General features: G+C 50.6%; 3 protein-coding genes across 3 annotated transcripts in view; 2 read left to right on the top strand and 1 right to left on the bottom strand.

Annotated features, from left to right (window-relative positions):
* The first annotated feature begins 5,601 nt into the window (after positions 1-5,601).
* LOC133359505 (E3 ubiquitin-protein ligase TRIM21-like) lies at positions 5,602-16,689 on the top strand. The gene is made up of 6 exons (XM_061577922.1): positions 5,602-6,159; positions 6,871-6,966; positions 8,250-8,483; positions 9,686-9,708; positions 9,933-10,045; positions 16,126-16,689. Exons 1-6 carry the CDS (start codon positions 5,602-5,604, stop codon positions 16,671-16,673), a joined length of 1,572 nt encoding a protein of 523 aa, XP_061433906.1. The 3' UTR covers positions 16,674-16,689.
* A 24,347-nt stretch (positions 16,690-41,036) lies between these two features.
* LOC133359504 (E3 ubiquitin-protein ligase TRIM11-like) lies at positions 41,037-48,456 on the bottom strand. The gene is made up of 6 exons (XM_061577920.1): positions 47,481-48,456; positions 46,787-46,882; positions 44,693-44,926; positions 44,551-44,573; positions 43,215-43,318; positions 41,037-41,966 (listed from the first exon to the last, which is right to left on the bottom strand). Exons 1-6 carry the CDS (start codon positions 48,036-48,038, stop codon positions 41,419-41,421), a joined length of 1,563 nt encoding a protein of 520 aa, XP_061433904.1. The 5' UTR covers positions 48,039-48,456; the 3' UTR covers positions 41,037-41,418.
* A 23,353-nt stretch (positions 48,457-71,809) lies between these two features.
* LOC133359503 (E3 ubiquitin-protein ligase TRIM11-like) overlaps positions 71,810-71,928 on the top strand; it is a 12,165-nt gene continuing 12,046 nt past the window's right edge. The window contains exon 1 of the mRNA XM_061577919.1: positions 71,810-71,928. This exon is cut by the window's right edge and continues 497 nt beyond it. Coding sequence (XP_061433903.1) covers positions 71,868-71,928 — 61 coding nt within the window. The 5' untranslated portion in view covers positions 71,810-71,867.

Below are 71,928 nucleotides of genomic sequence, written 5' to 3' on the forward strand. Positions count from 1 at the left end.
GCAGCCCGCATCTTATGGAAAACCGCCCGCAACCTCTGGAGATGTTCATCAAAAGTTTTACCAAAGACGATAATGTCATCCAAATAAATGAGGCACGACTCCCATTGCAGTCCAGCCAAAACCAATTCCATTAACCGCTGGAAAGTTGCCGGCGCTGAGTGTAAGCCCATCGGCAACCGGTTGAATTGAAACAAGCCGTGTGGCGTACGGAAAGCAGTTTTAGGCTTTGACTCATCGTCCAGAGGAAGCTGCCAGAATCCCGAAAGTAAATCGAGTGTGGAAAAGAATCGCGCTCCCGCCAAGGCGTCAAGCGATTCATCCATCCGAGGGAGCGGGTATGCGTCGGCAACCGAAATTTTGTTAAGACGCCGGAAGTCAACGCAAAACCGCAATGAACCGTCCTGCTTTTTAACCAGGACGATCGGCGCTCCCCAAGGGCTGGTGGAAGGAGAAATGATGTCTGCGGCCAACATGTCATCAACAGCCGATTTGACATGGTCCTTTTCGGCGGGACTCAACCGAAACGGATTTTGGCGAATTGGCGCGCTGTCACCCGTGTCAATATGGTGACGCAGCAAGTGAGTACAACCCAAATCATATTTATTTCGACTAAAAACGTCGGAAAATTCTCGCAGTAGTGTTTTAAGTTGTTGACGCTCCGAATCGGACAGGTCCGTCGATCCCGCACAAAGCGCCTCGAGCCACCCTTCATCGCTGTCCGAATGCGGTCGCGACGCAGGGACAGTGTAGACGCGATTTACGGCGGGTTCCTCACACGGCACCGGCGTTGCGTGAGCAAGCACGGTCCCCTGTGGGACCACCACCGTCCGCGAGCCCACATTTAGGACCGCGATGAAGGGTTCACCATCCCCTCTCACTATGGTCTGGGCCGGAAGTAAGTCAGGTCCACTAACCCCGGCCCTAGACGGTCCCAACAGTACCCCTTGTGCCCCAGTACCCTTAACGAGGGGCCGCCGAAGTTTCAAGGGTGCCAACATTTGCGTCCCCGGAGGGACGCGTACCGTCCTCTCCACGAACGCCGGCACCGTCGCGCACGCCGTCCGAATCGCACCCGGTGATGGCAGAAACGCCATGCGTCTGCCTGACGGAAGCTCTATACAACCCTGGTCGATCAAAATTACAATCGGCATTTTGGCCAGGAAGTCCGTCCCCAGCAGGCACGGAACCGCCAGCGAGGAAGAAACAAAAATCGGCCCAGACAATTTTATTTCCCCGATACAAATTTGGGCACGAATTTGTCCGATGATGCCAAGTGAGCCCCCGTTAGCCGCATAGAATGGTATGTCAACAGGCATCAAGGGACGACTCCGGACAGGGAGAATATTATAAATCAATTCCGAAATAATAGTCGCCGATGCTCCCGTATCGACCAGGATGCGCACTTCAACCCCGTCGATATACCCCACAACGGCCGACGACCCCGACGATGCGGCTACCACACGATCGGCCAGCACGGACCACTGGCCGGGTTCGATATGGGTACCCGGAGTGGTGCGTGATGGTGCGATGGTGCGTGATACCGGCCCCCCTCTCGTTGCGGTGTTTGAGTGCGTGACGGGTGTGTGTGTGGGCCAAACGTGTGGGGTGCCGCGACTCGCCGGTTTTTGATGGTGGAGCTTGGGATGAGGCCCGTCGTCCCGGTGAGGTGTCGTCCCGCGCTGACGAGGAGAGCGGCACCCCGAGGCGACGTGGCCCCGGACGCCGCAGTTAAAACACCGTGGGAGCGGCGTCGGAGGTGACGAATGGACGGAACGGCCCGACCCGTCCTGGCCCGGCCGCGCACTGGTCGCCTGTTGCCGTCGGTGGTCAACGGCGTAGAGTTCCTCCGTCGGAAGGGTGACTGCAGCCACCGCACGCCCCGCCGACGCCCTGCTGGCTTTTCGTCGGAGCGACAGGAGGTTGGCGTGGAGGAGCCTTGCCGCCTGGAGCGACGTCATCTCTGCATCCTCCTGCGCGACCACAGCGATGTCAAGGTCGTCAGCCAGGAGGAGTATTTTCTCCGTCACCATAGCGTCGATGCCGTCGTCATCCATACGGGGGAAGGCCGACTTGGCCATCGCCAGGAGGCTCGTTCGGTACGCCAGGGGCGACTCCTTTTCACCCCGCTTGCGGTCGTAGAACTCCTTTCTGCATTCCGCCGAAGGTCCGTAGACCCCTCCCAGCAGTTGCAGCGCCATCGGTAACGTCGCCCGCCTCTCTTTTGGTGCCGATGTGAGGGCTGCAAGCGCGTCGCTGTCGAGGAGCGCCGGCAGCGCGCAGAGAGCCTCCTCGTCTGTCCACCTCGCCATCTCTTGATGGGCGAGGAATCGTCTGCGGAACCCGGCCCAGTCCCCCTCCGCGCCGACGAACTCTTTCAGCGGGGGCAGCCTCTGATGGAGTGCAGCTGTCGTTGTTGATTCCCGCGGGCGGATGTCACCTCCACTCGGCTGTGCGTCGGTACGAGCGGCCGATGGGATCGCCTGTCGCGGTGGTGATGACGTCGTGGCTTCAGCGACGGCGATGCCGGAGTGGATGTGTAGGCTGGCCACGCCCCGAACAGCTGCAGCGTCGATGGCGGGAGATTCAAACTCGGGCTGCTCCGAAATGGCGGGAAGGCGCCCTGGTCGTTGGCCCGCCTCGCCCCGTGCTGAATCACCGGCCCCCAGCCGCGTGATGGTCTCCAGCGTGGCGGCAGCGGCATATAACAGTTCCGCCAGCCTCCCGTGAGCCAGCCGCAACGCGTCTGACTGTGGTCCTTCTTGACTCAGATGCCCCGGTAAGGAGACATCAGGCCCCGGCTGCACCATGTCTTGTGTAGCCGTCTCGGGCTCGACGATCTCGGCAGTCTCTTCCTCATGCGGTACTCTGGTCCGCGCTGTATTCCGTGTGTCCATGTTCGAGTTTTACTTCTGACACCAGTTGAAGTACCGGTGAAGACACTTGACGCCGAGGTGGAGGCACACGGATATTTATTCAACACAGCTCGTATGTGACATACAGCACTGGAGGGGGTATCGGCCCCCTCACCCGACTAGCTAAGGATACACGTCCTAGCTAAGTCCTAGCCTGCCTCACAGTCCTCCACTACTGGGCTAGGGGAGGCTACTTGGCCCGACACTGGTAAGTCGGGCCGGTACCCGGAGTCCCAGACCAGCTCTTAGAAGAGCACCGGCTCTGGCTTTCGGGACCACGCCGCTGGCTCAGTCCTGTTCGGCCCTGATAAGGACATCGAACGAGGGGAGTCCAGGGCTCTATCTAAGACGTCTTCAGCCTTCTTGGTTAACTATAACATAACTGACTCGAGCCCATATAACGTCCCCTTTTATACCCAACCCTCCTTGAGGGGTGGGGCCCCGGGGGATCATAACGCCAAACCAGCCCCCCCCCAGGGTGTCTGGCTCGGACGTCGCAGAGGGCATCTCCCTGTGCACACACGTAGCCCCGCCCACTGTGTTTCTTTCCCATAGACTGCCATACATAACGGCCCTCTTTCTAACACCCCTACATCTACATAAGTCTCTGTGTCTTTCTCTATGTATCTCGATTACTCTCTATGTATCTCTATGACTCTCTATATACCTCGAAAAGTCTCTATGTATCTATATAAGTATCTATGTTTCTCTCTATATGTACCTCTATTATGTTCGTTAGCTTTTTAAGTTTGTTGAGCCAGCTGGCCAGGATTGGGCAATACCTAGCCCACTTTTCACCGTGGCAACTGGAGATCAGCAAACACTAAATGTTATTTACCGAACATTAAAACCAACAATAAGATATATTTTTTAAATCATAGTAAAGAGACAAACAACATTAAATATAAAATATTAAAAAGTATATTGAAAACAACATGATTGGTCAAATGTTTGATAATTTCATTGACCACGTGCCAATATAATTTTTGCAAACTTGGCAATCTTGCCGGGTAGTGGAGATGTTGGAAGAGGCGTCGGCGTTATGAGATCCTCTTGGCTCGCATTGGTGAACTTTTAGAGGAAGGTTTTATTTCGATTTCACGCACCGTGGCCACACTTATGACAGTCAATAAGCTGACCAAATACATCCAGGCCAAGTGTTTAGTGCAGTGCAGGTCAGGTTCAGAGTCCAACTCCGGTATAACGTCCACTAGATCCTTTATGTACCGTTAACAACTTGCAGGGGTACCAACTTCTCGAAGAACTTACCTACACAGGGGCCGTCCATAAATTACATCACGCGATTTTAGACGATTTTTGACCCCCCTCAAATATGACGTCAAAAAGCTCTGCCTCCCCCAAAACAAATATAAAACATGCTTCAAATCGCTTTAAACTATTATCATTGTAGTGCGTATGTAAAGTGGCGCTGCACTCTGATGTTGTAGAAGAAAACATTTATAAAAAAGTCTATTTCATTAAGTAAAACGTGTTGTCTATATTTATTTAAAGTTGCGCATTTTGATGTGACGTCACATTTCTCAACCCCCCACCCCCACATCACACATCGTCACAAATGTCTGACTCCCCCAGGTGCGTGACGTCATTCATTGACGACCCCACATATCAATAGTACACCTACGAATAATACATTGAAGACTGAATTGACATTATTTTCAGATTGCGTATGAATAACTCAAATGATGTCGTCATAAAGACAGTCGTCTCAAATAGTTGTTGTCTGTTTGTTAATTTACTTTGTTGTTGCACACTTTATACACGATTGTGTTAAACATCGTATACCTTAGCTTATCACTTCCTTACTCGGCAAACATATCAACTCTGCTACCTCGAGATGTATTTCATGGGAGGCACAATATTATAGACACACAGAAGCATGTACAGTACTACACAAAGAAACACACACTGACTGGAGATACACAGAAGTATATATTGTACAGGACTACTCACATACACACTCACAGATTATACACACGCAGAAGCAATAAACAGTACTACGGACAGACTCACAAACATGCTAGAGACACACAAATGCATATACATCACTACAAAGACAAAGATCCTCGATATAGCCTCATCAGACTGTAGGGGCAAGTGTTGTTAACAAGCACCTATGAAGGTTGGATCAGCTCACGATGGAGCGGGTGGCCAGCACCACGCCTGGCCGCCTCTGCGTTCTCAGTGGCGATGTTCATGACACACCGCACAAAGTAAACATTTGTGGCTGAGTTGACCTAGGGGATGAAGCCCAGTAGAGATTCAGACAATTACCAATAGTGGTGGCGATGGACGTGAGTGGGAATCAAACTCAGGTATCTTATAGGTTTGCAGGGCAGTGCCAGTGGTACAGACACCGCATCCTAAGCTGTGGAAGAATGAGTTACTCTCTCTTTACTCATTTCACAAATGAGCCATCGCAGCTGAGTCTCTCTAATTTATATTTACAACAGCACTCATTTCTTTAAGTGTCGAGGTGTTTACAGCAACCCCTAGCCACCCTGCGGCTGCTGTTTGCACACATAGGGGCACGGGTTCACATTAAAAGGAAGTGTCTCGTGATGTAAGTCAGTACAATTAAAATATTTTTTAGGATTTTACTTCCTTCTTCACCTTCGCTAAAAAAACTGGTCCAGCGTCTCTCTGAGCCATCCGAGCGAAGCCATAGGTCATGGCGAGCATGGCTCCCAGTGAGAGTATGGAGAGTGAGCTGTGCTGCTCTATCTGCCTAGGCACGTTCGTCTGCCCGTCCACGCTGAGCTGTGGACACTCGTTCTGCTTCCGGTGCCTGGAGGCCGCCTGGGAGACGGCAAGCAGCTTCAGATGCCCGCAGTGCCGAGCGACCTTCCCTGTGCGACCCCTGCTGAGGAGGAACGTTGCCCTCGGCAACCTGGCAGAGCAGCTCAGAGTTGGAGACAGGATGCCCACGGCCGTCGTGTGTGACAACTGCAGGGATGGCCAGACTCCCGCAGTGAAGACCTGCGTGAGATGCGAGACATCGTACTGTGCAACGCACTTGAGGCCTCACTTAGAGCATCCTAGGTTGAGGAAACACCTCCTGGTGGCTCCCATTGCGAACCTGGAACAGCGAAGGTGTCGGGAGCACAGACAGGAGCTCATTCTTTACTGTGAACAAGATGAGAGCCCGGTCTGCCCAGTCTGCCACGTCGCAGGAGACCACTCTGGGCACAGGTTCATCACAGTGGAAAAAGCGCAACAGACAAGACAGGTGAAGTGACATGTTCCGTTGTCATCCCCATTGTTACAGGAGGGTGAGAGATTCACATCCGTAGGTCGTGACCCCTCACCTCGACCAGGTGAGCTCCTGATAAGACCAAACGCCCCTTTACAGGGAGACCCAGGTCGAGGTGGCAGGGTGGCTCAGATGTCAGAACGCTGAGATGGTAACGCTGTTATTCTGAGTTGGAATCTAGTCGGCTGCCCATGGTTTAAACCGGATTCTCAAGTTTAGTGAGTTGATCGTCTCAGCCGAGTCAACATTTGACAGCACGTTAAATAATATTTTGCGAGAGAATTCAAAATCTTAGTTTGACTGAGTGAGAAACGTTGCAATGTATAGCAAGGCGTGTGAGAACCAACTACACCCATCGCTGGAAGAGGTTAAAAACATATTTTAGAATGTACGTGATATTTGTCAATAATGTTATCTAACAGGATATTGCATTGCTCTGCAGAAGTTACGATTGGATTCCTCATCTCAATGCATAACACGGACAGTGCATTCTGGATACAATCGTGGGAAAAGTAAAAAATATAAATAGAAACGTATGCATAAATATAATGACAACAGATGTGCTTATGTGTGTTGAACTTCTTTCACAGCCAACGGTGCTAATCAGAGATTCGGGATGATCAATCAGTGATCCACCAATGGCAATGGCGAGCACCGCGTATTCATTAATTGATATACCACATGCAGGAGGAGCTCAGAGTCAAGAAGGATGGGAAAGAGGAGAAGAGGAACACGGCGGCGTCCCTTACACGGACACTCAGGGACGACTACCGGCGCGTGGAGGTACAGAGAGAGATGGCAGCCGCACAATTCCCTCTTCTGGTTTGCCTAAGAATCGTATTTAATTAAACCTAACTCTTATTAAACTATTTGGTTCTTTCGGTAAAGTCACGTAGGTAGAACAAATAATGGATCACGATGTTTCGATCGCAACACAAGCAATCGTCATCAGGTGGGACAACCACAGCAAGAAAAAACTGCTGAAGTAACCTATTATTGACGAGCACTGCCCCACGCATCGGCGCGAGATACAACTTTGGAGAATTGCAAGCGGTGTGGATTTCAAGCGAATCGTATCCCAATGACAACCCGCTTGCTGCATACTTTCATTCTACAAAATCAACGACATCAAACTGTAACGGAGAGATCGTAGCTGTGTTTGTCTGTCAACACTTTTTTTAAAGCCCATTTTTTCAGCATATACCCTTTTTGAAACTTGAATCATCAATTAAATATATTGCTTTTGTGTATTTTTACACATCAGGAAAAAAAATGTGGGAAACATTAGAACCAGTTTAGGACGGCCAGATTTGCAAAACAAGTTTACTACGTGAACAGAAGGCCACCACGGTATGACACAAAAACTTCATTTATGACGCAACTTCCAACAAGACATCAGTTTTGGTTTAGGGGGGCAGAAACGATCCAAGCTGGTCGATGCATTGGCGACTTGCCCTGTCGATTCCTTTATTGATCACAACCACGATGCTTGCTATGGAATATTGCAATTCCTCCTTTCTGGCTCCTCCAAATCTGAATCGGACCAACTTAGCCTGAGTGTAAGGAATAGTGGACGTGAATATTTCCTTCGAAATCAACATTGTTTCACTCTTTCAGCATATTTTAATTTAAAACAAGAGCAATGTGACGTGTATTTGTTCTGTATATTCGCAGAAACTTGACACATTTTTCTGGGAATGTCCTCGGCAAGAGAATTGTTTCAGTTTAATTCGCATTTTCTTCCCATGCACCGTTTGGTAGATCCAGAGTGGGACGGACAGACAGACAGATGCGAATGATATCCATGTTTTTCATTTTCACCAGATAAACACTCAGCAACCTGTAGCTACAGACAGACGCATTTTCTGAAATCTCCTTGCCTAGGATATTTTCCCCTTATATCCCATTCTCATTCTCCCTATGCTATACATGTTCACGAGATCCCAATGCACATGTCACTCACCTCCATGTACATGATCGAGATATGGTGACAATCATTACCTGTACGACACCACATTGTGTCGATACCTAACAAGTGGCTCAACAACTCGGCACTGTCGTTGTAGGAGTCTGTGCGTGGGATCAAGGCGCGGATCAGCCGAGAGTTTGAGCGCCGGAGGGAGCAGCTGAGGGAAGAGGAGAGGGGGGCACTGGAGTGCGTGGACGAGGAGGGCCGCTCCATGCTGTCCCGCATCAAGGCGGACATTGCTCGCTACGAGAGCAGAGCACGCGGCCTGGAGCAGGAGATCAACCAGCTGCTCGCCGCCCTCGCCATGCAGGACCCGCTCTCCTTCCTGCAGGTGGCACCACCTCCATTAACTCGGCGCGGTGGCTAGGAGATGTTAACTACCTCGCCTGACGTCTGCTGTATATTTGGAGTTTGCGCCTCTCTCTCTCATCGTGGATGTGTGGTCCTCCGGTTTTTCCCTCCACATTTAGAATCACATCACGTGTTTATTGTAATTTGCTGTTTAAATTTCCACACGATAAGGCACTTCTTTAATTTTAATTTCTGGCAAGGTTACTTCTGAAGCAGAGCTATATAGCTCAGTGGGCCTTACCTGGTAAGGTATAAAAAAGTAGTTTATAATAGTTTATACTCACAGCCTTGGTTTATCAGAGGGTTAACTACAACCAGCAGAGGCACACCACCCTGTGAGACGTTGACATTGTTTGCAATCTTATTTCAGTGTTTTTCGATCTGGGAGCAAGCGGCGGTGTCCAAAAATAGTTGCGCGTTTACTTCCGTGTGACATTCAGACCTGTACTTGTCCAGTACAACATCGCCATTTACCTCGCCTGGTTTGCAGGAGGTCGTGGGTTTAACCCCGACGATGCCTGCTGTAAATTTGGAGTCTACGTCTCTCTCTCTCTCTGTGATGGCATAGATTTTTTTTCAGATCATCTGCTTTTTCACTCCACATTTAGAATCAACATCATGCATTCAAAGTATTTGGCTGCTTTTAGAAATGTTGAGATATCATTTGTGATAGGCAGCTCGCTACTGAACAAGAGTGAAATGGCCAAGCGGCCTGTTCCTGGTAAAATACAAAAGATTAGTTTATTCATAGTTCAAAATACGAGTTGTTGAACATTACTTAACTATTTGTTTAGCGTTTAGACTAGACCTGCATTGAGTGGCTTTATCATTTGTTGTGGTCCGTGTCCAGTTCAACGAATTCTGTTTTGATGAAAAAATATGAATAGGTATTCTATGTTTTGAAGAAAGTTTTCGTGACTGCAGGAATTCATATTCTATGGCTCTTTCGGTAAAGTCGCGTAGATAGAAAATAAAATAAAAATTATAAAAATTATAGAAATTGAGAATAGGCTTAACAGTACAAAGGCACACAGATTACTCTGTTTTTAATCATTTTCTGTTGCTAGTATGTATTAATTCCTTGATGTCGCGCTCCACTGCAAACAACAGGTGACTGTGTCGAGGTGGGGCATCTGTTTAAGATGTCAATGCTAATGCTAAACGCGGGTTTGTGTTTTTCAGGATACCCTGCATGAGAGTCTCAGGTCAGTACCAACCCAGACTCAAACTCAAGCTCTGTCTGCCACCTGGTGGACACATTGGCAAACGGTGGTGATGTGATTCCTAATAAACCCAATTGTATGCAGTTGCATCCCATATTGTCCGTGTGTCGAGAGACATGGACCTACATTAGACTCTGCGTGTCCCGTGCTGTGTGATTGGAGGGACTGCACCTCCATAGACTCTGCGTGTCCCATTCTGAGTGCAGGAACTCGGACTCGCAGGGGATCCAGGATGTGCCTCCTGCCACATTCAGTCACCAAGAGCTCACAGAGGTCATCTCGCTAGGAGGAGTGTATACGAAGCGCATGGCTCTCGTGTGTGAGTTTCTCTCTGCACTCTGCACTGATCTGTCAACATCGTTCATGACAAACACAAGGATGCAGATCGGCACCACTCGGTAGTCTGCTGCCCCTTTATTTAAGACAGGTGGCGTATCCTTGGGGCGTGTATCTTTAAAACATTTGTGTTTTACCCTGTAAGGTCCGCTGAGCTATGTTGCTCTTTTTCACAAGGGCCACAAATGACAACTCAACGAAGTGGATTATCACGTGGAAATTTGTAGTAGCAGCCAAATGATCTTAACGCATGAAGTGGAGTCTAAATGTGAAGCGAATAATTGGAGGACGCGGAGAAAAATCCGCTTGACCACCACGGGGAGATAAACATAAACACTCCAAATATACAGCAGCAGCAGGCATCGTCAAGGTCGGGATCGAACCCACGACCTCCTTCATAGCAGGCAAGGGATATAACATCTCCTAGTCACTGTGCTGATGATCACAGAGAGACGCAGACTCTAAATATGTAGCAGCAGGCATTGTCAGGGTCACAGGATCGAACCCGCGCCTCCTGTATACCTGGCGAGGTTGTTAACATCTCCATAGCCACTGTGATGATGATGAGAGAGAGACAGACTCAAAATATACAGCAGCAGCAGCAGGCATTGCCCAGGTCGGGATCAAACCCACAACCTACTGCATACCAGGTGAATGAAACACTGTACATACAGTACCTGCAAAGACAAAGCTGCCCCGTGCAGCCTGAGCGAGTAGCCGTGACGGCCGGCACGGCACACGAGGGGGTGGGTGGCCAACACCACGCCCGGCCGCCTTTGTCTCCCTCGTGCCGAATATTTACACATCACACCAGCAGAGGACAGTGCAGCATGAACCATTGTTGTACTGCACCTCTACGCTTCTACGTTCACGATCCCCACCATCACCAACGCGCACCGACGAGAGCGGTGAAGTATGGTCATATAACCCCCTCCCCCCAGGAAGCACACGGCGCGGGGAGGCGCTCATCCAGCAGCGGAGTGACACACAATGTCTGTGTGTGGATGTGAGAGTGTGCGAGGCTGTGGTGGCTGTTTTACAGGCGTCGTGTTTGTAGAGAGACGCTGTAATAGTAGCGTTAACATCGTGGTGCTGGAATCATCACCACTGTTCGCTACCACTGCACACACACCCATGGTCATGTTAGTGTGGTACTATTATTATTAGTTAATAGTTATTTATTATCATTCACTAATTATTCATAAGTGATTAGCAGTATGTGTAAATTTATACTAGTGAATATTAGATTGTGTACACTAATACTAACGAATATTAGTTTGTGTACATTAATACTCCATTGGAACCTCCTTTGCCAGTAACAAAATATGATAATTGTTTTTTTACCTTTTTATCTGGCAACAAAACTGACACCTTTTTTTACAAGGAGTCATGTTTGCATTGACCACAATACCTGTGGTCGCAAAGCAAAAAAAACACAACTCTGATAATGTATGTGTAGGACTTGAAATGACACGCGCCACGCGTTTGGTTGCGATGCAAGCGTACAGCGAACAGTGGGGGCAACTGAGGACATACAGTTGTTGTTGCGCCAATTAAGGAGTGAGGTCATTAAGAGACGCCACAGGTGTTAAGGGTAACTGAGGACGCAGGCCAGTGATTGGTCGAGAGGGTGAGTGGCTGATGACTGGCGCCGGGGTGGCGACGATAACAGGATCACATGAGGCTGGGGGCCTGGGGGCGAGTAGCGAAGCGGGGGATGACGGGAGTCATTGTTAGTGTTGGAGTCGCAGTTGGAGTTAGCGTTGGAGTTGGTGCCTGGGACGAGAGTGTATAGTATAAGGTAGTAGTGGAGAAGAGTGTATAGTATAAGGTAGCAGTGGACAAGAGTGTATAGTATAAGGTAGCAGTGGATAAGAGTGTATAGTATAAGGTAGCAGTGGATAAGAGTGTATAGTATAAGGTAGCAGTGGACAAGGAGAATACAGTATACGATAGCAGTGGATATAGAGAGTACGGACAGAGTAGCAAGGACGGAGCGAGTACAGCGTAACGAAGCAGCAGAGTAACGAACCTTGGTGGAGAGAGAGAGAGCGAGCCAAGCAGCAGAGCGAGCGAACGGAGGGACATCGAGTGGGGCTGATGGAGAATTGTGCATTGAAGAGCATGGAGGAACATTGAGCGATGCTGTCGGAGATGTGAACTATATACGGAATAAAAGGAACGAGAAAGACAAAGAAGTTGTCGCATCAGTAAGAGTCCCACATATGCACTGTCCTTGAAATTGATTGGTCCACACCCGAGACAGCTTTTCTTAGAGCCTAGTCTCACATGGTGTTGGACCAGATGACGCCAAAAGGCGCACAACTCAAAGACAATGCACCATCAGAGTATGAGAGCTCGAGGTAAGCATTTACACAATTGGAACCTCCTTTGCCAGTAGCAAAATATGATAATTGCTGTCCGTAGCGATACCGTCGGAGCTAACAATGTGTCCTAAGTAATGCACGGAACGTTGCAACAGATGACATTTCTTAGGTTTAAATTTGAGATTAGCGGAACGCATCCTGTCGAAAACAACCTTCAACCGCCGAAGGTGTTCCTCAAACGTACGACTGAACACAATAATGTCATCCAAATATATGAGGCACGTGTCCCATTGCAACCCAGCCAAAACAAGCTCAATCAAGTGTTGGAAAATGGCGGGATTGGAATTCAGTCCCATGGGAAGACAGTTAAATTGGAAAAATCCCTGAGGCGTGCGAAATGCGGTTTTCGGCTTCAACGAGTCGTCCACGGGCAGCTGCCAGAACCTGAAAGACAGATCGAGAGTGGAAAAGTATTGCGCACCCGACAACGCATCGAGGGATTCATCCATCCGTGGCAGAGGGTACGCATCTGCCACGGATACCTTGTTAAGCTTACGATAATCGACACAAAATCTGAGGTTACCATCCTTTTCTTAACAAGAACAACAGGTGCCCCCCAGGGGCTGCTAGACGGCGAGATTATGTCAGCGGCCAGCATCTCATCCACCGCGCTCCGCACCCGTTCCCTCTCCGTGGGGCTCAACCAGTGAGAATTCAGTCAGATAGGGCTCGCCTCTCCGGTATCAATGTGGTGGGACAAGAGCGCCGTGCGACCCAAATCAAAGGCATCTTTGCTAAAAACGTCGGCGTAGTCGGACAGCAACGCCCATAGCGCGCCGCGTTGATTATCGGCCAACGACGAATTCTCCTGCCACAGTTCCGCGATCCAACGATCGTCGGACAATGCACTGGGATCAATCGCCCCCACCAATCCACCAGGTTCGCTCCCATTGTGGTCTGTAAAGGCAGTAGTGGCATGAGCCAAGACCGTACCAGCCGGGACCAAAACCCCTTCCGGACCCCCATTCAAAACCTGCAAAAACGGGGCCTGTCCGGAATGGATAATCGTTTGGGCCCCCAAAAGAGCAAGACTCGTAGTATCGGTGTTCGACGGGATAAGAGTATGCCCGCCGCCACATCTACATTGCCGAAACGTTTCCGATTTCACAATGAAACGGGAATTTGGGAGCCCGGAGGAATTTCAACAGTAACATCTGCCAGCACCTGCACTGCAGCGCATGGCGGAGAACGACTGAGCGGGGACGGCAAAAAAAACATCTTACAGCCTGCTGGCAACTCTAGACATCCCTGATCGACAACGATTTTAACAGGCATCTTTCGAAGAAAGTCTGTGCCCAATAAGCAGGGCACTGCCAAGGACCTGGAAATCAAAACCGTCCCTGACGCAGCGACATTCCCCAGGGCAATATGGGCATCCACCTGACCGACGATGCCCATACCATCAAAGGCCAGCCACACCCGTGAGATAGGAATAGAAAGGAGTTGAAAAATTACGTCGGAGATAATAGTGGCAGACACCCCAGTGTCCACTAACACCCAAACATCTACCCTCTGTATAGAACCCGGCACCGTGGAGGATCCCGTCATCGCGGCCACGACGCGTCGCGCCAACTTTCTCCATTGTGTTATTGATAACGGCGAATCCCTAACGACATTTTCTGAATCGCAGAGCGGTGGATTAGTAAGTGCGTCGAAAGATGCGTGAGATGACAAATGATGCCTAGTGTCTGATGCGTGCCGACTTGCCTGGCCGGGGATGTGGTCCGCCAATGGAGGAGCCGGCACTGGAGCTGGAGCCGCGGGAGGCGGTGGAGGACCAGGGCGACTCCGGCAATCCTGTGCGAAGTGGCCCAAGCATCCACACTCGAAACACGTCACCGCAGCCCGCCGAGTAGCCCCGTCGTCGGCCCCGCGCAAATTGCAGGACCACTCGCGACACGAGTCTGGCCAGATCCCCGATCCTCACGTCGTCTGGGATATGGACGACCTTCGATGGCGCCCATCCCTTCAGTTCACCATCTCAGGCCGGGTCCCCCATCCAGGTAGCCATCTGTGCCCAACGCTGCAAGTTGTCCTGCGCGTTGAGGCATCAAGCGGCCCATCAGGACGTCAATGGCTCATGACCGCACACTGGCAACGTAATGCCCATGTCCTTCGCCAGCTCAAGCATCTTGCCCAAGATGAGAGAGTCGAGCACATCAGGACTGGTGTCAGGGTAAGCGGCCATCGCGAGCACCAAAAGAGCGCCCTGGTAGGCAAGGGGAGATTCATTACTCCCTCGCCTACGATGCATAAACTTCCACTGAGTGTCTGAAGGTGGCTCGTAAACTTCCGCCATCTCGGCAAACGTGTCCATCAATGTCTTTTTCCTGTCGGAAGTAATAGAGCAGAATACTGCTAGCGACACATCGTCGAGAAGGGTAGGTAGAGCGCCCAAAGCCTCCTCTTCCGTCCACCGCACCAAACAGAATGCCGACACGAAACGCCATGTTAAAGCACTCCAGTCGCCGCCCACAACAAATTCCTTGATGTGGGGAAGACGATGACTGCGCCACACTCCGCCATCAACGGAAGGCTCCGTCACGCCCGGCAGTGCGCCACGCAGCTCCGGCGAAATGGCGGGCTCCGACTGCGCCTCCGAAGCCCTGCCCAAGATGGCAGCCTCCCGCCACATGGCGTCCACCGCAGTCGTAATGGTGGACGGCCCCTCCGCGGGCGTAATGGCGGCCATGAACTGCACGAGGAGACCCTCCGAGGCCCCCCGAAGAGAGCCCTGCTCGCCACCATTAAGCGGCACGTCCTGTGGCCGTCCCGGCGCTGCAGACGACGCGACCAGCATCACGAGGTGGAGTAGAACCGTGCGGAGAGAGTTGATCTGCTCTGCAACATGCCGCCAGCCGTTGTCCACACACAGAGACGAAGAAGGCTTTGCACCAACGTCCTTCCTCGGCGCTATGGTCACGCCAGCCGAGGTTACAGTAACCGGGTCTACGGCACCCGGGGTCGGCAGGTCTTGAGTGAACGAGTCGTCATCGTCGTTGGAAGATGGCGCAGGTGGGTTCTTTTTCTTGAGATGCTTGGACATCCTTGAAGTACGTCGCGTTTTCCTGTTCAAAGAACCACTTCTGGCACCAATTGTAATAAAACACTTCGACGATGAACGTTGACTTGCGTCTTTCTTTATTTATTGCTATGGAGGCTGTACAGCTCCGCGCTTCTTCTCAGATGGTAACCGCTCTTTTCTTCTCTGCACAGCGTGTGTTGACTCCTTCCCCCGCATGGCTCACACACGCTCTTCGCTCCTGTGCACCGCTGGCTGGCGGCACGAAAGGAGACGACCCTCGAACCGCTACGTGGCCGCTGGCGTTCCGAGGGGGCGAGACATCGTCCTGCTTCCAGACTTCCCACACTGACCTCGAGCCTCTTACTGCTTCCCCTTATATCCCTATCACACGGAGCCAAACCGCGCCTCCAGCCACGCCCCCTCCAGAACCTTCCCGATAGTTTCCACGAGCACCCTTGAGCTCCGCCCATGAACTTTGGTCGAGATGAACCCACTTCTCCTGATTGGCTTATGACTGATGCAGCGTAGCCTATCCAGCTGGTCGGCGTCTGTCGGTGTACTCTCTCATTACACTAATATTAACTAATATTAGTATGTGTACACTAACACTAACTAATATTAGTGTGGGTGTCATCGCTGTCCTCACCACAGATGGACGCTCACCGACTCTGGACACAAACTCAGCCCACGACCACCTCCAGATTTCCTCGGATCTCAGGACGGTGATGTTGAGCGGTGTCCCCCAGCGTCGCCCCCATCACCCACACCGCTTTGATGTCTATTACCAAGCCCTGTGCTCTGAGAACTTCTCGTCGGGTCAGCACTACTGGGAGGTGGACGTGGGAAGTGCGAAGTGGTGTCGGGTTGGAGTTGCATACGAGACGATCCCACGGATAGGGATTGGTGATGCGTGCGGCCTGGGAGGGAGTGACGTCTCCTGGTGTCTACGGAAACTGGACGACAGCTTCTCAGTGCAACATGGCGGGGTAGAGACCTCACTGTCGGTGCCGGAGCCTCTGCAGAGAGTCGGGATCCATCTGGACTGTGACGCGGGGCTGCTGTCGTTTTACAGTGCCGACTCCATGGCGCCGTTGCACTCGTTTCACCAAACCTTAACTCAACCCCTACACCCTGGGCTGTGGGTGTGGGGTAATGATGGTGACTCAGTGAGGATTGTGGATCTGAGCGGTGCGTCCTGAGAGAGGTGAACGTGAACTGCGCAGAGGGCAGATGCCACGACACACGGCGCTCGCCACCCTCGTCACGCGCAGCGCCACGCCCGTGACTGGCTGGTGGCTGTCGGTGGCTAGGGGCTGCGTGGCTCTCCATCACAACGGCGGGGGGGGGGGGCGTAAACTATCCTCACAACCTTCATAGCGGGGGGGGGGTGATAAAATAAGTACCGTTGTGTGTGTGTGTGAAGCCAGCATGGATGTATTCACCCTGCCAGAGGAGTGTGACTGTAGTGTAGGGGTGCAGTGATTAGCAATGGTGAACTGGGATGTGTTTATACACTGGTGGTGTCATGGGTTGTGGGAGAGATACAACAACAAAAATATTAATTTTTAAAAAGTATAAATGTACGCGTACGACAGTGGCATTGTAACGCTTGTATCGTCAATTCTACAATAAAAATACAGAACACAAACAACAACAATGTAGTTGTGTACAGCGTCATTCGTGCTCACTGCATCCCGCAACGCTGTTCATTAATTAAACACGAGGACCAAATTCTATACACAGCCACTGCCAAGCAAATTACATCTACAAATTAATAAACAAATAAAGCGATGGCGCCAAACGCGAAAGGCGCCAACAATGTCCGATGTCACCCCTCCCCCTCTCCCCCCACGCGCTCTCCCCACGCCCGCCCCTCACCACTGCACCATCTGTGAACACAAAAAAGCTTCACAGCTCATCGGATTCCTCCAGCACTACAAACACAGAGTCTGACATTCTGAGTTCCCGCCACTGGGGGAGTCGATGTGATGTCACCACGTCAACGTGTTGGCGACAACAAAAACAAACAGAGGCCCTGAGGGGCACCCTGCAGACTCGCTGTGACGTCACCACGTCACCGCGCTGGCGATAACAAAAACAGAGGCCCCGAGGGGCACCCTGCAGCCTCGCTGAGACCCAGCACTGTGAGGGGGGGGGGTCACCACTGACGCTGTTGTGACCCAGCACTCTGGGGGGGGAGGGGATCACCACTGACGCTGCTGGGAACTCCCCGCGAGGGCGAGTCGACGAGGCGCCACGTGGCCCTGGTGCTCGCCAGGAGAAGGCGGAAGAGCAGCAACAACCACCACCACAACCATCACAACCACCACCACAAGAACCATCAGCACCGCAACCGCCACAACAACCACCATTACAACCACCACAACAACAATCACCACCACAACAACCATCACCACCACAACAAGCACTACCACCACAACCACTACCACCACAACCACCACAACAACCACCACCACGCGTGAACTTCACACAGTGACAGGGACTGGGAACGAAAAATAAAAGTCGTCCCCAGGCTTTTTGTCAACACGCCGCACACAAATTCCGGCTATGGGCAACAATTATTAAAATATTTACACACTAATACATATTTTTACTTGTACATATTCACTGTATATTATGTTTTTTAAAGATGCTTCTATTTATGTATATAAATATAACTTTATATTTATGTATATAAATATTTATTTACATATAAATATATTTCGTAATATATATAGTTTTATATAAATAAAAAATATGTTGATATTTTGTACTATATTTAAATCATTATTTATTTTTATAGATGGGTATATTTAGGTATAACTATTCATTTATATGTAAATATATATTTAGAAATATATTTCTAGAAAATTAACATAAAAAATAATATGAATATATAGCAAATTATTAACATAATTATTTAAAATGTGCATATATGTTACTATATGTTTATATATATTTCAAACGTATATTATTTACACACATTTATACATGTGTAATAAAGGACTCTTGCACTGGGTCTGTCTCCGTTGTCCTTTATTGTGTTCTTACAACTTTGCCCGCACGGCGTCTCGCTCAGAGTCTCTTCCGTCTCCCGCTCGGCAGCCCCACTGCTGCCGTCGCTCCCGCAGACTTGCTGCTGGCTCCCAATGCAGCCCCGCTGCTGGCTTTCCACTCAGCCTCTCTGCCTCCGACCTGCAGCCCCACGGCTGCTCTCTATGCAGCCCCGCTGCTGCTCTCCTGGTCTCCTCCGTGCCCGGACACCGCTGGCCAACGGTGCCGAGTCCCGGCCTGTGGCGATCACGCCACTTTCCACCTCCTGCCCTGCGTGGCCTCCTCCTGTCTTTATTCCCACACTCTCCCCCTCCTCTTCCGGTTCCTGCCCTTAAAAGCACACCCTCTCCCCACGTGACCCAACTCCTCCCACCTGTTACGTCATATTCGCGAGGCCGTTTACGCTCGCATTACACCACCCTCCCCCGTAGAGAAAATTCCAGCCGTCCTCGGCTGAAACAAACAAGCAATGCGAGCGACCCCCAACCATCAGCCGTGAACGGAAAACGGAGAATACAACGAATATAACAATAACAACAAGAACGAGAACAACAATCAAGGAAAAGAAAGAGACTTCGAACGCGTGCGGGTCGCCGGCCCGTCCCGGACGAGCGGCGGCCCCCCTGCAGACCGAGAACGCGACGGGGTTTTAGGAGCGACAGGGTCAAAACCGCCTGTCGCTATTGGAGGCCCGACAACGCCAAGGTCCCGTTCCCCTGAAGGACCAGAGTCCGGGGTGTCCCGCAATCGTGTCTGTGGTGGGGTTGGAAGGGCGGCGGGGCCAGGTGTCCCCGCAGCCGTAGTAAGCCCACCCCGAGCAGGGTCCGCTGCCTCCTGCAGTGTCACGGCCGGTTTGTCTTTAGAAGGCACGACAGGCACTCTTGCAGGGTCAACAGGCACAGGCAAGGGTGCGTCGGCAGCAACAGACACCGGCAAGGCAACATCAGGAGATGACGCATCCGTTCGAGGGGCCACGTATGGTTTCAAGCGAGACGTATGGACGTACCAGCGCCGAGCTCCGAACCGAACGCGCGCAGTCTGCGGGTTAGGAACCTCAATGAGCCTAACAGGCCCCTGCCATGGTTTATCCAGTTTAGGGGAGGTTCCTGCTCGCACCTGCGGGCAATGCAGCCAAGCCATATTCCCCACCTTCCAGGGGCACTTCCCCTTCGAGCGTTGAGCGCAACGTTCGTTTCGGGCCTGGGTTTTGGCAGCAGCCACTCGGGCCCCCTCCCGCGCCTCAGCGACGCGGCGAACGGCGTCCTGAATGTAGTCGGGGAGAGGCTTAGTAGGTCCTCTCACTCCCGTTCCCAACTGCACATCCATTGGTGGCACGTTTTCGCGACCGTACATGAGAAAAAATGGAGAATATCCTGTGGACGCGTGAGGCGTCATCCGGTATGCCGAGAGTACCCCAGGGATGTGCAAATCCCAGTCAGCTTGCTTCTCATTAACCGTGTGACACAGCATGGCTGACAGCGTCCGATTAAGTCTTTCCACCATACCATCCATCTGCGGGTGGTAGGGGGATGTCCGGATCTTTTTGGTCCCCAGAGCAGCGCACACCTCCCCCAACAATTTAGAAGAAAAATTCCGGCCCTGATCAGTGAGCAGCCTCTCCGGCGCCCCTTTGTCCATCACATATCCAAATAGAAAGGTGTCCGTAATGGACGCCGCCGACTGGTCGGGCAAGGGCCAGGCCCTCGGCCAGCGGGAGAGATACTCCACCCCAACTAGCAAGTATTTATTACCCTTAGCGGATGGCGGGAAGGGTCCCAAAATATCCAACGCCACCAACTCGTTAACTCGAGACACTTGAATAGACTGTATCGGCGGCACATATGGGTGTTTGGGCGGCTTCCGCCGGGCACACTCGGGACACGCGTGAATGTGTCCGACGACATCCGTCGTCATGCCGTGCCAGAAGTTGTCTCACTGCAACGTCAACAAGGTTTTCTGCACCCCCAGGTGAAATAGCGTGTCGCAATGCAGAGTCCTAATCAACTCGTACCGTAACGACGACAGTACAACCAGACGCCAGCGATCATGTAACCCCTCCCTCCACATCAGCAGTCCATCGCGGAGAGCGGCCCCCGGCGTCCCCCCGGGAAGCAGTCCCCCCCCTCCCTTTGCAGCCCGACTCCGCAGGGTCCCCAACGAGTCGTCCAGCATTTGTTCACGGATCCACACCGCTCGTGGAAGGTTAAGAACCCCATCGGCCGGTCCCGGGCACACTGGAGCCTCTGGCACCTCGACCGCTAATGCCATAGACTTGAGGGGGCTGCTGGGTCGGCGTACACCTATGCGTCCCCGACGCGCAAGCGCAAGGGGATCCCTGCGGTAACCTGGAGAGCGCGTCCGCATTCACGTGACGCGCCCCCTTCCGATGTTGAATTTGGAAGGAAAACTCCTGCAGAGTGTCCAACCATCGTGCCAGCTGGCCAGATGGTTGGTCTACCCTCAGAGCATATTGTAAAGCCGCATGATCCGTGCGCACAATGAACGAACGGCCGTAGAGATACGGCCGAAATTGGCGGAGAAAATAGACAATGGCCAAAAGTTCACGGCGAGTGACGTAGTAGCGGGTTTCCGCGGGGGACAAGACGCGGCTACCGTACGCCACCACGCGTTCCACACCGCCTTTGGACTGTGACAGCACGGCCCCAATGCCCGTGTCACTCGCGTCCGTGTCCAGAATGAAAGGGTGATCAAAATCGGGATAGTCCAATGTCGGCGCCGTTGCTAAACGATCGCGCCGGCCCTTAAACGCCGCCTCCTCTGGTGGTCCCCAACTGAATTTCCGTCCTTTACCTGTAAGGAGGTGCAGAGGCCTCGCGATCGTTGCAAAATTGGGAACAAACCTACGTTAATATGAGGCAAACCCCAAAAAGCGACGCACATCCCCCACCGTGGCCGGGGTTGGCCAGTTGCGAACGCACGCCGTCTTCTCCGGATCCGTGGCAACCCCGTCGGCACTGACTATATGTCCCAAATAGCGCACGGACCGTTGCAGTAGGTGACAATTCTTAGGTTTAAATTTCAGATTGGCGGAGCGCATTCTGGCGAACACCGCCTCCAGTCTCTGTAGATGTTCATCAAATGTGCGGCTAAAGACGATGATATCGTCTAAATATATCAGACATGTCTCCCACTGCAACCCCGTTAATACCAACTCCATCAACCTCTGAAATGTGGCGGGGGCAGCATTCAACCCCATCGGAAAACAATAAAATTGAAATAGACCCTGCGGCGTACGGAAAGCGGTCTTTTCCCGCAAGGACTCATCGAGGGGAAGCTGCCAGAATCCCGAAGAAAGATCCAGCGTCGAAAAGAACTTCGCCCCCGACAAGGCATCGAGGGAATCATCCATACGCGGCAGGGGGTATGCATCCGCCACGGACACTTTGTTTAATTTCCGGAAATCGACGCAAAATCGCAACTTTCCGTCTATCTTTTTGACCAAAACCACAGGCGCGCCCCATGGGCTGTTAGACGGAGATATTATGTCCGCAGCCAGCATGTCATCCACTGTTCCACGAACATGGTCTCGCTCCGCCGGACTCATCCGATGCGAGTTCAGCCGAATCGGAGCAGCGTCCCCCGTGTCAATATGATGGGAAAGCAGGGAGGTGCGTCCCAAGTCCAAATCGTCGGAGCTAAACACATCAGAATAACTCAATAGTAGCGCGCGAAGCGCGGATCGCTGTTCCCCGGTCAGGGATTAATTTTCGCCGCACAATTCGGCGATCCAGCGATCATCTTGGCCCGCAGGGCCCGAAACTCCGGCAACCACATCCTGGCGGCCCAGATGGTCCTGGGCCGTAAACGCCGTTGTGGCATGCGCCACGACCATTCCGGCCGGCACGCACACATTCTCCCTACTCCCATTATGCACCTGCAAAAATGGCTGCTGGTCCGCCGGATAATAGTTTGTGCCCCGACCAGCGCCGACCTGCCCGTAATGGTCGCGGACGGCGATAACAAAACCCCAGGCGCTCCTACCCGACCAGGTACCGGTTTCCGATATCGCAAGGGGATAAGCATCTGTGAACCAGGTGGAATGTCAACAGATACTTCGGACAGCACCTGTACCTGGCAGACTGGAGCGGGTTGCCCCCAGGGCGACGGAAAAAACGTAATTTTTCGACCTCCCGGTAATTCAATGCAATTTTGATCAACTCTTATTAGAATGGGCATTTTGGCCAGAAAATCAGTTCCCAACAAACACGGAACCGCAAGGGACCTCGAAATCAACACAGTTCCCGAGGCCGGCACCCCCCCGATGGATATATTGGCGTCGACCTGGCCCACAATGCCCATACTTCCCCCGTTCGCTGCTCCACAGGAATCGTAAACCGGGTGCACTGCGTCCGGCGGGATGCCCAACAGATGGAAAATGACATCTGATATAATCGTCGCGGACGCACCGGAGTCCACTAAAATGCGCACGTCGACCCCTTGTATAGAACTCGGCACAGTGGACGAACCAGTAGCGGCCGCAACAACCCGCCACGCCAATTTACGCCACTGCGTTACCGAGCGACATAGGCCAGTCGGCGGCCTCCCGTTATCAACGACACCCGGATCGCGCGGCAATGTTGATGAATGAGGTGCCAAGCCTTGCCGGGTGTCTGGTGCGCACCGACTTGCCTTTCCAGGAGGGTCCTTCCGCGGCACGTCCGTGGTCGAGGCCTCCTGCTGGGGCGGCCCCGGTATACGGGCCCAGCAATCCCTGGCGTAGTGGCCCTTGCGACCGCAGCGGAAACACTCGACGTCATTGCGACGCACAGCACTCCCCCCATCTCGACGCTCCCACGTCGGCGGCGCAGATCGCGGCCCCGGTCCACCGCGGGCAGGCCACTGCGCAGAGGCGGCCGTCAATTCCTGCGGGCCCCCCCCCGTCAGGAACGTACACCGCCTTCTTGGGATCCCAACCCACGGCACCCCCTTCCACGATGGGCCCCCCCGTCCACGCTGTCACCTGCTTCCAACGGCGCAGATTAAACTGGGCATCCAAACACTTCGCAGCTGCCCGAGATGTCAACTTCTCATGGCCGCACACCGGCATAGGGATCCCCAAATCTCTCGACAGCTCAAGCATTTTGCCCAAAATAAGGGGTTCCAGTAGGTCAGGCTCCGTCTCAGGGTATGCGGCCATGGCCAATTTCAGGACAGCACCCCTGTATGCCACCGGCGACTCTTCGGGCGCCCACTGGCGCTGAACGAATCGTCGGTGAGCGTCATCCGGTGGCTCGTATGCATCCGCCATTTCGTCAAAAACCCCTCTCAGTGTCTTCTTCTTCTCGGACTTGATGGAACGGAAAAATCTGACCGACTCATTGTCGAGAAGAGTTGGCAGAACTTCCAGGGCCTCTGCGTCAGTCCATCTGGCGGAGCGCACCGCCGCCAAAAATCGGCAGGCGAATGCACTCCAGTCGCCTCCGATTGAAAATTCTTTAACTGTTGTCAAGTGACGGCTGCGGGTCCTCGCTCCACTGTCCTCCGCAGACGGCGCGTCGCGTGGCATGTTCAAGATGGCGTCGCACCGCAACGTGTCAAAGATGGCGGCTTCCCGCCGCGGAGGGCGCAAGATGGCGGCTTCCCGCGGTTCTTCCCCTGCCACGCCCAAGATGGCGTCCTCGTGCCGCGTGGCAGAGGGCGCTGGCGGCGCAGGCAAGGCCCTGGTCCGTTGGTCACCCCCGGGCCTCCCCGAAGCCATCGCCGGCGTGACGAGGTCGCACAGTTGCGCAAAGACGGTCTTCAAAGTCTCCAACTGGGCCGCCATCTGTCTCCATCGCTGGTCAGCGTCCTCCGGCGCGGGCGGATCCACCGAAGCGGCGACCTCTTGCACCCCCGGGCCACCACTCGTCCCCGCGTCGATTTCCTCCTCCATCGTTGGCAGCCCCACTGCCTGAGGAGGTCGTCGTCGTCGGAAGATGTAGCAGACGATGGTGCGGGAATATTCTTTCTTCTGAGCTGTTTTGACATGCCGTTTCACTTCTGACACCAGTGTTATAAAGGACTCTTGCACTGGGTCTGTCTCCGTTGTCCTTTATTGTGGTTCTTACAACTTTGCCCGCACGGCGTCTCGCTCAGAGTCTCCTCCGTCTCCCGCTCGGCAGCCCTACTGCTGCCGTTGCTCCCGCAGACTTGCTGCTGGCTCCCAATGCAGCCCCGTTGCTGGCTTTCTACTCAGCCTCTATGCCTCCGACCTGCAGACCCACGGCTGCTCTCTATGCAGCACCGCTGCTGCTCTCCTGGTCTCCTCCGTGCCCGGACACCGCTGGCCAACGGTGCCGAGTCCCGACCTGTGGCGATCACGCCACTTTCCACCTCCTGCCCTGCGTGGCCTCCTCCTGTCTTTATTCCCACACTCTCCCCCTCCTCTTCCGGTTCCTGCCCTTAAAAGCACTCCCTCTCCCCACGTGACCCAACTCCTCCCAACTGTTACGTCATATCCGCGAGGCCGTTTACGCTCGCATTACACATGTGTAGTGCTCGACTTTACACGACAGCTTTTTGCTTTTCTCTATCAATTAATTTCGCTAATACTGATCAACATTCCTCCAGCTAACACCAATCAACATTCCTCCTGCGCGCTCTCCGCTCGCTCGCCGCGTTCCGACGGCCTCGCTCGCTCCGCGTCTCTCCTCTGTCGACTCTCCTCTCCACTCTCTCCATCACAGTTCAGCCGCTCTTTATCGGCTCCCCCATCGCACTCAGCCGTATCTCTATTGGCTACTCCGCCACACTCCAGCCGCTTTCTGCTGGCTTCTCCATTGCTACCTTATACTTCTCCACTGCTACCCTAGAATTGTATTTTATTATGTTTTATTTTTATTATTTTATTATTTCCCTTCTACGTGACTTTACCGAAAGAACCAAGAAGATGCTACCCTACACTTCTCCACTGCTTCTGGCTCCACTGCTTCAGCTCCAACATCCTTCTTCTCTTCCCAGGCGCGAACTCCCGTCTGCTCCAAAAACCCCTCTCTTCATCCCCGAGCCAATTAATCTCCAATTAATCGGTGGCATCCCCCGCGACGCCACTCGCCCCCAGCCCCCGCTGGCACCTGCCCTGTTTTCCAAACAACACGGCGCCAATTAGCGACAACAACAACTTCCCGACCAATCAGCGCCCTGCATCCTTAATCACCCCTTACCATCTGTAACTGTCCTCAGACAGCGTGGCACCACATTTGGACAATAACAACTCCCAGCCAATCAGCGCCCTGTGTCCTTAATTGCCCTCTACCCGTCTCTGACCTTCTCCTCACACCTAACGACAACAACAGCCTCGACCTCGTTTGCTCCCACTGTACTCTGCGCGCGTGTACACTCACTCTCGCGTGTGGCGCGTATTTCAGGCACTACACATGAATTCATATTCATATAAATACATAACAAAATATTTTAACAAAATGTATATGTATAAAAATATAAATATATGTGTATATATTTAGAAATAAATGTGTCGTAGTGCGATAACAAGCGGTGTGTTAGTGGTCGTAGCTAGACGGTGCCACGTGACGCACCATGGTGCTGGTGTAATGTTTTTGAAGGAGACGGAGACTTCTTAAAAGCCACACGCTTTTATTCACTAACAGTTACCACACCTTAACACACTGGGGAATGGCCCTTTATCCACAACCTAGGGAGGTACAGCCTCCAGGCTATTCTAACCACACTCCCTACATAAGCCCTCCGGCTCTATAGCCGAGGGAAGGCTAACCCACGCTGGCACCCCACTCAGCCCCGGCCTGTCGAAAGACATCGGCGGCTTGGGGTCCAGGGTCTTCGGGCGGCTTCTTGCTTCAGCTTAAGATGGACTAACTCCCGCTCTCCGGGAGCCGTCTTATATACTCCCTCTCTGAGGGGCGGGAGTTCTGGGAGCCCCCAGCTCTCGCCAGCCCCCTCCCCTCAGAGCGGTTCCAACCGCCTCTTGCCCGACCGGTTCGGACCGGTTCAGACCGGTACCTACCCCTCCCCTAGGTTGTGGCACATGTGTCAATCCTGACCACCACACTGGTGCCATGACAGCGGTGTGGTAGTGGTAGTAGATAGACGGTGCCACGTGACGCACCATGATGCTGGTGTGATGACCAGCAGTGTGGTCGTGGTAGTAGCTAGACGGTGCCACGTGACGCACCGTGGTGCTGGTGCGATGTCAGCGGTGTGGTAGTGGTAGTAGCTAGACGGTGCCATGTGACGCACCGTGGTTCTGGTGCGATGAAAGCGGTGTGGTAGTGGTAGTAGCTAGACGGTGCCATGTGACGCACCGTGGTTCTGGTGCGATGAAAGCGGTGTGGTAGTGGTAGTAGCTAGACCCACGTGACGTGCCGTGGTGCTGGTGTGATGACCAGCAGTGTGGTAGTGGAAGTAGCTAGACGGTGCCATGTGACGCAACGTGGTGCTGGTGTGATGACCAGCAGTGTGGTAGTGGTAGTAGCTAGATGGTGCCACGTGACGCACCGTGGTGCTGTTGCGATGACAGCGGTGTGGTAGTGGTAGTAGTTAGACGGTGCCACGTGATGCACCGTGGTACTGGTGCGATGTCAGCGGTGTGGTAGTGGTAGTAGTTAGACGGTGCCACGTGATGCACCGTGGGGGGGCGGAGCAGTGAGGAAGAATCTTTGGGTGATGCCGAATTTATGGGTGGGGACTTTGTGCACAAGACCGGCCACTGGCCAATCAGATTCGAGATCTATTCTGTCTGTGTGGGATAGGGTCTCCCCTCCTTCCCTCCCTCCACTCTTTTCACTACCTCTCTCCCTTCCCTCCCTCCATCCGCTACCTCCACTCCCTCCCTGCTAGGGAAGGCTGCGTGAGGTGGGGGGGTTGTTTGGGTGGGGGGGGCTTGGGGGTTGTCACGCGAGAGACCCCTAGGGGGTGGGGGAGATGGGGATGTTGGGGGTCACGTGGGGTTAATTTGTTTTACTGCCGGCACTGGTCCAGAGTTGCGGACCGAGCCACGAATCGCGACTGATTCCCAGACATCGTTTGGGTCCCGGCGGTGCCTGGAGCGGTGTTGGTGCGCGCCACGTGAGGGCGATGCCACTCCACCGCAGAAATTCGCGGGGTGCGCTCAATAATTAAAGTGCACGGGAGATTTCAAAAGAGGCTGTGGAAAAATCAATCCAGAATGTCGCCGATTTTTTTTTCCAGATCTGGGAAGCTACGCAAGGTTGAGCCTGGGCTGTAGCGCTTGGATTGGTGAGCGGCGTGCACGTCGGAGTGCGGTGTGCAGATTACGCGTTGTTCCTCTCTCTGATGCGCTTTCAGGTTCTGCCCCTTGTTGATCAGCGCGATGTCTGTGACGTTATCTCCAGGCTCTGGGAGCATTGTCAATATTTGAAGTTTCTTCAGTTGAAAGCGGAAATGCGAGGAGCATTGACAGCTTTCATTCTTCGTCGCGGTGGAGCTGAGATTCCAATCATAATTGTTAATTTATTTAATGAGCTTCAGGATACTCCTCGAGCCATGGGTAATGTTTTACAAATGTGTTCGAGTAACGAGACATTCACTGGACACAAAGGGATGTGCAATTGTCCTCTTCAATCGATCTTCAGTCTGCGTGCCAACATCGCCCTCACTGAAGTGGGCATCGGTGCACATCACAGCAGCACGGAAATGGTGCCGGGGCCACAGAGCAACAGGAATGGAACAAAATAAACCCGTCACGACCTCAGCGGGTTAACTTGCAACTGCACACTACGAATAGCAGAAGAACATTAAGTGCCAAATAAAGTGAATAAGACGTAAATAAAATTTAAAATAAAATTAATAATATGAATGAATAATACAATTGTAAATAATATGAATACGTTACGTGAATTGACGCATTTAAATAAAATACAACTTTTTTTATAATTTTAATGAAGTGAATTATGTATTAATAATAAGTTAATAATAAAATAAATGTTTGTAATTTACTTTATAATTTAAATAAAATAATACTAGAAAATAATCTTTATAAACGATGCCTAATTTAAATAAAATGAATAATTATGTATGAATAATACATGAATAATAAAATAAACAACAATCAAATTTAAAGAATAACAAAAGCACCTGTTTCCACCCCCTTGTTAAATGGTGGATGTTCGGGGCAGGCGAGTGTGAGTAGCTGCGTCTTGTACAGAGCACGGAGTTGAGAGACACTCGGCGCTTTGTGGACGTCCTGTGGGCAGGGCGTGCTCGAATGTCGGGTGAACAATCCCGCTGCGGTTTGGATGAACTTATTCAATCACACGAACGCCACCCACACATTGTACATAACATAACGTACGAGGGAAATCACTGCTCTTGAGAATATATTTTATTTTTAAATCAAACAAACCACGCGTGACAGAACCCTCTGCATGTAGTCACACGAGCTACAACATCAAAGTGAAGGAGTGTGCGCACGTCAATGAGAATGGACGTGAGGGGTCGTGAGTGGCAAAGCTGCCGAGCTGCTCACAGCGCAGCAGGAGAGGCGAGTTTGATGATGAACCCGAGTACCCAGACACATCGAACGCGATAGAGCAGGTGGAGATGAATCCACTTGCTGTACTACCATCTGCTGGCAAGCCAGGGTATGGTGACCTCAGTGCCCAGGGGGAAGAGACTGATCCACCTGAATTACAGGGGATCCCTCCCTCTCCCACGGAATCCAGTGCTGGATTTCAGGCACGCATCACCACAGCCCGTGCTATGCAGGTACAGGACGGTAGGTTGGTAGAGGGCAAGAAGAGGGTGGTAGGAAATTCTGTAGAGAAGTTTATGAATGACAACATAACAACCTAAGGCTTTAGCTGGTGGAGTAAAAAGGGGTAACGATGTCGAGAGAGATCGGTAAAGTTGGGTATTTCTGCTTTGGACGGAGCTATTCATCGACGAGCCACCCATTTCAACGCAAGCAGTTACTCAGAATGAATAATTTATAGTGTCCGCAGGCCGTGCGGATCGTGGGGGTTGTTTGGCCATACTTCACCACGCCGGCCAGTACGGGTTGGTGGTAGAAGTGGGATCTATAGACAGAGGTACATATTGCAATACAACATTGGATTGTTCTGCTCTACCCTGTTCTATCCACATCAATGTCCAGCCTAGCAATCGGAAAATAACTGACAGAGGCAGAGCACATATAGGGCCATACAGAAGGTTTAACGAACCCACTTCATTTACAACATCTGGCTACTTTGCAGCCTCAGCTACTTTTTAGTTTCACAAATATTCGTGATCCACCAACCCGCCGCCCCCCCTCAAAAGGCTTCCACTCAGGTGGGCTCCACCGAGTGATGCTGATCAAGGTGGTGGTGAAGCCTCTTCAGGCTGTGCGCCTATTCTACTGACGATGCACTCCACTTTACGAATTGTAATCTTCTTCATTGTTTTACAAAACAACTCAACACGTTCATAAATAACACCACCATTAAAGGAAATGCATCTATACACACAAAATGCAACGTTTATAGCAATTGCCATTCTTCTTATAACCATCGGTGTATGCTCTCAAGAAGAGCCATTGCCTGAAATGTCACCAGTTGTTCGTTTTCTATTATCTGGCTGTTGTTGAGCAATGGTTGGAGAGTTTGTTCTTTTGTGCACAACTGTCAACGTAGTATCATCAAATAATAATGATTCTAAACCTACAATTTATATAAGTTTGTTTTATGTTGAGGACTAACAGCCGGCTTAATGTGCCTGCGATTTTTGGAGACCAACTCGAAGTGGAATGATTCAGCAAACACTGGCACAAGGCTCAGCAAAGTTGAGCGTCTTATCTCTTGAACATCTACAGTGAAAATAATTTAAACACAAGTTATAATTCCATTGAGCACTCTAAAGAAAAGGAAAAAAACACGTCTGGGTAGCCCTCGTATCGCTGCAACAGTAGTCGAGAGTCACTGCATTGGTGGCAAGATTTTAACCACCTCGCCTGGTCTACAGGAGATCGTGGCTTCGATCACGACCCTAACCTCTGCCGTATATTTTGAGTTATCGCGTCTCTCTCCCCGTTGTCACGTAGATTTATCTCCAGGTCCTCCGTTTTTCCCTCCGCGTTTAGAATAAATTTGCATTCAGAGGATTTGGCTGCCACTATAAATATCCACGTGACAAGCCACTCCATTGAGCTGTAATTTGTGATAACCAGGTCACATGTGAACAAGAGCGACTCATCTCAGTGAGCCTTGCCTAGTAAAATAAAAATAGTTTTTAGTTCGCATCATCCCACATGCCACAATCCACCACTCTGCTCACACCCCCCCCCTCCATGCCTATTGAACCAGCACTGAATACAATACGTACTTTAACAAAACAATCCTCAAATATATGTTAGCCTACGTTTCCTATTCAAAACCGCTATTATACGGAAATAAAACAATATTTAGGTGTCATACTAAATACATTGCAATATATTATCATATTGATGAGGCAGATAATACCGTACTAATTGTGAATAAATTAAACAAAAACGCCTCTCCTATCTGAATCAGCCACTGCAGTCATCTCGACCAAGACGCAGAACCAACTCGGCTCGCGACAAACGCTCAACCTGAAGGCAGTCATTTTGTACGTTTTAACGATTAACACTTTTAAAAAACACAAAATTCAATTTAACAATATACACAAATAACTGTCTCTATTTATTACCATTCTTACGTTGTAACCGCCTTCCGATCGCTACATGCGCATTCATTTACCTCAGAATTTCCATAGCAAAGTTTTCAACACTCATTGTCAATAAATGCAACAAAATGGAGTCCCCGACGCCATTTTGTATTTACACTTTGGGCGCCAAAAAAAATAAAGCGGCGAATGAGGCAACGTTGAAGACTTAAAATCATTGGCGGAGTTTGATTTCTATATTTGTCAATCACATTAGGAATCGCGGGAGCATTTGATTTATTTTTACTTGTAGATCATGAAAATAAATTAATAAAGGTGTCCAGTTTCTTTTTGGGGGGGGGGGGCGTTGTCCACCCGTGCCCCCCCCTCCCCACCTCCCTCCCCACCCAAACTCGGCCCACGCTGAAAGTGAACTTCTCTCACCGTCACCGCTGGCCAAGAGAACCTCACGGCCACAGACCACAACCACTACCACCACTAACACCACTATCACCACTACCACCACCACCAGCACTACCACTAACACCACTACTACCACCACTACCACCACTAACACCACTACCACCACTACCACTAACACCACCACTAACACCACTACCACCACTACCACCACAACCACTACCAACACCAACACCACCACTACCCCCAACATCAGTACCAACACCACCACCAACAACAACACTACCACCACAGCTCCCACACCACTACCACCACCAACACCACAACCACCAACACCGCCACCCCGCTCCACGTCCACCAACGGAGTGGAGCTGACGAGTTCTCTGCTCCACTCAGCCCCCTGCCCCGCACCGCCGCATCTGCGCATTGTCAGAGTCGTGGTTTAGACTGCAGGAGGGGGAATCCGATGAGCTGTGAAGCTCTTTAAGTTTTCACAGACGTGCAGTAAGGGCACGGGGTCACGGCAAATTACAGCAGCAAAACAATGTTACGTAAAAACCGATTGGGGTGAAAAATTGGGAGAAAAATAAAGAAGTCACTTAAAACAAATTAAACTATACAAAATATACAAATAAAACTAAACGATGTTTTATCTTTCCAGGTAAAGCCGACTAAGGTATTAGCTTATTTTTCAAAAGGTACGCAAATCACTAAATATAAGTAAATCAAGATACATTAATTAAGTTCGATCACATTATCCACTTGAACATGCAACTGAATTATGAATGTGTATTTATTTATTACCCTTGTACAAGTAACGAACAAGCGAGTGGCGTGTGTGTGGATGTGAGAGTGGTCACTAAACGGCAGAGCGAGACTCCGCAGGTGGCAGCCCGCAGCGACCTCGCGCTCAGCTGCACACCACAGACAAAGATCCCCCGCGTAGCCTCCACAGGCGGTGGGGGAAAGTGCTGTTAGCGAGCAGCGCCTATTAAGCCCGGAACGGTACATGGGAGGGCTGTGTGGCCAGCACCACGCCCGACCGCCTTTATCTCCACAGTGTCGATGTTACGCGCCGCGCCAGGTACTCATTGGAGGCTGAGTCGACCTAGGGGAGGCCCGGGACCGGTTCAGATAATCGTCGTCGGTGTTGGCCGTGAGCAGGAATCGAACCCGAGTGGCACAGCGAGCTGATCGCTACACACAGCACACACGGGGGCCTGCGGTCTCTCTCTCACTCACCGCTTGTTTGAAGCCCTCTGTGTTCTGTCTGTATACCACTGTACACGATTCTGTGTGTCTCTGTGTAGTACTGTACACTATATATATACTTCTGTGTGTCTGTGTAGAACTGTACACTATATATACACTTATGTGTCTCTGTGTAGGACTTTACACTCTATATATACGTCCGTGTGTCTCTATATAGAGCCCTCTGTGTCCTGTCTGTACACGGCCACCACCATTCGCAGTGTTGTCAAAGACCTGAAGCGGCCCTGTGCCTCCCCTAGGTCGACTCAACACCAAATGCATCCTGCCTGGTGCCTTGTGTAGTGAACATCGCTGCTGGGCAGAGGCGAAGCCAGGCGGCTGTGGTGCTGACAGCCACCAACTCGTGAGCCGTCACGGCCTCCCTAGGCACTCCTGCCACTCGCTCACAGGACTTGTCCACACGATCTACTGAGGCTATACGGGGAATTTGTGTGTAATCTGTTTGCATATAAGTCTCTCTGTATATGTACAGCCTCTGTGTGTAGTCCTGTACATGATTCTGTGTGCCCCCAGTCTGTGTGTCAATGTGTGTAGTACTGTGCATGCTTCTGGGTGTCTCTAGTCTGTGTGTCTCTGTGTAGGATGTGTATCTGTGTCTGTAGTCTATGTGTATCTCGGTGTAGTGTGTGTGTCTCTCTAGTCTGTGTATGGTAATATCTATGTTTCTATTAGTTTATAGTATGTGTTTGTCTCTGTGTGCATGGAGTAGGCTGTGTGTATACAGCGTGTAGGGAGTAGATGTGGGGGCTACTGCCCCCCGATTCCTCTCTGTGAGACATAACTCTCGGCTGCCCCCTTGGCCACCGTGTTGATTCAAACACCCTCCGCGTGTCTTCCCTCAAACATTGGTAATAACTACCCGCACGTTACTGCTCAACTCCGTGCACGCTCTAGAAATCGCATGGCAGCTGGGGGGTAGAGGTCGGAGGGCAGTGGCGTTGCTCGCACACGCGCGGCCGCCGTGAGCGGGTGATAACGCTCGTTTAAAGGGGCCGTGGAACAGGTGTTTACGGTGGGTGTGAGCCCTCACGCAGCACGAGTCTCCACAGCGACATAACGGAGCGTGCACCCGCGGAAACACCGACCACCCAAGTTACGAGCGCACACCCCCAGCACCACGCGCTTTCAACACACTCGTAAAATTCACACGAGACTGGTTAGTTATTAACTATTTATTACCGGCCGACTGTGAGCCCCTGTTGAGTCAGTAGGAATCGGCAAGGCAGGCTTACGCTATTTCCTGATGGTCTGTACCCTATTTATCTAATTTGATGGGCTCTAAGCTGTTATGGTTTCTTTAGACTCAATCCCAATACTCTCTTTCCTCTTACTCACAGTTCGATACGTACGGCGCTCCGGTGGTCTCGTCCTCTCTGCACACTTCGACGCATCGCACGGACGTTCGAGTGGCCGCACTGGGGACCGTCCCGGGCGCTGAGTTTAGGAGCAAGAGAGCTTCTACCTTTCTGCGCTCCCCTTTTATGGCTAACCCACATCAAAGAAAGCCGCCGCTGATCCGAGGGCCTTCTCGGCCAATCAGATCGCTGTGCTTGCTCAGCCGCACTCGCGCTCTGCATCGCCGTTCACCGCCCGGTTTCCATAACAAAGGGCCCGCCGCTGACTGCGGCGCCGGCGGCGGTCCACAAGCACATTTGCTATGCTAATCAGCCGCCCACCCTGGTTTCTCCGCTGTTCGTGGCTGCGCCCCCCTACCTGCCTGCCGATCCGTGTGTGTGGGTGCGTTTTAACCGTGGTGGCTGGATAGCCCCCGCCGTGACCATGTAATCTCAACCCAGGTCACAGCGCCGCGGTGCGAGTTAGCATCGGGGGAGATCGCCTAATTCCCAGGCCGCAGGAAACGGTGAAGATTATCCCTATGAGGGCTTCCGGGCGAAAACCTGTCGGCCAGGTGACCTCCACTCGGAGCTCTATGAGGGGAAATGTGTGAGGGTGTGTTTATGTAGGGGGCGGTGAGGGGGAAGCAGGGTCGGCCCCGTCGCTTGGTGGTGGCGAGGTCGTAGATGGGGCGCCCGCAGAGCGGCTTCGCAGCGGCGGCATTACATAGACTCTGTGTGTATCGTGAGTATACAGTGTAGAGAGTAGACTGTGTGTGTATTCAGAGAGTAGGCTTTGTGTGTATACAGAGTGTAGGGAGTAGACTGTGTGTGTGTATACAGAGTGTAGGGAGTAGACTGTGTGTGTATACAGAGTGTAGGGAGTAGGCTGTGTGTGTATACAGAGTGTAGGGAGTAGGCTGTGTGTGTGTATATAGAGTGTAGGGAGTAGACTGTGTGTGTGTATACAGAGTGTAGGGAGTAGAATGTGTGTGTGAATAAAGGGTAGAGAGTAGGCTGTGTGTATATGTAATAAAGGACTCTTGCACCGTGTCTGTCTCCGTTGTCCTTTATTGGGTTCGTGTAAACCTTGCCCGCACGGCGTCATCGCTCAGCGTCTCCTCTGTCTCCCACTTGGCAGCCACACCGCTGCTCGTTGCTCCTGCAGCCCCGTTGCTGCTCTGCTATGCAGCCCCAGCGCTGCCCGTTATGCAGCCCCACTGCTGCCCGATATGCAGCCCCACTGCTGTTCCACTATCGCCCTCTGTGCCCGGACACCGCTGGCCGACAGTGCCGAGTCTCCAATACGTGGCGATCGCGTCACTCTCCTAGTACTGGCCCGCGTGGCCTTCTCCCGTATTCACTCCGTCTCTCTCCCCGAACCCTTCCGGTTCCTGTCCCTAAATCCTCTCCCCCACGTGACCCTGACTCCTCCCACTTCCACGTGACCCTGATTCCTCCCTCCCGTTACGTCACATCCGGCGTGCCCATTTACGCTCGCATTACATATATACAGTGTAGAGAGTAGGCTGTGTGTCTGTATAGACCGAGTGTTCAAGTGTAGAATGCCATGGATTGTGCACTGCACTACAACCCCGGTGCAATTAGTTCAAATCCCTTCCATGGCTGACCTTCAAAGCAAGTAATATCTTAGTTTTAAATATTTTAAGAATATCTATACTGGTCCTGAACATCGCCGAGGTCGAATTAACCTTAAAAACGACACCTGGTTTGGTGTGTAAGAATGAATACTGGGAAGACTCAATGCCATGCAGTGTCCCTCGCCGCCTTTTATAGCTCCTCTGCTCGCCGACAGCACTTGCCCCAGCACCTCGGTGCCGAGGGGATGTTAACTTCCTCGCCTGCTATACAGGAGATCGTGGGTTTCATCCTGGCCCTGACTTCTGTTGTATATGTGGAGTCTGTATGTTGCTTTCCTGTGGTCACGTGGATTTTTCTCTGGGTCCTTCGGTTTTTCCCATATTTAGAATCAACATCATTCGTTTAGAGTATTTGGCTGCTATTAATTTCCACGTGGTAAGCCACTTAGTCGTGATAGCCAGGTCACTTATGAATATGCTAATAGCTCAGTGGACTTTACCTGGTAAGATACAAAATATAGTTTAGTTGTATTTGTATCTTTATAAATAGATTTGTTTACTTTTCCTATACTTTGCATTCCTATCGTGTTTGTGTTTTGTGTTTGTTGTGTTACGTTCTGACCCCCGTGCCGCTACTGGACCATCTGTGGCAAAAGAGCTTCAAAGCTCATCGGATTCCTCCTACAGTTTGTATACAGATTTTGATGTACGGTTGAACTTCTTTTGCACCGTACAAAGCCAACAGTGATAATCGGAGGTGTGGGGGAAGGAACGTCCCCGTGACCCCTACAGACCAGGAGGTGAAGGACTTTTGATTGTATTTGTTTAGTGTGATACATCCTAGACTACGGCAACGGTGTGAAGGAGCGACATCAGCGGGGCGCGAGTTCACGTTGAGACGTCTCCACGTGGGGTCTTCTCGTGATGGGAGCGCCACGGTGTCCGCGTCTCTGCCGCTCGGGGCTGCGCTGACACCCGGCGTGGGGAGCGGTGGCGCAGCGGTTAGCGGCGCGCTGCGCTACGAACCCGGGTCGACCGAGTTGGATTTCCGCTCACGGCCACCAACGAATAATCTAAACAACCGGTCCTGGACCTCCCCTAGGTCGACTCGGCCTCAAATGTGTACCTGGTGCGGTGTGTAGTAAACATCACCACTGGGGAGACAAATGCGGCAGGGTGTTGTGCTGGCTTCCCACCCACTCGTGTGCCACAGTGCCGGCCTTGACAAGTGCTGCTACTCGCTAACAGCACTTGCCCCAACAGTCTGTTAAGGCTACATGGGGGATCTTTGTCGTTGTCTCCCCTAGTCAGGGCTGTGCTGCCATCTGGTGATACAACAAGATCGATGTAAGTTTTATTTTATCGCCTTAAATGCAAACAGCTGATTCATACAGAGGCTGGTTGCTATGGAGACGCGCAGACACGCGCCACAGTCATTTTGCATGGGGACGTTCGTGGTGACGTCACCACGCACAACACGTGCGTGGTGACGTCATCACGCACAGCACGTGACAATCAGTGACGACTTCAGCACTAACCGGTTGTGTGTTGGGGATAGGGGTCGGCACGGTTTGAACCGACTCAAACTGGTTTCAAATTGAGCAAACCAAACCAAACCAGCGACGACTGAACCAAACCAAACCAAAACCAAACCAAACTAAGCTAAACCAAACCTCTTGAGTTGGCTTGAACCGAAAAGATGCGCGGCAAACAATATTCGCATTCAATACAAATATCAAGTGTATTAATCGCTAATTTCTACGCAGGCTTTCTTCATATTGAGATTCACTAGCAAGTACTGGACGACGATGTCGTCCACAGCCATCTCCTCAAGCTTGGCACGCCCAATGTCCTTGAACGCAGTGTGGTAGTTCAATGGCAGTGAAACCCCAACACTAGGCAACATCCGCGCCCACGAGGGCACACACATCTCGGCCTTGAACGTGCAGGTTTGGTCGGTCGAGAAAGGAGCGCTTGGCGGCCGAGTTTGCTCTCTCGGAGGGCACGGACGACGCCGGGAAAGGCAAATAGTCGAGGGCCACGCGTCGTAGGCGCGGGTACTTGACGCCGTACAGCTTCCACCACTCGACGACGTCCATGCTCAGGTCCTGAGTCGGCTCAAGCAGGAAGCGGTCGACCTCGGAGGCGGCACCGTCGTGAGCGTTGGGCGCGTAGACCTTGTCAAAGAGGATGTTAATGCCGCCACGCGGCGCCGCTTCCGGCGCCGCGTCCGTCGTCAACGCTGGGTAGCGCTGGTTGAGAATGTCCGTCATCATGTCCTTGATATTGCTGTACTCGGCCTTTACAACCAACCAAACTAGTTTGAGCCGGTTCCACCCTGTCCGAGCCAAACCGAGTCGGTTTTCGTAGCCCCAAACCAAACCGAACCAGTTCAAACAGAGCCAAACCAAACCGATTTGGTTCGGTTCAAACCGCGGTTTGGTGGTTTGAGCCAAACCGTGCCGACCCCTAGTTGGGGAGTTAACCCACTACAACGTTGAGGATTTGAGTTCTGTGACGTTTCGCTGGTGACGACACCAACAAGCAGCTGCATAGGGCGATTTGCCAGGCAAGGCCCACTGAGCTATGCAACTCTTTTTTAGTTCTACTCACAGAAGCGACCTCGCCACACGTAATGACAGCTCAATGAAGCGGTTTATCGCATTGAAATTTATAGCAGTTTAATGCTCATAATTCTAAATGTGGAGGTAAATCCGGTAAAATCCACGCGACCACAGGGAGAGAGACACAGAAACAAATATACAGCAGGCGTCCGGGTCGGGATCGAACCCACGACCTGTACACCAGGCGAGGTAGTTAACATCTCCTAGCTGCCGTGGCGCTTTGATGCGGAATGATGCTCGGAGCCTCGTGTCAGTGTCCTGTGAACCAAGATACTTAATCCTACTGTCACCCTTTAGTTGGCTGTCGGTATCCTGAACAGAAATAAATAATAATCTCTTATTAACTTTTGAAGATCATAAAATGTGAAGGTGGGAGGGGGGTGGGGAAGAGGGGGATGGGGTGAGGATGAGGTTGGGAGGGGAGACACTCCATAAGCATAGCGATGGCAGTGGAATGCAAGCACTGAGCACGCTTCACGACCATCTTGATGAACACCGCACGATGGAACCCGGCTTGTCACGAAGCCTTTTGAAGTCGAAGGTCACGCTAGGGGCTGAGAGGTGGCGAGATGGCGCCACATGGAGCAGGGAGGGGAGGGAGGGAGGGAGGGGAGACACTCTATCCCACACAGACGGAATAGATCGCCATTCTGAGGGGCTGGTGACCGGTATTGTGTGGGGAATGTGATCAGAGTAAAATATGTAAATATCTAATTGTTGGCTAATTAAAATATTTTATCACCTCCAATGTGCACGCTCCATTGCTTATTAACGCTCTCAGGTGGTTGCGGTGGTTGTGGTGGAGGTGATTGCGGTGGTTGTGGTGGTTGGTGTGATGGTTGTTGTGGTTGGTGTGATGGTTGTTGTGGTTGTTGTGGTGGTTGTGTGATTGTTGTGGAGGTAGTTGTGGTGGTTGTTGTGGTGGTGGTTGTGGTGGTTGTTGTGGTGGTTGGTGTGATGGTTGTTGTGGTTGGTGTGATGGTTGTTGTGGTTGGTGTGATGGTTGTTGTGGTGGTTGTGTGATTATTGTGGAGGTAGTTGTGGTGGTGGTGGTGGTGGTTTTAGTGGTTGTTGTGGTGGTGGTTGTTGTGGTGGTTTTTGTGGTTGTGGTGGTTGTGGTGGTGGTTGTTGCGCTGGTTGTGGTTGTTGTAGTGGTGGTTGTTGTGGTCGTTGTGGTGGTTGTTGTAGTGGTTGTTACGGTGGTGGTTGTTGTGGTGGCTGTGGTGGTTGGTGTGGTGGTGGTTGTTGTGGTTGTTTTGGTGGTTGTGTGATTGTTGTGGTGGTGGTGGTTGTTGTGGTGGTTTTTAGTTGTTGTTGTGGTGGTTTTGGTGGTGGTTGTTGTGGTGGTTTTTGGTGGTGGTTGTTGTGGTGGTTTTTGTGGTTGTGGTGGTTGTTGTAGTGGTGGTTGTTGTGGTGGCTGTGGTGGTTGTTATTGTGGTTGTTGTGGTTGTTTTGGTGGTTGTGTGATTGTTGTGGAGGTGGTTGTTGTGGTGGTGGTTGTTGTGGTAGTTTTTAGTTGTTGTTGTGGTGGTTTTTGGTGGTGGTTGTTGTGGTTGTGGTGGTTGTTGTGGTTTTGGTGGTGGTTGTTGTAGTGGTGGTTGTTGTGGTCGTTGTTGTGGTCGTTGTGGTGGTTGTTGTGGCTGTGGTGGTGGTTGTTGTGGTGGTGGTTGTGGTGGTTGTGGTTGTTTTGGTGGTTGTCGTGGTGGTTGTTGTAGTGGTGGTTTTTGTGGTCGTTGTCGTTGTGGTGGTGGTTGTGGTTTTGGTGGTTGTGATGGTAGTTGTGGTGGTGGTAGTTTTGGTAGTTGTTGTGGTGGTGGTTGTGCTGGTGGTTGGAATTGTGGTTTTTGTTGCGGTGGTGGTTGTGGTGGTGATTGTTGTGTTGGTTGTGGTCGTTGTGGTGGTTGTGCTGGTTGGTGTGGTGGTTGTAGTGGCTGTGGTGGTTGGTGTGGTGGTTGTGTGTAGGTGGATGTGGTGGTTGTTGTGGTGGTTGTTGTGGTTGTGGTTGTTTTGGTTGTTGTGGTAGTTGTTGTGGTGGTGGTTGTTGTAGCTGCTCTACCGCCTACTCCTGGTGAGCATCAGGGCCACGTGGCACCTCGACGACACGCCCCCGCGGGGAGTTCCCAGCAGTGTCATTTCGTGATCCGCCAACCCCCCCTCCCCCTCACAGTGCTGGGTCACACCGAGACTGCAGGTTGACCCTCAGTGCCTCTGTTTTTCTTGTCGCCAACGCGGGACTCCCCCAGGGGCGGGAATCAAGAATATCAGAATCTGTTTGTAGTGCAGGAGGAATCCGATAAGCTGTGAAGCTCTTTGTGTTCACAGATGGTGCAGTGGCGAGGAGCGGGCGTGGGGGGGGGTGACGTCACCGCGTTGGGGGAGCATGCGTGGTGATGTCACCATGACGCAGCAGATAACTTGAACAGCTCGAACATTGTTGGCGCCTTTTGTGTTTGGCGCCATCTCTTTATTTGTTTATTAATTTGTAGATTTAATTTGCTTGGCAGTGGCTGTGTAGAGGATTTGGTCCTCGTGTTTAATTAATGAACAGCGTTGCGGGATGCAATGAGCACGAATGGCGCTGTACACAACTATATTGTTGTTTGTGTTCTGTATTTTTACAGTAGAATCGACGATACAAGCGTTACAATGACATTGTAATGCACATACATTTATACTTTTTAAAATTAATATTATTATTGTTGTTGGATCGCTCCCACACCACCAGTGTATAAACACATCCCAGATCACCATTGCTAATCACTGCACCCCTACACTACAGTCACACTCCTCTGGCAGGGTGAATACATCCACGTGGGCTTCACACACACACACAGAGCAGTACTTACTTTATCACCCCCCCCCCCCCATGAAGGTTGTGAGGATTGTTTACGCTCAGCCCCCCCGTTGTGATGTAGAGCCACGCAGCCCCTCGCCACCGACAGCCACCAGCAGTCACGGGCGTGGCACTGCGCTTGACGGTGACGAGGGTGGCGAGCGCCGTGCGTCGTGGCGTCTGCCCTCTGCGCTGTTCACGTTCACCTCTCATCAGGACGCACCACTCAGATCCACAATCCTCACTGAGTCACCATCATCACCCCACACCAGCATCCCAGGATGTAGGGGATGAGCGAAGGTTTGGTGAAACGAGTGCAACGGCGCCATGGAGTCAGCACTGTAAAATGACAGCAGCCCCGCGTCCCAGTCCAGATGGACCCCGACTCTCCGCGGAGGCTCCAGCACCGACAGTGAGGTCTTTACCCCGCCATGCCACACTGAGAAGCTGTCGCCATGTTTCTGTATACACCAGGAGACGTTACTCCCTCCCAGGCGGCACTCAGCACCAAACCCTCTCCGCGGGATCGTCCCGTACGCGACTCCAACCCAACACAGCCTCGCGCTCCTCACGTCCACTTCCCAGTAGTGCTGACCCGACGAGAAGCTCTCAAAACACAGGGCTTGTGGATATACATCAAAGCGGTGTGGCTGATGGGGGCGACCCTGGGGGACATCGCTCCGCGTCACCGTCTTGAGATCTGAGGAAATCTGGAGGCGGTCGTGGGCTGAGTTTGTGTCCAGAGTCGGCGAGCGTCCATCTGTGGTGAGGACAGCGACGATGCTCGCACAGCGGTCACGGCGACGCGTGCGCAGTAGCGGCATGAGCATTGCCCATAGCGTGTACACACGGACACACGTGGCGTGTACACACACACACGCTGGTGTTGTGTTGTCTGTTGTGTTGTTGTGGTCATACCGCACCACGTGATGCGTTGATACGTAACACTTTGATTATCACGCATATGACAAATGCATACAGGACTATTATTCGTTTGTATTAGTATACACACTAATATTCCTTAGTATGGGTGTACAGATACTAGTATTCGTTAGTATTAGTGTACACATACAATTATTCGCTAGTATCTATGTACACATACTGTTTATCAATCGTGAATAATCATATAATAATAGTGCCACACTATGGGTGTGTGTGTCCAGTGGTAGCGAAGAGTGGTGATGATGCCAGAACCACGATGTGAACGCCACTCTCACAGCATCTCTCTACAAACACGACGCCTGTACCACAGCCACCACAGCCTCACACACTCTCACATCCACACACAGACATTGTGTGTCACAGCCTCACACTCTCACATTCACACACAGACACTGTGTGTCACAGCCTCGCACACTCTCACATCCATGCGCAAACATTGTGTGTCACTCCGCTGCTGGATGAGCGCCTCGCCGCGCCGTGCGCGTCCTGGGGGGGGGGGGTCGTTGGTGGTCGTTGGCGATGGTGGAGATCGTGAACGTGGAAGCGTAGAGGTGTAGTACAACAATACTTCAGGCTGCACTGCCCTCTGCTGGTGTGATGTGTAAAAATTTGGCACGAGGGAGACAAAGGCGGCCGGGCGTGGTGCTGACCACCCACCCCCTCGTGTGCCGTGCAGGCCTTCATAGGTGCTGCTGCTCGCTAACAGCACTTGCCCGAGTACTCAGCAGGAGGGTTTAGTAGAATATTTAAACTGTTAAACTAATTTCATTTCACCAGGTAGAGCCCACTTCTCTTTCCTCGTGGTTGCGTGGATTTTCCCCTGGTTCCTCGCGTTTTCTCTCCACATTTAGAATCAATTTGCATTCAGAGGATTTGTCTGATGTTATATATCCACGTGATGAGCCACTTCGAAGAGCTGTCATGTGTGATAGTCAGGTCGCGTCCGAAAAAAGAGCGACATGGTTCAGTGGGTTCCTGACCTAGTAAAATAAAAAGATGATGGTGGAGAGCACAGAAGTGCAGTGCAACACAGCGGGACACGCGGGTGCAAGACTGAGGAACTCACAGACAAGAGGCAGGAGTCTGCGCATGGCCCTTTCAAGGGAGCGGACCGTGATGGCGTCCAGTGAAGTGGGAGGTGGGGCTGCAGATTCCTTTGGTATCTCTCTCCTGGGACAACCACCAACAGCATCACACGCAGCCTCATTCAACCACAGCATTGGAACACTCAGCATCCGTAGCATACGCAGCACGTGTCTCACACACAGCCCTTGTCTCAGACAGCCCGTGTCTCACACACAACCAGTGTCTCACACACAACCAGTGTCTCACACACAGCCCGTGTCTCACACACAGCCAGTGTCTCATACAGCCCGTGTCTCACACACAGCCAGTGTCCCACACACAACCAGTGTCTCACACAGCCCGTGTCTGACACACAGCCCGTGTCTCAAACACATCCAGTGTATCACACACAGCCAGTGTCTCACACATAACCCGTGTCACACAGAAGCAGTGTCTCATACAAAGATAAAGACAAATATACTCCATATAGCCTTAACAGACTGTAGGGGCAAGTACTGTTAGCGAACACCTATGAAAGCTGGAATGGCACACGAGGGGATGGGTGGCCAGCACCACGCCCGACCGCCTTTGTCTCCACATTGGCGATGTTTACACACCGCACCTGGTCTCATTTGAGGCTGAGTCTCCATAGGGGAGGCCCAGGACCGGTTCAGATAATCGTCACAGGAGGTGGCCGTGAGCAGGAATCGAACCCCGGTCGCTGGGTTCACGGCACAGCGCGCTAGCCGCTACACTACCGCTCACACAGCCCGTGTCTCACACACAGCCCCTGTCAAACACATGCAGTATCTCACACACTGCCCGTGTCTCACACAAAGCCAGTTTCTCACACAGCCCGTGTATCACACACAGCCCCGTGTCTCACACACAGGCAGCGTCACACACAGGCAGTGTCTCACACACAGCCCGTGTCTCACACAAAGCCAGTTTCTCACACAGCCCGTGTATCACACACAGCCCCGTGTCTCACACACAGGCAGCGTCACACACAGGCAGTGTCTCACACACAGACCCTGTCACACACAGGCAGTGTCTCACACAGGCAGTGTATCACACACATCCCATGTCTCACACACCCAGTGCCTCTCACGCAGCCAGTGTCTCACGCACAGCCCGTGTCTCACAAAGTCCATGTCTCACACAGCACGTGTCTCACAGACAGCCATTATCTCACACACAGTCAGTGTCTCGCAGACACATACATACACCTTGTGTATAACACACAGAGCCCATGTGTCTAACAAACACAGCCCGTGTGTCTAACACACAATTCCTGTGTTGTGAGTGTTTAACCGTGAAACGTTAAGGATCTGTACCTGCGCGTCTCCTCCAGGTGCCCCTGTGGAAGAGAGAGAGATCATGAGTGAAGTCTCTACCCTTGGACCACGAGCCCCCCTGCAACTGTCCGCTCTGTTGTTCTAGACACCAAAACGGCGTCTCCACAGAATCGCTCCCCACCTGCAGGAAGGCGAGCGAGTCCCTCTCGTGCAGCAGAGCGCGCAGGCGAGCGGCCGCCGCCTGGAGCTCGCCGATCTCCTGCTTGTGACGCGCGATGTCCTCCTCGAACCTGGAAAGCAGCTCTCGCTCCTTCACGGCCAAGCAACGTAGAGCCTCCCTCTCGTCCTCGTCCAAAGCCTTCTTTAGGCGGGCGAACTTGCCCGTGATGCGACCCCTGATCCAGGCCACCGATTCCTGCAGAGACGCGGGGACCACGGTTGACTCCCTTAGCCATGAGCCACTCCGTGTGTGCGTGTGGGCGCCGTGGTGGCTAGGATATGTTGATTCCCTCGCCTGGTATGCAGCAGGTCGTGGTTTCGATCCAGACCCTGATGCCTGTATATTTGTAGTTTGATGTTCTCTCTGTCGTTGCATGGATTTTTCTCTGGGTCCTCCGGTTTTTGCCTCCACATTTAGGATCAACGAAGTGCGTTTAGATTATTTGGCTACTATAAATTTCCAACTTAAAATCAGCCAGTTTGTTTAGCTATCATTTGTAATAGCTAGGTTGCTTCTGAAAAAGAACTACATAGCTCAGTGGGGTCTTACCTGCAAAAAAGTAAAGAAAAGTCTCTGGGTCTCTATGTATCTCTGTGTCCCTATTTTTATATATGGGTCTCCATTGGTCTCTAGAGGTCTCTCTGTATATCTATGGGTCTCCCTGTATATCTATATGTCCTTATTTATCACTATGGGTCTCTATGTGTCCCTATGTATCTAAAGGCGTTTAGATTATTTGGCTGCTGATATACATTTTTACGTGATGATGATGATGATGATGTCAGTCATTTGGTTGATCTATCATTTGTGAGTGCCTGGTCGTTTTTGAAAAAGAGCTACACAGCTCAGTGGGCCTTACCTGGCAAAATAATAAAATAATATTCCCTAGTGGTGAATCATGCCCCAGTGACGAGACACCCATGGGACTGAGTCCGATCCATGCCAAGGAGGCAAGAGGGGTGCTGCTCTCTTCTTGTTTTTCCCCTAGAGGGTGCTGGGGTCGTGGATGTTGAGACTCGTCACTCGGAGTACGGTGGGGGCCCCATCGGGCTTCCGACGAGATGTGGCGAGATGTGAACTACCTCGCCTGGTGTACAGGGGGTCGTGGCTTCGAGAACGACCCTGATGCCTGCGTGGATTTTTGTCCGAGACCTCCGGCTTTTCTCTCCACATCTGATTCGGCGTAATCCAGGTCTGGTTTTCCCACAAGTCCGACTCTGATTTAGAGTTCAAGGCATTCGTTATCTGCTGTGAACAACCCGCAAGAGTGTATCCGGGGTCAAGCAAGCATTTAGAGTACTGTATTTGGAGTAGCCATTTCAATGAGCTATCATTTGTGATATTCAGGTTCCTTCTGGAAAAGAGCTCCATGGCTCAGTGGGGCCTTACCTGGCAAAATGAAAATAGTTTAGTTTATGGGTCTCTATGTATCTCTATGTGTCCCTATGTATCGCTATGGGTCTCCATATATCATTATGTATCCCTATGTATATCTATGGGTCTCTATGTATCTATCTGTGTCCCTATATCACTATTTGTCCCTCTTTATCTCTATGGGTCTCTATGCATCTCTATGGGTCTGCTGCTATATATTTTTTCGTGATCATCATGTCAGCCACTTTATTGAGATGCTATCGTTTGTGAAAGCCAGGATAGCTTCTGAAAACATCTACATAGCTCAGTGGGACCTTACCTGGTAAAATAAAAAAAATAATTGTAGTTAAAATAAACTAAGGTGACGCGATTAAGGACAGCATGAGATGCACCACAGTTCCACACCGACAATCCGTGGCACTCTCTACATTTTTTTGCCACAAGAGTGGAAGACGCAATGCCGAGAAACCCAACCTCATGGCAGACGCGCCAATGTGGCTATCGAATGCGGTTAACGCGCAACCCCCTCATAGTTAATGTTGAGTTTGAAAGTGAATTATATAGTTAAAGTAAGAGGCGTCAAAGTTATGAGGCTGCACGAAATTCGCTCGAATGCATTTTGATCTCCACGACTTCCACACTGGGTGGAGGTCACGGGGGTCAAAGAGCCAGACCTGGTACCTGCGCCTTCTTGCGAGCAGCCTCCATCCGCTTCACGAACTCCTCCGCCTCCTTCCTCTTCTCCTCCACCACTCGTGTCTCCTCCCCAACGTGTGTCTGTAGTGAGAGACGAGACGTCACCTGGGGGAGACTCCAGCCCCCTGAGCCATCCCTCAACACTGCCCTTCCCTCCACATCGACCCCTCAACAGAGAAGGCCTTCATCTGCCTTTGTACGGTGACTGAGACGGTGGGCACGGGGAGTGGGCAAGCTGATGCCTCGTTGTGGGAGCCGTGCTGCTTGGTGTCTGTACCGACTCGGACCCATGGGCCCATGTGACCACAGCTGTCTAGTTTATAAGATAAATCTAATAGAATTGTTTCTCAGGTGGCTGTGATATCGGTCTCAAATCTGTCCACTTAATTACTTTATACGTCCACTTGTGTTGCGATCGAAACGTCGTAGTTTCTTGTTTTGTTATTTTGTTTGAACCTATCTACGTGACTTTACCGAAAGACCCAAATAATATACGGCAATTATGTTTAATGAAAGCCTAGGATTCAATACATCCTGATGATCTTTCCTCAAATGGCAGAGAGACAGAGATTCAAAAGGGAGAGCATGAACACAATACAGTTTTTTTCATCAGATGTTGTGTAACCGAGTAACAGAATTGGTCAGATTGTGTTACGGTGTCTCACTCTGAAGGCCTCACCTTCCGTGTCTCGTGCTCGTCCTTCAGCGTCAGGACCTTGTGTCCTATGTGTTCACCTGCGATTGTGCAAGATGAGCAGACCAGGCTGCTGTCTACTCTGCAGTAGAATTTCAGCTCCTTGCTGTGCTGAGGGCAACTTCGCTCATCCAAGCTCGCAGTGGGATCCACCACAGCGTGGTCTCTCAATCTGGGATTCTCCACGTGAGGCTTGTAGTGGGAAAAACAGTAGGACATCTCGCATCTCAGGCAGGTCTTCACTGCAGGAGTGTGGCCATCACCGCAGATGTCACAAACAACGGCCGTGGCCATCCCATCTCCAACTCTGAACTCCTCCGCCAGGTTGGCAAGGGCCACGTTCCTTTTCAGCTGGGGTCGCACAGGGAAGTTCGCTCGGCACTGCGGGCAGCTGAAGCTGCTCGCCGTCTCCCAGGCGGCTTCCAGGCACCGCAGGCAGAACGAGTGTCCGCAGCTCAGCGTGGAGGGGCAGACGAACGTGTCCAGGCAAATGGAGCAGCACAGCTCACTATCCACACTCTCACTGGGAGTCGCACTCGCCATGACCCAAGGCGTCGATGGGATCGTCCGCTATGTGGCTCAAAGAGACGCTGGACCAGGACCTCTCTCTTATAGCGACGGTGAAGAAGGAAGTAAAATACTCTAAAATGTTTTCATTGTCGTCACTGACATCACGAGATACTCCCTGGAATGGGAACACGTGCCCCTAGGTGCACAAACAGCAGCCTTAAGGTGAACACGGCTACTAGACACACCTTGACACTTACAGAAATGAGTGCTATTGTTAATATAACACAAGCGAGGCTCAACTGTGGTCGCTCATTATTGAGATGAGTGTCGAGAGATAAACTCATCCTTCTACAGCAAGTTGGTATACAAGAGTTGGTGGGTTTGATCCCGACCCTGACGCCTGCTTTATATTTAAAGTTTGCCTCTTTCTCTCTCTCTGGTTTTTCCCTCCACATTTACAATCAACATCACGTGTTTAGAGTAGTTGGCTGCAATATATTTCTACGTGATAAGCTATCATTTGTGGCCAGGTCGCTTCTGCAAACGGGCTACACAGCTCAGTGAGTCTTGCCTGATAAAATAAAAAAATAGTTGGTAGAGTTGGAGATATCTCATGATGTCCTGTACCTCCATCTGAGTCGCATTACCCCAACGTGACGAGTTGCTTGAATGTCGTTGTGGCATCCGAGATGGAATTTGTCACAGACTCCCGTTACCCATCCTGGAATCTTGAGCCTTTTTGCCAGCAGTGTGAATCTATCACCAACTCTACCTGCCTCCATCACCCACTGCTGGAGATGTAACCGTCTCTCATTCTCACCTTGTCTGAGACTGCAGATCCCCGTGCCGACCATTCACACCGCTTACTTCACCTGCGTTGTTGTTTCACATTCACACTCACGGCTACTCAATATCCACGCACACGCAGCAACACAAATGCCCATCAGCGTTCACCAATATTATGATAAAAAGAATACAAATAAAACTAAACAATTTTTTTTTATTTTACCAGGTGTAATGCCCCACTGAGCTATTCGCTTATTTTCCTAAAGCGACCTGCCCATCACAAATGATAGCTCAACAAAGTGGCTCATCATTTTGGAAATGTATAACAGCCAAATACTCTAAATACTGTACTCAAATACTCTAAATACTGTACTCTAAATGCTTACTTAAAACCGGAGACGCTCTCCTGGGCTCTGCGGGTTATTCACATCAGATAACGAATGCCTTGGACTCTACCTGCCTTGGACTCTACTCCAGTCGGACTCGTGGGAACACCGGACCTGAATTGCACTGAACACGGCCTGGACTCGTCTGCGTTTCCGACTAACGGATAAAAGGTCACTAATGCGAGTGAAGGGGGTTCCCACGATGTCCACGGCTCATTTCTCGGTGCAGCAGCAGCAGTGACGGCTCAGTCCTCAGTGAGGCGCAGTTGCTCCAGGCCAGGCAGGCAGCGTGATCCATCGCGGGTTTTGCAGCCAACAAATCCTCGCAGCGTCCCGGGAGAACCGCTTAGGTGACAGCACAGCACCCCTCGGGTGCTGAGCAGCCTACACCCCGCTACGCATCCAGTTTCACTCAATACACACACTTACACACACTCACTCACACAATCACACACACTCACACACACAATTAAGAACATCTGTGCTCACACAATCTTGTGATGACCTCTGGAGGGAGGGAGGGGAGTTTTATAAGGGTTATGACATCAGGTGTCAGTATGTCCAGACATCCAGAAAAAGGGTTAACTCGGCTGACCAGATCAATGCAAGGGACGTGATAGGAGGACCTTTGGGTTTTTGATGTGTATTAGGGAAGAGTCTCTATATAACAAAATCATACAAGTCAGTTTTGCAGAGGCAAACTCCGGGGTATGGTCCTCGAAGTCACCCATACGTGGCGAGGCTTGCAGAGGCAAAGGCGAAGTGTTGCTAAGTGTTGAGTTCTGCGTTGACAGACTCTGAGTATCGCTGAAAGTTTCATTCCACGTTTTTCCTAGTGGTTTGCGTCACTTGCAGAGTCAAGGACCTTGAGAAGTTGTACTGTACTAAGCTAAGAGTTGTGAGAAGCTAAGAGGGGTGCGAATGCATTTTCATATAATACTGTGATCAGCTAAGACATGTGAGAAGTTAAGTGGAGATTTGAGTTTCCACAATTATCGAATGTGCATGAAATGTGTCCAAGCTATAGGCTGGAAAAAGTTACGTTGACTAAGTGACTGATACTCTGATGAAAAGAGCAGCTAGCGGCTGACCACAAGCGTGCCGGCTCGGGAGCCCCGAGCACGATGCACAGACAACGGTGCGAAGGAGCGGCGAACAGCAGGGCAGCGAGCGAGCTAAAACTGTGGACCAAACCTGCCGTTGTACAACTTCGTTGTGGAACTTGAGGTGTTGTTCAGAAATAAGAAGAGACATGAACTTGACACTCACTCACTATTTTTAACTGTACCTTGTACAGGTTGTGGGCCAAGACGAATTTATTTTAATTTATACCTACGTGACTTTACCGAAAGAACCAAAGAGTATGGATTCCTGCAGTCACGAAAGCTTCAAATCATTCTTTCTTTTTCTTTCATTTTATACATTTATTATACAATATGTGTTAAAAACGAGAAAATATTAATCAAAGTTTACATTCAAAATACTTAATGTTTAATGTCTGGGTTTATCCCATGAAAGGAAGTGAGAGGGGTGTCGTATGACGAACCATGAACCAAACCCGAGTGTTCCCACTGTTGTTCAATTTGCCTCTCGCAGATTTGCCGTTGGAATATTTCTTTTTTAAACGTAACCTCCACGATAGGTAAAACTTTGCTGTACGTGATGTCGCCACCTAACAATTACTATGGGTAAAAAGAGGCAAAGTTCCTCCATGATCAAACAAAAATGGGGGAAGTTCGTTGAGTTCATCGGTGTTTTACATAAACAATAAATGACGAACCTTTACAGTCTTGTGTAATATTTTACTTTGCAGTTTTCCCCTTCATCGCCAAATGTATTTTACTTATTACCCTCACGTACAACTCAGCCTAATTCAGTCCAAATTGCGAAGCCTTCCATGTATTTCCGTACAGTAAACGTAATAGACACCCACTGTGAACCAGTTAACTATATAAAACATTTCAACTGGTTGGTTGGCATTTAGTTATTCATTTTTTATCATCCAAGAATATATAAACGCGCATGCAATACGAGTCTAACGTGTGACAATTTTCACATCAGTTCTGTCACCACGTTTAAATATAGAGATTCAGGCATCATGCCACAATTGAGGCATTTCATGTATGTAGACTCTTCATAAATTAAAGTGTATGCTCTTAGTTTAAATTCATCATCGGACATGCTTAATCTGCTGCTGGATGTAGACCTATTTGATCTGCGGCCAACTTTCACAACACTTGCATTGTAATAATACACCGAGCAGCTCTACACGAACTGATTTCATCGCTCCATCTCCTTTGATGTCTTTCTCTTGGATGCGATTCATTCCGAGGCTGCCCCTTTGTGATCCATCTTTACAATCAGCCGTCAACACGTGCAATCATAAATCTATAAAGCAAACTATTTATATTGTACCAGGTAAAGTCCACCGAGCTATGTAGCTCTTTAATGAACCGGCCCGAGACCTCCTCCTGGTCAACTTAGCCTCAAATGACGATCTGTTGTGGTGTGTAAACATTAACATTGGGGAGACAAAGGCCGTCGGGCGTGGTGCTAGCCAACCAACCCCTGGTGTGTTGTTCCGGTCATCATAGGTACTCGCCAATACCACTGCCCGAACAGTCTGTTACTGATATAAGGGGACCTTTGTCTTAGTCTTGTCTGACTGTAGTATGAGTTGGAGGGTTCGTGGGTGGCATTGTGCTCTAACATCCGTGTTGATTATCTCTGAAACGAGTGCCGAATGCGATGTGTAAACATCCACACTAGGGAGATAAACCTGGCCTGGCATTGCGTAAGCCTCATCCCCCATACCCTTAAAAGGTGCTTGCTTACAACACTGGCCTGACCTGTCTATGGAGATTACATGGGGAATCATTGCCTTTGTAAGTATATGCACTGGTACGTGTCTTTGTATGTCTGTGTATGCAAAAGCATGAATGCACACACGCTTTCCATGTTGAGTTCGAAATTTGTAGCTCGCCTCGATCTAAATGGCGATGTTTGTCCAACTCCAGTAATGAGTGATTGTACATGCGGGAGGGAACCCGAGTCCGCAGACACATCTCATGCGATGCAGGAGGTGGAGATTGATCCACTTGACGTACTGCCATTTGCTGGCAAGCCAGGGTATGGTGACCTCAGTGACCAGGGGGAAGGGAGTGATCCACCTGGATTTCAGGGGATCCCTCCCAATGGAATCCAGTGCTGGATTTCAGGCACGCATTGCCACAGCCCTTGCTATGCAGTTCCAGTACATGAAGTTGTTGGAGGGCAAAGAAGACCGTGGTTGGCTGTGAAGTTTATGAATGATTAAAAAAAACCAAAGGCTTTAGCTGGTGGAGTAAAAAGGGGTAAGATGTTAAAAGAGATCGGTAAAGTTGGGTATTTCTGCTATGGACGGAGCTATTCATCTACGAGCCACCCATTTCAACGCACGCAGTTATTCAGAATAAAAAAATAAAATTATCCACTGGTCATGCGGTTCGTGGCGGTTATTTGGTCATACTGGCCAATACCGGTTGGTGGTAGACGTGGGATCTATAGACAGATGTACATATTGCAGTAAAACATTGGATTGTTATGCTCTACTCTGTTCTACCCACAACAGTGTCCAGCCTAGCAACCGAAAAATAACTGACAGACAGAGGCAAGGCACATATAGGGCCACAAAGGCGGTTTAACGAACCCGCTTAATGTACAACATCTGGCTACTTTACAGCTATTTTTGAGTTTCACAAATATTCGTGATCCACCAAACCCAAGACCCCCTCAAAAGGCTTCCACTCAGGTGGGCTCCAGTGAGCGATGCTGATCAAGATGGTGGTAAAGTAGCCTCTTAAATTTTTTACTGAAATCATTCGTGACTGCAGGAATTCATATTCATTGCTTCTTTCGGTAAAGTCACGTAGAAAAATAAAAATAAAAAAGTAAATAAAAATAATTAAAAGAAAAACACTTATGTAGACTGTAGCCTGGTTCTTAATCTGAGTGAGCATACTGCCAGTCTATAATGTAGACTGGTTTTTAAGACGAAGGTACTTTGCAAACCCACTGGCTATCAACAAAGATTATTTCATGAAGCCATCCATTTATACAGACATAGACACAATTTCAACCGAGACGATGGGTACAAACTCAGCAATCACTGGAAGAACGTTATGAACCAGTTCAAGTCATAACTGTCTGTAATGTTTCCATTTTAGACCTGGCAGTCCTTTAATTCGTGGAAGCCCACCACCAGTACCATCATTACCCACTACTATCATCACCTCTAGCAGCAACCTCCACCGTCAACAGTGTGAATGTGTAAAGCGAGGTGCAATGATTACCTGGCAGCCCTTTAATTGGTGGATACCCACAACCATCGACGTCGTGACCCACTACTACCATCACTCACATTAACATAAGCTGCCCCGCCCACGCTGCTGACACTTGGGCTACGCCCATTTTAAACCTTTATAAACAGTTTGCCTTTCGCGGCTCACCCACTTTTCCTGATGGTGACTGCTTGTGATAAAACGATTTTTACAATTTTTTATTTTATAATTTTTATCTAAACTATAGACTGCCAGTACACTAACTCAGGCTAAGAACCAGGTTACAGTCTACATTATAGACTTGCAGTACGCTCACTTAGGTTAAGAACCAGGCTCCAGTCTACATTATAGACTGCCAGTAAACTCACCCAGCTTAATAACCATTGCTAGAGTCAACATAAGTCGTTTTTGTTTTTATTATTTTTGTTTAATTTTTATTATTTGTATTCACTTCATTTTTATTATGATATTTTTTTATTCAATTTTTTCTATCTACGTGACTTTACCGAAAGAACCAAAGAATATGAAGCCTCTTTAGTCTGTGCGCGTGTTCTACTGCCGATACGCTGCACTTTACAAATTGTATTCATCTTCATTGTTTTTCAAAACAACTCAACATATTCATCAATAACACCACCATTAAGGGAAATCCATTTATACACACACTACGTGACGTTTATAGCAATTGCCATTCTTCTTAAATTTATTTGGTATATGTTCTCAAAAAGAGCCATTGCCTGAAACGTCAGCAGTTTTGCGTTTTCTATTATCTGGCTGATTTTGAGCAACGTGTTCAGTTTGTTATCTTGTGCACAACTGCCAACGTAGTATCATCAAATTGTAATAAAGGACTCGACCACGAAGTCTGGCTTGGTGTCCCTTTATTCGGTTCTTCCTCGCAACCCACACGGCTGTCCTTCTATAAGCCTTTCGCACTGATACTGATACTGCTGTTAACCCCGTCACGCCAACAGTTCCTCTGTTGTCCCCCGTTGTTCTCGTAACCGTCCAGCAGCCTCGTCGCTGTCACCCTCACGCAGCTCCCACTGGCTGCACTCGCTGCTGTTTCTCTCCTCGTCGCTCTCGTAGCCTCTCACACACACAGCCTCGCCGGCTGTGTTCCCAGCAGCTCCTCAACCACCCTCTCTCCAGCCGCCACACTGCTGTCTTCTCTCGCAGCTCCGCTGGCTGCTCCCTTAGCTGGCCATCGCTGGCCACCGCTGCCACTCTTGCTGGCTTCGCCCAACGTGGCCTTCCTCTTGTCCAGTCTCTCACTCTCTCCCCTCCTCTTCCGGTCTCATCCCTTAAGAACCTTAACCTTGCTCCCACGTCACCTAACTCCACCTCTCCGTGACGTCACATCCGGGAGGTCGCCCGCGCCCGCATTACACCACCCTCCCCCGTGGAGAAAAACCCAGCCGACCTCGGCTGAACAACACCAACAGTAATGCGGGCGAAACCAACCCTAACACACCAAAGGACACCAAGCATGCAATATAACAGTAAGAACAATCAACACAACTCAATAATCAAGTAACGTAGCAGAAGCAGGCAATAAATACACAGAAAGAACAATAACGCAACGTAACAATCAACGAAACACAAGGGATTTAGAACGTGTGCGGGTCGCCGGCCCGTCCCGGACGGTCGGCGGCCCATCCACGGAATGGGAACGTGATGGAGTTTAAGGAGTGACAGGGTGAAATCCCCTTGTCGCTGTTGGAAGTCCACTAACGTCCCGTGTCCCCGAAGGATCAGTCTCGGGCGTGGCCCGCGGATGTGTCTGCAGTGGGGTCGGAAGGGCTGCAGGGCTCGAAGGTCCCGCAGATCTGGCAGGCACCCTCCGAGCGGGGCGCCTCGTCCCCTCTGGTGTCAAGGCCGGCCTGCCTGGAACAGGTATGACAGGCGCTCTAGCAAGATCAATGGACGCAGGCGGGGGAGAGTCGGCAGCAACAGACCCCGGCAAGGCAACATTGGGAGATGAAGCATCATGTAGGGGAGCAACATACGGTTTCAAGCGCGACGTGTGAACAAACCAGCGGCGAGAACCAATCTGAACACGCGCCGACTGAGGGTTAGGAACCTCAATGAGGCGGACAGGGCCTTGCCAAGGTTTGTGAAATTTGGGAGAGGTACCCGGCCGCACCTGCGGACAATGGAGCCAGGCCAGGTCCCCAACCTTCCAGGGGCATTCCCCCTTGGAACGCCGCGCATACCTCTCGTTCCGGGCCTGGGCTTTGGCCGTAGCCACGCGGGCACTCTCCCGCGCCTCCGAGACCTGGCGAACAGTGTCCCGAATGTAGTCAGGGAGTGGTTTACAAGGTCCCTTCACACCGGTTCCCAGCTGCACATCCATCGGCGGCACGTTTTCCCGACCATACATAAGGTAAAACGGCGAATAACCCGTAGCCGCATGAGGAGTCATCCTGTACGCCGAAAGCACCCCCGGGATGTGCAGGTCCCAATCCGATTGTTGTTCACTCACCGTATGGCACAGCATGGCAGACAATGTCCGGTTTAGCCGCTCAACCATACCATCCGTTTGCGGATGGTATGGGGATGTCCGGACCTTCTTAGTCCCTAGGCCCGCGCATACTTCCGCCAATAATTTAGAAGAAAAATTTCGGCCCTGGTCCGTGAGGAGTCTCTCCGGCGCACCCTTATCCATAACGTATCCGAACAAAAAGGCGTCGGTAATAGCCAAGGCCGATTGGTCGGGCAACGGCCAGGCCATCGGCCAACGGGAGAGGTACTCAACCCCTACCAGCAAATATTTATTACCCCTCGCCGACGGTGGGAAGGGTCCCAAAATGTCCAGTGCCACCAATTCATTAACCCGCGACACCTGAATTGACTGTAAAGGCGGCATATAAGGATGTTTAGGTGGCTTACGTCGAGCACACTCAGGGCACGCGCGGACGTGCCCCACGACATCCGTCGCCATGCCATGCCAAAAATAATGACGTTGCAACGTCAACAAGGTCTTCTGCACACCCAGATGTAATAGCGTGTCACAATGGAGAGTTCTGATCAACTCGTATCGCAGGGACGCAGGCACCACCAGACGCCAGCGCTCCTGGAGACCTTCCCTCCACATGAGCAGACCATCTCGGATCGCGGTCTCCGGCGCACCCTCCGTAACCGGACTCCCAATCTCGACTTTAGATCGCTTCCGCAAGGACACCAACGAATCATCCATCATCTGCTCCCGTATCCAAACAGACCGCGGCAGATTTAAAACCCCATCAGTCGGGCCCGGTTCCACAGGAGCATCCGGCTCCTCAACAGCCAACACCAGCGGCTGAGGGGGAGATAGGCTGGGCGTACATCTATGCGTCCCTGACGCACATTTGCAAGGGGAGCGCTGCGGCAATCTGGAAAGTGCGTCTGCGTTCGCATGGCGCACCCCTTTGCGGTGTTGAATTTGAAATGAAAATTCCTGTAGCGTGTCCAACCAACGCGCCAGCTGGCCGGAAGGTTGGTCCATTTTAAGGGCATATTGCAAGGCCGCGTGATCCGTACGTACGATAAAGGAACGGCCGTTACAGGTACGGTCGAAACTGACGTAGGAAAAAAACAACGGCTAGGAGTTCCCTGCGAGTGACACAGTAGCGGGTTTCCGCGGGCGACAAGACCCGGCTACCATACGCAACGACGCGCTCTGCGCCCCCTTTAGACTGAGATAACACCGCGCCAATACCCGTGTCACTCACGTCCGTATCAAGGATAAACGTTTGATCGAAATCAGGATAATCTAATGTTGGGGCCGTAGCCAACAGATTGCGCAGACTCAGAAAGGCCGCCTCTTCTGGCGGTCCCCACCCAAACTTACGTCCCTTTCCCGTAAGGAGGTGCAAGGGCCTCGCGATGGTCGCAAAATTCGGTACAAATCTTCGGTAATACGAGGCAAATCCCAGAAAGCGACGTACATCCCCCACGGTGGCCGGAGTTGGCCAATCTCGGACGCACGCCGTTTTTTCCGGGTCCGTAGACACCCCCCTCAGCACTGACGATGTGCCCCAAATAACGGACGGACCGTTGCAGTAGGTGACATTTCTTTGGTTTGAATTTCAGGTTCGCGGAGCGCATTCTCGCGAACACCGTCTCCAACCGCCTTAAATGTTCATCAAATGTGCGGCTGAAGACAATAATATCATCCAAATATATGAGACATGTCTCCCACTGCAACCCCGTCAAAACGAGCTCCATGAGCCTTTGAAATGTGGCAGGGGCCGCATTCAGCCCCATCGGAAGGCAGTTAAATTGAAATAACCCCTGCGGCGTACGGAATGCGGTCTTCTCCCGTGAGGGCTCGTCAAGGGGAAGCTGCCAAAATCCCGAAGAGAGGTCCAGTGTAGAGAAGAACTTAGCCCCCGACAATGCGTCGAGGGAGTCGTCCATACGCGGCAGGGGATACGCATCTGCCACCGATATCTTATTCAATTTTCGAAAGTCAACACAGAATCGCTATTTGCCATCCTTTTTCTTGACCAAAACCACAGGCGCGCCCCATGGGCTGTTTGATGGCGATATAATATCCGCAGCCAACATGTCTTCCACTGCCCCCCGAACGTGGTCTCGCTCGGCGGGACTCATTCGGTGCGAATTCAACCGAATAGGGGCAGCGTCGCCTGTATCAATATGATGGTGCAGCAACGAGGTGCGTCCCAAATCCAAATCATTGGAGCTGAACACATCCGAAAACGTCAGTAATAATTTGTGAAGCGCACCCCGTTGATCCACAGACAGGGAAGAATTTCCGTCACACAAGCTAGCAATCCAGCGATCATCCGAAGCCACAGGCTCGGAAACACCAGCAACCACTTCCTTGCTATGCGAACAATCGTGAGCCGTAAATGCCGTAGTGGCATGTGCCACAACCGTGCCAGCCGGGACGCGAACATTTTCAGTACCCGCGTTGAGCACCTGCAAAAACGGCAATTGATCTGGCCGGACGATGGTCTGTGCTCCGACCAGCGCCAACCCGGCCGTTATCGAGGCTGAAGGTGACAACAAGACCCCAACCGCTCCCAGCTGACTAGGCAGGGGCTTCCGATACCGCAAGGGAATAAGCATCTGTGAGCCAGGTGGGATGTCAACAGATGTGACGGATAGCGCCTGCACTTGTACGGCCGAAGCAGGTCGCCCCCAGGGCGACGGCAGAAACGAAATTTGACGGCCACCCGGCAGTTCAATGCAATTCTCATTAATTTTAATCAAAATAGGCATCTTAGCCAGGAAATCAGTGCCCAATAAACAAGGAACTGCCAAGGATCTTGAAATCAACACAACGCCCGAGGCCGACACATCCCCAATAGAAATTTTAGCGTCCACCTGGCCCACGATGCCCATACTACCCCCGTTCGCAGCGACGCACGACCCGTAAACCGGACGCACGGCCCCGGGTGAGATGCCCAACAGATGAAAAATGACATCCGATATTATAGTCGCGGACGCTCCGGAATCGACCAAAATGCGCACGTCCACCCCTTGTATAGACCCCGGCACGGTGGACGAGCCCGTAGCGGCCGCGACAACCCTCCGTGCCAATTTGCGCCACTGCGTCACAGAGCGACAAGGCCCCGTCGAAGGTCTCTCTTTAACAACAACATTAGGACCGCACAACGAAGGTGATGGGTGAGGTGTAAAGCCTTGCCGGGTGTCTGGTGCGTGCCGACTTGCCTGGTTCGGTGGTTCCTTGGCCGGCTTGGCCGTTGATGAGGCCTCCTGTTGCGGCGGACCCGGGATGCGGGCCCAGCAGTCCCTCGCGTAGTGGCCCCTCCGTCCGCAGCGGAAACAATCGGCGTCGTTGCGGCGAAGCGCAGGCCTTACATCCCGCCGGCCCCGTACCGGTGGTGCAGCGCGAGAGGCCGGCCCACCGCGGCCTGACCATGGCCCAGAGGCGGCCATCAGCTCCTGAGGGCCTCCCCCATCCGGCACGTATACCGACTTCGTAGGGTCCCAACCCAGAGCGCCACCCTCTGCGACGGGCCCCCCTGTCCACGCCGCGACTTGTTTCCACCGTCGGAGGTTGAATTGTGCCTCTAAACATTTTGCCGCCGCCCGGGAAGTGAGCTTCTCATGCCCACACACCGGCATGGGAATCCCAAGATCCCGCGACAGCTCGAGCATCTTGCCCAAGATGAGAGGCTCGAGCAGGTCAGGTGTTGTTTCTGGATACGCGGCCATAGCCAAATCAAGCACCGCACCCCTGTATGCCACAGGCGATTCCTCGGGCGCTCGTTGTCGTTGAGCAAATCGCCGATGCGCGTCGTCAGGTGGCTCATAGGCGTCGGCCATTTCTTGAAAAACTCCATATAATGTCTTCTTCTTTTCGGCCTTAATGGAACGAAAAAATCGAACAGATTCATCGTCCAGAAGAGTCGGCAACACTTCTAAGGTCTCAGCATCGGTCCATCTCGCAGAACGGACCGCCGCCAAGAATCTGCAGGCGAAAGCGCTCCAGTCGCCCCCAATGGCGAATTCTTTGACCGTGGTGAGATGGCGACTCCGACCTCTTTACTCCGCCCTCCGCCGATGGCTCCTCCGGTGGCAAATTCAAAATGGCGTCGAACCGCGGCGTGGTCAAGATGGCGGGTTCCCGCCGCGGAACGCGCAAGATGGCGGCCTCCTGCCGCGTGGCCAATGGCGCCGGGAGCGAAGATACCGTGGCGGCCTGTGGAGCACTCTCCGCCCTCTCCGTCGCCGTCCTCGGGGTGACGAGATGACACAATTGGCCCAGGACATCCTTGAGAGTCTCCAGTTGCTCCGCCATCTGCAGCCATCGCGGATCAGCGTCCGATGTTGTCGGCGGCCCCGACACTGCGGCAACATCTTCAACCCCAGTCCCGGCACTCGTTTCAGCAGGGCTCTCCTCCAGCACCCCGGCAGGATCCATGTTTGGAGGGAAGTCGTCGTCTTCGGACGAAGAAGCCGATGCTGGCGCTGGAACATTTTTTTTTCTTACTTGTTTCGACATGCCGTTGCACTTCCGACACCAATGTAATAAAGGACTCGACCACGAAGTCTGGCTTGGTGTCCCTTTATTCGGTTCTTCCTCGCAACCCACACGGCTGTCCTTCTATAAGCCTTTCGCACTGATACTGATACTGCTGTTAACCCCGTCACGCCAACAGTTCCTCTGTTGTCCCCCGTTGTTCTCGTAACCGTCCAGCAGCCTCGTCGCTGTCACCCTCACGCAGCTCCCACTGGCTGCACTCGCTGCTGTTTCTCTCCTCGTCGCTCTCGTAGCCTCTCACACACACAGCCTCGCCGGCTGTGTTCCCAGCAGCTCCTCAACCACCCTCTCTCCAGCCGCCACACTGCTGTCTTCTCTCACAGCTCCGCTGGCTGCTCCCTTAGCTGGCCACCGCTGGCCACTCTTGCTGGCTTCGCCTAACGTGGCCTTCCTCTTGTCCAGTCTCTCACTCTCTCCCCTCCTCTTCCGGTCTCATCCCTTAAGAACCTTAACCTTGCTCCCACGTCACCTAACTCCACCTCTCCGTGACGTCACATCCGGGAGGTCGCCCGCGCCCGCATTACAAAATGATAACAATGAATCTACAACTTATACAGGAGGTTTGTTTTACGTTGAGGACTGACAGCCAACTTAAAGCTTAAGGTACCTGCTATCTTTGGAGGCCAACTCAATGTGGAATGAATCAGCAAACACTGGCACAAGGCTCCGCAAAGTTGAGCATCTTATCTCTTGAACAGCTACAGTGTAAATAGTTTAAGCGTAAGTTATCATTTAAAATGTGCACTCTAAACAAAAGCAACCAAATTACTTCTCAGGAATCCTCGTATCTAGTGGTCAAGAGTCACTGCATTGTTGGCAAGATGTTAACTAGCTCGCCTGCTACACAAAAGGTTGTGGGTTCGATCCCAACCATTATGCATGCTGTATATTTTAAGTTATCATGTCTCTCTCCCCGTTATCATGTAGTTTTTCTCTGGGTCCTCCGTTTTTTCCCTCCGCATTTAGAATCAATTTGCATTCAGCGGATTTGCCTGCTGCTATAAATATCCACGTGACAAGCCACTCCGTTGAGCTGTCATTTGTGATAACCTGGTCACATGTGAAAAAGAGAGACTTATCTCATTGAGGCTTGCATAGTAAAATATAAATAGTTTTTAGTTCGCATCATCCCACATGCCACAATCCAACACTCCTCAAATATATGTTAGCCGACATTTCCTATTCAAATCTGCTGTAATACGGAAATGAAACAATATTTAGGTGTAATAATAAATACATCTTCATATCTCATCATATTCATGAGGCAAATAATACCGTACTAATTACGAATAAATCAAACAGGTCCCTGTGGGGTGGGCTGATAGGAACGAATAACCAAAGAATATAAACATAATGTATTATTACACTTGTTTAGCCAGGAAAGCCTCACTGAGTCTAAAGGTTTTTGTAGGGTCCTGCCAAGTGTTTGCAGTAGGGGGCGATGTTGCTACACCTAATCGGACGATACGAAGGGAGAGTTTGAGGCCTAGTTCTAGGCTTTAGGCCTAGCTGTAGGCTTTAGGCCACTGTGAGTTAATTTTTTATTAAAATGTTTTAATTATTTATGTAAAGCTTGAAATTTAAATGTTTCTATTTAAAAACATCAGGGAATGTAAGATTGTTAAACATTAACTCCCTTTCACACACGCGGGGGTAAGTTACGAAGGGAGAGTTTGAGGCCTAGTTCTAGGCTTTAGGCCTAGCTGTAGGCCGCTGTGAGTTAATTTTTAATTTAAATGTTTTAATTAAAAGCTATCTCAGGGAATTATAAGGGAATGTTACACTTGTTTAGCCAGGAAAGCCTCACTGAGTCTAAAGGTTTTTGTAGGGTCCTGCCAAGTGTTTGCAGTAGGGGGCGATGTTGCTACACCTAATCGGACATCGGACGGACGGACGATAAATCTATTGTAGGCTGGTTCACTTCGTTCCTACCAGTAAAACGCTTCTCCTCTCTGAATCAGCCACTGCAGTCATCTCGACCAAGACGCAGAATCAATTCGGCTTGCGCCAAACGCTCAACGTGAAGGCAGCCATTTTGTAAGTTTTAACCATGAACACTTAAAAAATCACATAAAAATTGGACACGCTACTCAAATAGCTGCCTCTATTTATATTTTCTTACCATTCAGAACGTTGTAACCGCCTTCTGATCGCTATATGCGCATTAATTTACCTCAGAATTTCCATAACAAAGTTAGCAACGCTCGTTGTCAATAAATGCAACAAAATGGAGTCTCCTACGCCATTTTGTATTTACACTTTTGGCGCCAAAAAATATAAAGCGGCGAATGAGGCAACGTTGAAGACAATCATTGGCGGAGTTTGACTTCACATTAGGAATCGCGGGTGCATTTTAGATATTTTTTTATTATGAAAAGAAATTAATAAAGGTGTCCAGGTTTTTTTTTTTGGGGGGGGGGTGGGGGCGTTGTCCCCCAGTGCCCCTCCCTCCCCACCCAAACTGGGCCCGCGATTAAAGTGAACTTCTCGCACCGTCACCGCTGGCCAAGAGACACCGCATCGACACACATGGCCACAGACCAACACCACTACCTCCACCAACACCACTACCAACACCACCATTACCACCACTACCACAAACACCACCAATACCACAACCACCAACACCACTACCACCAACACCACTACCACCACCCCGCTCCACGCCCACCAACGGAGTGAAGCTGATGAGTGCTCTGCTCCACTCAGCCCCCTGCCCGACAACGCCACAGCTGCGCATTGTCAGATTCGTGGTTTAGACTGCAGGAGGGGAAATCCGATGAGCTGTGAAGCTCTTTAAGTTTTCACAGATGTCCAGTAAGGGCACGGGGTCACGGCAAGTTACAGCAGCAAACAATGCTAAGTAAAAAAACAGTTAGGCGTGGAAATAGGGAGAAAAGTAAAGAGGCGATGAAACAACAAATGCAGCTATACAAATACAATTATACAAAATATATAAATATAACTTAACGATGTTTTATCTTACCAGGTAAAGCCGACAGAGGTATTAGCTCCTTTTTTCAAAAGGTACGCAAGTCACTAAATATAAGTAAATCAAGATGAATAAATTAAGTTTAATTACATTATCCACTTGAACATACAACTGAATAATGCATGTTTATGTATTCGTTACCCTTGTACAAGTAACCAACGATTGAGTGGCGCGTGTGTGGATGTGAGAGTGGCCACTCAACGGCAGCAGCGCAGCGCGCGGCGCCGCCAGTCGCGGCTCCGTGCGGAAGCGCACAGACAAAGATCCCCCGCGTAGCCTCCACAGGCGGCGGGGGCAAGTGCTGTTAGCGAGCGCCTATTAAGGCCGGAGAGGTACACGGAAAGGATGTGTGGACAGCACCACGCCCGACCGTCTTTGTCTCCCCAGTGATGGCGATGTTTACACGCCGCGCCAGGTACTCATTTTAGGCTGAGTCGACCTAGGGGAGGCCCGGTTCAGATAACCGTCGCCGGTGTCTCTGGGTGTGTAGTGCTGTATATGTTCTTTGGTTCTTTCGGTTAAGTCACGTCTAAAGATAAAATAATAAATTAAAATAAAAGCATATTACGACGTTTCGATTGCAACACAAGCAATCATCATCAGGCAAAAAAAGAAATAGCAACACAAATCTAACTAGAAAACTATAGACAGACATACAAGCAGACAGACATCACAAGGACACACAGAGAGAGGACACATATCGGCACAAAGAGAGGGGTCGTTTCTGTGACGGTCCCTTAAATATAGAGAGGGGGGCAGGGACGGAGAGAGGGAGGGGGCAGAGAAAATTAGCATATCAATGAGTGGACGGTAAAGTGCTGCTGCTGCGCGAGTAAGATGACGACGTGGCACGGCACGCAAGCTTGTAAATTAGGAGAAAGGCACACTAAAATTAAATAACCTCGCAAAATATCGAAATGTGATGTAATACAACACAGAGAGTCGGTCAACACACAATTAACGCATAGCCTGGTTGATTACGTATCTCAAAGATTGCTAAGTTAGAATTTAAGTGTGAAACTTCCAAAGAGAGGACACAGGCAGAGAGAACAAATAGCCAGAGAGAGAAAAAAGATAAGCTTAAAACTTCCCCGTAGAAGTGGTTCAATCTTAATTATGAAGCTTTCGTGACGAAAGCTTCATAATTGTGTGCCTTTCTCCTAATTTACAAGCTTGCGTGCCGTGCCACGTCGTCATCTTACTCGCGCAGCAGCAGAACTTTACCGTCCACTCATTGATATGCTAATTTTCTCTGCCCCCTCCCTCTCTCCGTCCCTGCCCCCCTCTCTATATTTAAGGGACCGTCACAAAAACGACCCCTCTCTTTGTGCCGATATGTGTCCTCTCTCTGTGTGTCCTTGTGATGTCTGTCTGCTTGTATGTCTGTCTATAGTTTTCTAGTTAGATTTTTGTTGCTATTTCTTTTTTTGCCTGATGATGATTGCTTGTGTTGCAATCGAAACGTCGTAATATGCTTTTATTTTAATTTATTATTTTATCTTTAGACGTGACTTAACCGAAAGAACCAAAGAATAATTCCTGCAGTCACGAAAGCTTCATAATTAAGATTGCTGTATATGTGTCTGTGTGTCTCTACTCTGTGTGTCTGTGTAGTAATGTACACTATATATAGACTTGTGTGTGTGTCTCTGTATAAAGCCCTGTGTCCCATCTGTAAATGACCACTCTCCACTACCACCACCAGCAGCAGCAGTGTTGTCAATGACCTGAAGCGGCCCTGTGCCTCCCCTAGGTCGACTCAGCACCAAATGCATCCTGCCTGGTGCGGTGTGCAGTGAACATCGCTGCTGGGTAGAGGCGAAGCCAGGCGGCTGTGGTGCTGACAGCCACCAACTCGTGAGCCGTCACGTGTGGGGGTCGCTAGCCCCCGAGATCCCTCCCTCGATAATGCTAACGGCCGGGCTAGCATCATCAATCGCCCCCCCGCTGCTAAGCGAACCGCTGCTAAGTTCCTCACCCATGGTGTGGGAGCCGTCGCCCGAGGGTTCCACTCCACCTCGGGTCCGCGTAGCAGGCATGGTTAATTACGTACGCGCACACCCACACACACCGCTCTGTACGGCACTCACTCTTGCGCTTCTCTGCGCCGCGCTGGCCGCTCACGTTACAATCGCGCACCTGGGGTACGCCGATTTCGCACGACGAGAGCTTACGCATACACCGTACCACACGCGTTCACGCTTATAACACGTAACGAGCACACGCAAGCGGGGCACACGCCGACACAACGACTAAAGTCGCCGCCGCCGTGCGCGCGAGATAAACCGTACAACAATGCGGAGCCGATTACACTATGATCGCGCACCTGGGGGACGCCGATTACGCACGCTGCGAGCTTACGCACACACAGTACCACACGCGTTCCCACACGCTCACACTGCACGACAAGATCACGCGAGACCACGCTTCGCTATTAATGATTTATTACCTGATAACTAATGTTGAATTAGTGAGTCGACGAGGCTGGCCTATTCCACTAAACCGGCACCTATTCCCTATTTATCGGCTATGATTCTAATTCACCTTCTTACTCACTGTTAAGTGTCCACGGCGGTCCGCTGATCCTTGTGTTAACCGCGTGCCTCGGTGCGTCTCACGGACGTCCGGGTCGCTGGCTCGAGCTGCGTCTGGTCGCCTGGCGCTGGAGTAAGAGAGCGATTTCCCCTCTGCGCTCCTCTATTTATCCTCCCTACCTCCAAAGGGGATGCTGCGCTGAACAATGGGCTCGTGCACCCCAAGCCCGCGCACGGCAGTCCCCAGGCGCTGTTGATATGCTAATCAGTGTGCTGCGTGCAAGGCGTAAATCCTAATTAATCCCTTACCCTCCCAAACAATGGGGCCTGCGCGCTCAAGCGCAATTATCCCAACCCTCCATGACTATGCGCAACAGCCCCTGTGAGCCCGCTATTCATGCTGTCCCGTGCCTCCCCTGCTTGCCCCGTCGACTCGTGGGGGTGTGTGTGGGGGGAAATGCGCCTCAACCGCGGTGGCCGAATGCCCCACGCCGCGACCACACCATATTAAGGCCGGCCGCAGCGCCGCGGTGCCACGTAGCACGGGGAGGTCATCCAATTCCCTGATCGCCGGAAACCGTGAGAATTAATCCCGATAAGGGTCTCTCGGATAAAAACCGGTCGATCAGGTGACCTTCCCTTCCAGCTCTATGGGGGGGGGGGGGGAATGCGTGCGGGTGTGTGCTTATGTGGGGCGGGTGATGGGGGGCAGTGCGGTGGGGGAAGCCGGGCGGCTCCCTGGTTCGGCAGAGCGGCCCCGTCGTTGTGGCACCACACACGGCCTCCCAAGGCACTCCTGCCACTCGCTCACGGGACTTGTCCACACGATTTACTGAGGCTATACGGCGGAATTTGTGTGTAATCTGTTTGCATATAAGTCTCTCTGTGTATGTACAGCCTCTGTGAAGCTTTTTTTCTTCACAGATGGTGCAGTGGTGAGGGGCGGCCGTGGCTATCGGTGGCGCGTGGGGGGTGAAGGGAGAGGGGTGACGTGGTGACGTCACCGCGTTGAGGCAGCGTGTGTTATGACGTCACCGCGTTGGGGCAGCGCATGGTGATGTCACCGGTTTGTGAATGTGCGTGGTGACGTCACCACGTTGGAGGAGCGTGCGTGGTGACGTCACCACGTCCATTACACAGCAGCAGCAGACAACTTGAACAGCTCGGACATTTTCTTGGTTCTTTCGGTAAAGTCACGTAGAAGGGAAATAAAATAATAAAAATAAAACATAATGAAATAATTCTCACGACGTTTCGGCCACAACGCAAGCAGCCGTCCTCAGGTGAAGAACAGGTCTGTCGGGAAGACAGCGTCTAAATGAAACGCCCCAGGCTTGGAGCGTATATTTAAGCTGCTGGGTTGGAGGGCGAAGGGGCGCCTTGACAAAATAATTTACATATCAACAGAGTAATTTAGCCGATTCATGGGAAATGCAGATATGGGATTAGTACTACTTGTGAAATGCGTAGGAGGTGGGCGGGGGGTTTCAGAGTCATTATGCCCGTGCATTATGCAGGATTAGCAGCATCAAAGGGAGGGGATAGGGGTAGGATTAATAAACGAAAGGAATGTTAATAGTATGGAGCTGCAGTAACTAAACCACCACGTAAAAAACTAAAGTATAAACTACATAGTATCAGTATACTAAATATACTCTCCAATAAGCTGAGCTACTAACAGTAAGTAATACATTACAATTCTATATCGCAAAAAATATAATATGTTTCAAGCTAAACTTTTTTTCTTACATCACAACGGGTCTACACTGTACTAAATACTGGCAAAGACAAACCCGACATTAAATTACATGCTGTAATAATATACACCACCCTATACCTTTGACTATACATTGTAATATTACACTATGTATGATTCTACCCACCCTACTGTATATCACACTGCTGTATATTCACTCTACAATTACGATACTATATCTTACCTTATACATTGTATTAAACATTACAATTTTATACTATTTATTATTATACAATCTGCTATACACTATACCATTGACCATCGGGTGAAAGATACCAAGAGGAAGCAACGAAATATGTCAATGGGAGAGTGGTGATAGGAGACTTGCAGCAGAGCAAATAATCAATTCCCTGCGGAGAATACAAGATATATAGTCAATGCCAGTGAGTGGACTGCGGTCTGAAAGTCACCGTTAACGTGAACACAATCAGTTAAAATCCAAAATGGTTTATTACGTCCTTCCAATGATTGCTGAGCCAGAATCCATCTTCTCGGTTGAAATTGGCTCTGTGTTTGTATATGTGGATCGCCTCATGAATGGCTTGCAGAGAACCTCTGCCTTGGAGAAGTCAATGTCATGGGAGCCCACTGAATTGTAACAGTGATCTGCCACGGCTGAGGTGTTTGTCCTACCGTGTTTCAGGTCTGCTTTATGTTCACGGATGCGGTCCGAGACATGTCGTTTGGTTTCTCCAATGTAACTGCTACCACAGAGGCAACTTAGTTTGTAGACGCCAGGGTACTGTATGTCTGGAACCACATCTTTTACAGACGGGACCAGATCACGGATTTTATGTACTGTGTTGAATCGGACCTGGATCTTGTGTTTAATCAGGATTTTGGAGATCTTTTTTGTGACCCTAGCAATGTAGGGTAAGGTGATGGTTTTGAAAGGCTCCTCAACAGGATCCTTCTTGATGGTTGGAGTGATGGCTTTGCGGATTGTGTAGTCGGAGTAACCATTAGCCTTAAGAGCTTGGCGTACGTGTTTGAGTTCACTGGCAATGTGTTCCTGGTCGGAGATGCATTGGGCTCTATGGTATAGAGTCTTGATGAGGGAATTCTTCTGGGATGGATGGTGGTGGGAATCCGGTTTTAGGTAAGGTAAAATCCTGATTAAACACAAGATCCAAAGAAGATGAATCCCTGCAGTCACGAAAGCTTTAAATCGAAACTGTGATTATTGGTTCAGACTTACAACTGCCTTGGGAACGCCCGACTATAGGATTATTACCTGGCTTGTACCCACGGCTTGAATGACAAATAGGGTTGCTAGAAGACGAGGTTCTTGTCCTTGCATTCAAATCCATCCACTGCCTGAACAAACAGATGGAAAAACAGGCGTCATCGTTTTCCCAAGCTCTGTTGTCCTTTACCTGGATGTTTGTACAACTCCATTCGTTTCTATAAAAACTAAACTAAATTTTTTTTCCAGGTAAGTAAGTCCCACTGAGCTATGTAGCACGTTTTCAGACGCGACCTGGCTATCACAAATGATAGCTCAACGAAGTGGCTTATCAAGTGTAAATTTATATCAGCAGTCAAATACTCTAAACGCATGTTTCTGAATGTGGAGGGAAAAACCGGAGGCTCCGAATAAAAATCCACGCGACCACGAGGAGATTATGCAACTCCAAATATGCAGGCGTCAGGTCGGGATTGAACTCACGACCTCATGTATACCAGACGAGGTAGTTAGCATCTCGCCACAGTGTGAGGGAAACCAATGTGTGTGTGTAGTCTGGTTTGGGCGATAACAATCCCTGTACAGATGACATTTGTTCACTTGCTGTACTGCCATCATGCCATGGCAAGCCAGGAGGTCGCCATCTCGATGCGCACAGGTAATGAGATATTGAGTTTGTGATCCACCAACCCTTGCCGCCAGCCTGTTCATTCCAATCCAATAACTCCATGCTCCCAGCATCTGCTGCTGTCCCACTGCAGTGTTCATCAATGGGTCTCTATAAGTCTACGGGTTCCTCTGAGTGGGTCTTATATACTCGATCTGATATATGGGACTGTGCACGTGTGGGTCTCTACGTTAGTCTAAAGTGGTGGCCATTCTCGTAGCCTCTATACCCACAATATATGTAACTATCCAGGCAACTTTACCTGTCCCCTGCCTAAAATATTGTGAGAACCCCCCTCATCAACACTGGCTCGGTAACCCCCTTGATTTTTTTCTGATTGTCACCAGGTGGGGACGTGAATAAGTATTCAAAGTTTAACATGCCAAGAACTGGAGAAACCAGAATGAGCCTCATCTGCAAGCTTAAACTGGTGCAGGAGTCTGCCAGTAGCAGGCGATGATTGCAGCTGCTGTGTGCAATCACAATTGCATGCACAAGGGCGTGGGTTCAACCCTGACGCCTGTATATTTGGTGTGTGCATGTTCTCTCTCCCTTTGATCCTGTGGATTTTTCTCTGGATTCCTCCGGGTTTTCACAACATATTTAGAATCAACAAATGCTAAGATAATTTGGCTGCTGTAAATTTCCACATTATAAGCCTTCGTTTTTCGATAATTTGTGATTGGCAGGTTGCTTTATAAAAAGAGCTATACAGCTCAGTGGCTCTTACCTGGTAAAATAAAAATAGTAAATAATTTTTCGGTGTCATTATTGGAATTAGGAAAATGACACTTTGCGCACAATGGGGCCTACCCTTGTGAATGATGTCCGAGGATGGTGAACGTCGACTGTGTAGTAGACAGAGCAGTGGTGGTGACAGCACCCGCAGTCGTGGAACCACTGAAACGACATGGCAAGCACTGCTGCAAGGCCACCTCGCTGCTCCAAAACGTGGGTCAATCGATCTTTATTCTACGTGCCAATATCGCCCTCACTAAAGTAGGCATCAATGCACGTTACAGCATGACGGAGACGGTACTGAGGGCTTAGAATAACACCGAATGGGCAAAATAGAGTGCAACCATACGCAATTAATATATACCGTGGAATATTTTTTATTCATAAATAAAATAAAAACTAGAGAAACCGTTTAAAATATATGAAATTGGATGTGATTGGTGGACAAGTTGTCTTTGTTGTAACGACATTGAGCCAACTTGTTATTTGGCCCTTATGCAAGTTAACCGCGCATTGTACGACCACTGTTTGCAAAGCAACGAGGGTGGCCTGTGGTAAAATATTAAAATTTTTACCAGGGTAATATCCCTCGAGATGGACAGATGGAGGATGTGTGTACAATAGGTAGAGTTGGTGATATATTCACACTGGAAGCAAAAGGCTCAAGATTCCAGGTTGAGTAGACAAATTCCATATCGCATGCCACAATGACAGCCAAGCAAATCGTTGCATTGGGGTGATTACACAGAGATGGAATTACAGGACATGATGAGATATCTACAACTATACCAACTTTTTTTTTGTTACCAGGTAAGGCTCACTGAGCTAGCTATGTGGCTTTTTTTCAGAAGCAACCTGCCTATCACAAATTATAGCTAAATGAAGTGGCTTATGTGGGAATTGATTGCAGCCAAATTCTCTAAGCGCGTGATATTGTTGATTCTAAATGTGGAGGGGAAAACCGGAGGACCCAGATACAAATCCACGCGACTGAGGGGAGAGAGAGAGATGCAAACTTTAAATATAAAGCAGGCATCAGCTAAGGGAGATAACATCTCGTAGCCACCGTGGCACCCAATCCATTGCTCTGTCTTACCATAGACATCAACTTGTGTGCTGAGCTGTGGAAGGATGAGTTTATCTCCCGATACTCATCTCATTTATGAGCCACCGCAGCTGAGCATCACTGATTTATATTAACACTCATTTCTTTAAATGTATATATATTTTAAAAAGATGATTCCTTTGATACATTTTGTTCATGTCAAGGTGTGTACAGTAGCCGTGTTCACCTTGAGGCTGCTGTTTGTGCACCTAGGGGTGCGGGTTCACATTCCAGGCAGTGTCTCATGATGTCAGTGACGACAAAGAAAATATTTTAAGTATTTTACTTCCTTCTTCACTGTCACTATAAGAGAGAGGTCCTGGTTCAGAGTCTCTCTGAGCCACACAGCGAGCGATCCCAGCGAAGTCATGGGTCATGGCGAGCGCGACTCCCAGTGAGAGTGTGGATAGTGAGCTGCGCTGTTCCATCTGCCTGG

Source organism: Lethenteron reissneri, chromosome 65 (assembly GCF_015708825.2).
Source record: "Lethenteron reissneri isolate LAM-NWPU_2019-01 chromosome 65, ASM1570882v1, whole genome shotgun sequence".
In the NCBI taxonomy this organism is placed as follows: domain Eukaryota; kingdom Metazoa; phylum Chordata; class Hyperoartia; order Petromyzontiformes; family Petromyzontidae; genus Lethenteron; species Lethenteron reissneri.

Coding starts and splice junctions, on each gene's coding strand:
- LOC133359505 (XM_061577922.1), top strand. CDS start 5,602: ATGGCGAGCATGGCTCCCAGTGAGAGTATGGAGAGTGAGCTGTGCTGC. Junction 6,160..6,870: donor AAGCGCAACAGACAAGACAG/GTGAAGTGACAT, acceptor TACCACATGCAG/GAGGAGCTCAGAGTCAAGAA. Junction 9,709..9,932: donor ACCCTGCATGAGAGTCTCAG/GTCAGTACCAAC, acceptor TTCTGAGTGCAG/GAACTCGGACTCGCAGGGGA.
- LOC133359504 (XM_061577920.1), bottom strand. CDS start 48,038: ATGGCGAGTGCGACTCCCAGTGAGAGTGTGGATAGTGAGCTGTGCTGC. Junction 46,883..47,480: donor ACGAGCACGAGACACGGAAG/GTGAGGCCTTCA, acceptor CTCTCACTACAG/ACACACGTTGGGGAGGAGAC. Junction 43,319..44,550: donor CACCTGGAGGAGACGCGCAG/GTACAGATCCTT, acceptor TGGTTGTCCCAG/GAGAGAGATACCAAAGGAAT.